Source organism: Muntiacus reevesi, chromosome 1 (genome assembly GCF_963930625.1).
Source record: "Muntiacus reevesi chromosome 1, mMunRee1.1, whole genome shotgun sequence".
NCBI lineage: Eukaryota > Metazoa > Chordata > Mammalia > Artiodactyla > Cervidae > Muntiacus > Muntiacus reevesi.
The window spans coordinates 218,271,897-218,343,985 of NC_089249.1; the positions used below are offsets into that span (position 1 = coordinate 218,271,897).

The 72,089-nt window shown below is 43.6% G+C and overlaps 1 protein-coding gene and 1 long non-coding RNA gene across 2 annotated transcripts; one reads left to right on the forward strand and one right to left on the reverse strand.

Annotated features, from left to right (window-relative positions):
• Nucleotides 1-7,423: 7,423 nt before the first annotated feature.
• Nucleotides 7,424-33,131, forward strand: LOC136156029 (uncharacterized). The gene is made up of 3 exons (XR_010660902.1): nt 7,424-7,518; nt 10,372-10,412; nt 33,004-33,131. It is a non-coding gene; the product is annotated as an uncharacterized lncRNA (long non-coding RNA).
• A 1,784-nt stretch (nt 33,132-34,915) lies between these two features.
• LOC136156020 (T-cell-specific guanine nucleotide triphosphate-binding protein 2-like) lies at nt 34,916-47,740 on the reverse strand. Its single transcript, XM_065918364.1, has 2 exons — nt 47,572-47,740; nt 34,916-36,456 (listed from the first exon to the last, which is right to left on the reverse strand). The coding sequence occupies exon 2, from the start codon at nt 36,436-36,438 to the stop codon at nt 35,194-35,196; it is 1,245 nt and encodes a 414-aa protein (XP_065774436.1). The 5' UTR covers nt 36,439-36,456; nt 47,572-47,740; the 3' UTR covers nt 34,916-35,193.
• Between the last annotated feature and the right edge of the window lie 24,349 nt (nt 47,741-72,089).

Here is a 72,089-nt window from a genome sequence, read left to right on the forward strand (position 1 = left end):
TCCAGCACCATGCTTTTGAATTGATTCAAAAGCATCAATTCTTCAGTGCTTAGCCTTTTTTATAGTCCAACTCTCACATCCATACATGACTACTGGAAAAACTATAGCTTTGAATATATAGACCTTTGTTGGCTAGGTGATGGCTCTGCTTTTTAATATACTATCTAGGTTTGACATAGCTTTGAAAGTTATTTTTCTAGATAAGCCAAGTTTATTTGGGGGGCAAAATCAAATAAATCAACCCAGTTAGCTTTGGTTTGTTTCAAGGTGTAAAGTGCGGTAACCAACTGTCCTGGTTTTAGTATTGAAGGTTCTGCATCCCAGTAGACCCGTCAGCCATGTACAAACCAGAACAGTTGGCTATAGAACATGATGGGCCTACTGATAAGGAAGCAAGCAACTGTCATTTTTGCTTCCTTTGTACACACTGAATCTTTCAGGAAGGCAGCTGTGCTGCAGATGAAAGAGAAGTTGTACTTTGTGCTGTGGGGTACTTTACCAAGAGAGGCTTTCTGTAGTGCTATGTTACCCTCAGGGATGCTCCAGATTGTCCACACTGCATGCTCAGATCAGTCTGCATTTATAGCTGTCATATTTACAGAAATTTTTTGCACACATATAACTACCTATGTCATCAGTTTATTTTGTATATAGTCAACTAATACATTTAACTTTCAAACACATGCTATTATTTTACATATTGTAGTTTAATTTTTAATACTTTTTGTTATAATTACAGCACTACATTGACTCCAATTTATAATTCTTTGGGTTGTTGTTCAGTCGCCAAGCCGGACTGTACAACCCTGTGGACTGTGGCACGCCAGGCCTCCCTGTCTCTCACCATCTCTCAGAGTTTGCCCAAGTTCATGTCCATTGAGTCAATGATGCCATGCAACCATCTCATCCTCTGTCACCCTCTTCTCCTTCTGCCTTCATAAGTCACAGCCTTGTTGTGGCAAAGGGGCTTGGGTAACTCAATGAAGCTATGAGTCATGCCATGCAGGGCCACCCAAGACAGATGGGTCACAGTGGAGAGTTCTGACAAAACATGGTTCACTGGAGGAGGGAATGGCAAACCACTTTAGTATTCTTGTGGTGAGAACCCGCTAAACTGTATGGAAAGGCAAAAGTTCTATGGATATACAGATTAAATTATCTTTGAATTTCTCTTCAGAAAAAAAATGATGTTATAAAATATTTGTAACAAGGAGAGCTATTCTGACGGGGCTTTGATACCCACCACTGGTAAGACTTGGATCCTGAGCAGGAAGAGGTGCCAGGCCCTTAGAGGTGGTGAGAATTGACCTGGTTCTTGACAAAGGGGGCAAGGAAGATGAAGGTGTAGGATGAAAGGCAATTCTGGGCAGGGAAATGCAAGTAGAGCGGTGTGGGGGGGGCAGCGGGAAATGGGGGGGGTGGTGGTGGAAGGAAAGATCACAGAGCTGAGGGTTGTTGGGGGCCTAATCACAGAGGGTCTTGAGTGCAGAATTAAGGAATCTGCATGCTGGCCTCAAGGGGTAAACAGTCAGATCCAACCATCCATTCAACTGGGCAGGGGTGTCTGCTCTGCAGCAGGTACTTGGCACAGGCAGGAACCAGGTAAGGTTACTGCCAGGAGAAAGTCCACAGTCTGGAAGAAGGTGATTTACATTCATTAGCCTAGTAAACAGCCAACACCACCGCATAAATAACGGAGGATGGGTCAGACAGGTCCTGGTCCAAACCCTTTACTTACAGCTGCCGTTCATTCCACTCAATAACCTCTGAGGCAGGACCATCATTATTTCTCCATTTTGAAGATGGGTAAAGTGAGGCAGATTGAGGTTAATTCAGGCAGCTTGTAAGAAGCTGAGCTAAGATTTGAACCCAGGCAATCTGAGTCCAGACTCCAGGCTCTCAAGCACTCTTAAAGTGCATAAGGACCACAGGGCACTCTAAGTGCTATGATAGAAGTTTAGAGGAGACACTGGAAGGGATTGACCATTGCCTAATGGGAATTTACAGTGAGTACTGACAGCTGTCCCTGGGTCCAGGCAGAGCGTAGGACACTGGCTCTGTGAGGGAGGAAGAGAAAGACCCCAAGACGCCATCCTCATCTAGCACCCCCATGGGAAGGGCTTTCTGAGAGGTCTGGGCACCCATCCAGCACCCTGCTATGTACTTGCTGCTCGCCCTGGGATCAGCAGTGTTTCTAGAATTTCCCCCAGACCTCCTCTACTTGCCTGGTTACTTAGTTTTGGTTCAGTGGCCCATTCACCTAAGGTCCTTGTTTTAGGGACATTGGCCAAACTCTTCCCCATCCCTGGCTCCATTCTCTCCTCTGGATCTCCATCCAGACATTCAGGGGTGATTCTCCATCAAATGCTTCTCATGAGAGCTGAGGGCTGAATTCTCCTGGAGGTGCATCTGAGACTCTCAGAATCCCTGATCCCTCCCTGTAGAACAGCTCACCATTAGGGCTGAGCACCCAGGCGCCGGAGCAGAATCCCAGGTCTACTCCTAGAAGGATGGGAGGCTCACCATCAAAGTTAAGTTGTCAAAATCAATGACCTTCTATCTCAGTCAGTTAATACAATAATCAACAATTCTGAAATTAGCAACATTAGCATAAACAACATTCATTACTTTTGTGGAGTGGGTCTGGGCCAGGATTTCTACAGCCAGGACTTCCACAGGCTTTTGTAGTATATGTTGGCTTCTACAGAGAGAACCCAGGCTACCTGGATTTCAGAGGACCTCATATGATTGCATAAACCCCTTGTTAAAGGATGAAAGGAAAATTTAAAAACTGAGACACAAAACTGAATGTATTATGAGATTAAGCATGGACAACTTATAAGACACTGTCTCTTTAAGCAAAGCGAGACTGATTGATGTGGGTTTTGCAGAAGCACAGTGCTCAGAGGTTGGGGATTTTCAGAGTTGAGAGTGTTTACTTTCAGGGCTGTGGCTGACCGGCTGACTTTCAGAACTGTGGTCACAGGGAGAATCGTTATAGATTGGTGATCACACAGGTTGTAAACAGATTCTGGTGGTTTCTTTTTACCATGGCTACATGGGAAAGGCAGTGAGAGCTTTTAAATTCTCACCCTTCACAATCTTATCCTTCACTACCCTTCACCCACCATAGGCTCCCTGATCAAAATCTTCACTGCTCTGGCCTGAGATCTTTGAGGAGAGAAGGAAGAAAGTTGGTGAACAGGTGGGGGAGCATTGCCTGAGAGCAGGAAGGAACCTCAGAGTGCTCGGACCTGGAGGTCTTGCCCTCTCTCACACCTTTCCCACCTTCCGAGGTCTGCTTAACTCACCTTTAGAGTAAGATGAGGCAAGAGAAGAGATACTAAAGGTGGTCCAGGTTCACAGTCAGGAAGGACACTGGGGCATATATGGGGCTGGAAGGAGACAGAAGAGTGGAAATGGATGAGGACCCTAGGCCAGTAAGCATGAGAAGCTAAAATGACCATGGTCCTGGCAACTTTATCTGAGAAACTTGCTTTATGGTAGCAAACCCATGTGTGCGTGCAGGCTAAGTCGCTTCAGTCATGTCCGACTCTTTGTCATCCTATGGCCTGTAGCCCATCAGGCTCCTCTGTCCATGGAATTCTCCAGGCAAGAATACTGGAGTGGGTTGTTGTGCCGTCCTCCAAGGGATCTTCCTAACCCAGGGATCAAACTCACGTCTCTTACATCTCCTGCATTGGCAGGCAGGTTCTTTACTACTAGCTCCACCTGGAAAGCCCAGCAAACCCATGAAGAGGGTGCTGATGGAGGGAAAGAGAGGGCTACAGGTGGGATGCAGGGTGCTGGAACTTCCTGCCAGAGGGTCTTAACATCCACACCTTGGACCAGGAGGAGTTGCGTGGGGTACCCAAGTTTGATTAGGCCTTTTATCCTTTTCAGGGTGAGAGCACATTCTTTGTCCCTGTTCCCCCCACCCCTTATTTATGGGGGGCAAACCCTGAGCAAGGAATACTTGTAGCCTAGGGCTTCTGCTCTGGGAACCCAGAACACCTGGGTTTTCACACTTGCCATCACCCCGCCCTTGGAGCCTGAGACTTCTCTCTGTGAGGTGAGGACTCCACTTTACCCCTGCTTGAAATGCTTCACCTGGGTGGCCTCCACTGCCAGTCAAATGACTCTTCTATACGTCTGATCTTTGATGTTCTGGAAATTCACTAACTGCAGAGATAAACTGTAATATGCTGAAGAGTTTAGCAAAGAGTTTTGCTTAGAGAGTGTTAAAAACCACAAGGAAAGGAAGGAAGGTTGGTTAGCTGAGATCACACACATTTGAGTGTGGGGTGCACAGCAGGTTCTCCATCATGTTTGGTGCTAAATTACTCTTACTTTGAACTTTCTGTAAAACATGATGATATTAATGGAGCTGTTCCTTATATGTCAATGGAGTTATATGACATTGATTTGTGGTGACTTCAAGTTTTCAAAAAAGGCTCCAAGAAATAAATGCAACTTGTCCATTAAAAAATTTACCCTCATTTTCCAAATGAAGAGATGGAGATATATAGGGGTGCCACTAGAAATGGAATCAAGACAAGTGCTACACGCTCTTGCTTAAAGTTAATTTTTTCAAAGCTAATTTTCAGCCCTTCCTGTAGGAGGACAACCTCTGCCTAGGAGACAGTAAGGCCCCAGTAGACCCTGGGATATCCTCAGCCCCGTATCCCCAGAAGCCCTGCATGGGGAAGTGCTTCCACATTTGCTGAATGAGGTGTTGATATTGTGGACGCACAGCCTCTAATCACTGGAAAAGAGTGAGCAGCACAGCTTGGCCATCAACTATACAAGGGCACAGTGGGCTGCCGTGATGAGGGGCTGGAGGGACAAGTACCAGTCTGGTCCATAGGCTTGCTCTTGTCCTTTAGGAACCTCTTCATGGAACCTCTTCATGGACACACTCATGCTCCAGTCCAGACTTTGCTTCTCAGCAGCCATATTACCTCCCATTTGTACTTGGTAATGAGCGTCACATGGCAGACATTGGTCTCTAAGTTAGTCTCTAAGTGATGCAGTAGTCCTTCACAAACTGGCAAAGCCCTTGGATGCTGCCATCAGCCAGGATCTAGAATCTGCCCATGAACTGGAGAACATGGCCCTGGAAGGCTCCAGCTTTATTATGGTTTCTCTGGGGCAGGAGGTAGGATGGGGTGTAAGAACCCAGGGAGGCTGCCTCACAAGACTGGCTTTCTGTGCAAAGCCTGAGGATCCTTTCAGATACACATGAACTTGTTTACAAAATAGAAATAGAGACACTGATGTAGAAAATAAACTTATGGTTACTAGGGGATAACGGGTGGGGAAGGGATAAATTGGGAGATTGACACTGACATACATACTGCTATGTAAATGATAGATGACGGATAAGAACCTGCTGGGCAGCACAAGGAATTCCACTCAATGCTCTTAATGATCTATATGGGAACGTAATCTTAAAAAAACATAAACGTGGATATATGTATACATATAACCAATTCACTTTGCCGTACACCTGAAACACAATATTGTAAATCAATTATACTCCAATGAAAATTTAAAAATAAAACCAGAAGTTTCTTCCCGGGTGGTCCAGTGGTTAAGAATCCACCTGCCAATGCAGGGGACATGGGTTCAATCCCTGGCCGGGGAAGATTTCACAAACTTCAGGGCAACGAACCCCATGTGCCACAATTACTGAGCATGAGCACCTAGAGCCTATGTTCTGCAGCAGAGAAAAGAAAGAAAGAAAGAAAGAAAGAGCTAAGTCATGTCCAACTCTTGGGATCCCATAAACTGTAGGCTGCCACACTCCTCTGTCCATGGGATTCTCCAAGCAAGAATATTGGCGTGGTTGCCATTCTCTTCTCCAGGGGATCTTCCTGACCCAGGAATTGAACCCAGGTCTCCCGCATTACAGGCAGATGTTTTACTGACTGAACTACACAGAAGAGAAGCCACTGCAATAAGAAGCACCATAAAGAAGCCCTGCTTGCCACTACTAGAGAAAGCCTGCACAGTAATGAAGACCCAGCACAGCCAAAAAAAAAAAAAAAATTTAATTAATTTTAAAAAGCAAAAATAACGATGCATATTCAAACACATCATCACTATTAAAATTTTATTATTAATGAGACTATTTACTGGGTGAAAAGGTTTTGTGTATATTCAATATGCAAAATAAATGTTAAAAAGTAAAAAATAAAGCCTGAAGACCCTTTCAGGATATTCAATTTGTATTTGTGCTTTTTGGTACATTGAACATGGATAACTGGAAGCTCTCTGAGTCTGTTTTATGATTCTCTCCTCCACACAGTGCTTTTATGTGGATTGCCCTACTTCAGGGCTGCTTCCACCACTCCAACCTTGACAGCCTATTCCTCCCCAGGGTACCAGCACTGGTCAGCCAAGCAGGGGATGTCTTGCTGTCCCCTGACCTGCTGGGTGAGATGAGTAGTCCTGGACCTCAGATCTGGGGTCTTTACAGGGTGATGACGTGCTGCTTCCTGAATCACTCAACCTGGCTGTCACTGAAGTAGCCCATCATGACATGCAGGCAGTCTTGGAATCAGCATTACTCCACTTTACAATACTCAGTGTCAGCCTGGGTGACCATTAGGTCCTCCTGGCACATGAAGGCACTGTACCCAGGGATTCTGGGGTGAGCCTGTGATACCACATGGCAAGAACAGCAGACAGTGGGATCCTGGGAGGGGAAGAAGTTCCTGTCTCTAGGTCATGATGGAGTGGAGTTGTCCTAACTTCACTGGTTCAAGCCTTTTGCATGATTCCCACTTTAGAGATGAGGACACAGAGACACAGAGAGGTTAGTCTTCTGCTCACGACCACAGAGCTGGGAAGCAGATGGACTGGGTCGGAAGCCAAGCAGTGAGGTTCCAGAACACACATAGGGTCCCTGCAAATCTGAAGGGAAAACCCAGTGATCTTGTCGCCACACTCCCACCCTTCGTGGGCTCAGAAGCCCTGGGATCCAGCTCTGGGCTGGTCCTTGCTAACTGTGTCACTTGGACAATAGTCTCTGCAATGGAAATACTAAATCTCTTTGTGAGGCAGGAGAGTGGACAGTGACATGGGTGAAGGGCTGGCTGGGACTGGAAAAGGTGGGAATACACAGGGCTGCACAAGAAGAGGTATGTCATGTCACTAGTAGAAGAGCTGGGCTTTTTTGGGAAAAAAAGGCTTCTTTGGGAAGTAGGGATCCTGGGTAATCACACAGGGCTCCACATCCCTCTATATCTTACTGCACATAAAATAGGCTCAGAAGGAAATGAGACAGGGAGGGGAACAAAAGCCACACTAGGCAGGTTTGGACAAGGGGAAGCAGAGGACGGGGGCCAATCCAGGTTCCTTCCCCTAGAGATGGTGCCTTCTCAGGGGCCACTAACTGATCTTGAATTGCTTTCAGCTCCTGAATTCTTCATCCCCACTACCCCCCTAGTGTGGGAAGTGCTGTAAACCCTCAAGAGATGATAAAATAGAGGTGACCTGGGAAACCTAACTGAGGTAAGTTATACCTGGGAGGAGGAGGAGGATCAGGGAATAGCCAGGCTTATTTGGGAAAGGCATTCTAGGGACAGATTCATCATCACTTGGAAAGAGTCTTCCAGATAGGGGTGTCCTGGAGACCTAGGAACAGGTGTTGACAGAGTGGAATTTTAGAGAGAGCCATGGAAACTAGCGCTGGTCAGAGGAGCTTGAGCCCAGGATGGAGTAGGGGAGGCACTACTCTGCTGCACCCAAGACCCCTTTTCTCCATTGGACCTTCCTGAACCCTCTGTCATGTTTTCCAGGTGATGCAAATGAGGCAAAAGTTGGGAAAGCAGCACCTTCCTTTCTTGTGCTGTTAAGTGTCTGCGTCTAGCTTGTCTCTGGGTGCTGTAGGTGCAACAGGGTGGCAGCTGGTGTAAGGAAAGTGGCAGGTGTGTAAGCAAGTGCTTTCTAAGTGTTAGAGCCAGCAGATAGCTAGATATGAGCAGAGTAAAGGGGGGCCATGGGCCAGGTGGCAAGAAACCATACATCTTGTGGTGCCAAGGGTCCTAGAGGCAGACAAAAGAGGCAGAAAGGTGGGAATCTCTAGCAACAGACTGTAACTTTCTGCTCATTATGTCCTCATTACAATAGACGTAGCTTTGCAGATAAGAATTTGCCATCATGCATTGACACCATGACACTTCCAATCAAGACCAAATATGAACAAAAATCTCTTCTCACCTCCGGAAGGTGGAACCATAGCAGAGGGACTGCTGCTGCTGCTGCTAAGTCGCTTCAGTTGTGTCCGACTCTGTGCGACCCCATAGACGGCAGCCCACCAGGCTCCCCTGTCCCTGGGATTCTCCAGGCAAGAACACTGGAGGGGGGTGCCATTTCCTTCTCCAATGCATGAAATGTGAGAAGTGAAAGTGAAGTCGCTCAGTCGTGTCCGACTATCAGCGACCCCAGGGACTGCAGCCTACCAGGCTCCTCCGTCCATGGGATTTTCCAGGCAAGAGTACTGGAGGGGGGTGCCAGTGCCTTCTCCGCAGAGGGACAGGAGAGGGCTATCAGCCCTGCTCAGCCATTGGTCGGTGCCGCAGTGGGCCCCTCCCCCAAGCAAGCAACTGTCAATCAGCGACTCAGTGGTTCCACAACTGTCAAGGAGCAACCGGCAGCGATCCTGCTCAGCCATTGGTCGGGGAGCAGTGGGACTCTCCCCCCTTCTGTATAAAACGAACCCAAATGGGTACTGAGGAGAGATGGTTTGTTTGTGTTTGTTTACCATTTATTTATGGCTGTGCTGGGTCGTCATTGCTGCGAACGCGCTTTCTGTAGTTGAGGCGAGCAGGGACTACTCTGTAGTTTGGGGGCTCAGGCTTCTCACAGTGGGGGCTTCTCTGGTTGAAGAGCCTGGGCTCTAGGCTGTGTTGGCTTCAGTAGTTGTGGCACCCCAGCTTAGTTTCCCCTTAGTAGGTGGAATCTTCCCAAACCAGGGATCCTACCTGCACCCCCTGCACTGGCAGTGGATTCTTAACCACTGGACACCCCAGGGAAGTTCAAGAGATGGTTTTTTGGTAATCTGCTATCTTTCTGGTCTGCTAGTTTTCCAATTGAAACTTTTATTCCTGTTCCAACAACTTATCTCCCAATTGGTTGGTCTGTCTATTGTGAGAGAGGCAGAGAGAGCTTGGGCTCGGTAATAGAACTAGGATGAAAATCAGGAAATACGATCCAAGACCCCTCTCTGTTCAGTGACTATTCCACCCAACCATTTTTATACCCCATATCCCCAATTTGCCAAAGGAACTCAGGACAGTTATTCACATGAGCCTGCTCACTCTCCCTGCTGAGACTGTGCTATCACTTCATAAATCCTCACTTTGCTTTCTTGGCCCCCATGTCTTGTCTCTAAACTCTTTCTGTGATAAGACACACATAGCTTTAGTGGCACAATGCTATTTGCACAAACACAGGGTTGGATTTATCATCCTCTGGCTCAGGAATCATTCTTTACTGATAGAGGGGATGCTGTGGAATGTGGGTGACTGCAGTAATAACTAAGAGCAACTGCCTGAGATGACAGTTTTGCCTGCAAGGACTATTTTACTACTCTAATATAAAGTCTATGGAAATTGGTTTAGATAATGAGGAAAGAGACTGAAACTAAAATCCTTCCCAGAGAGCTGGGGGGACCCATGCAGACCTGATCAGACTACAGCAGACTGTCACTGACCCACAGATTCCACTCTAGTATTAATGGACAAAATGCTGGGTCATCTGAGAGGAAACTGGGCCACTCTCACTTCTCAGCCCTGTGCTGAGGCCAGGCCTGGAGCCTACACTATTGGGTGTAGGACCCCTTGAGGCTGTGGGACAGATGCAAGGCTGGCAGGGGAAGGGGTGCAGATCACACCTCCTGGAGAGGCTTAACTGTATCCTTTGAGCAGCTATAAGCACTGGAGGCAGAAGAATAACAACTGATTACAACTTGAAGTTGAAGTCACTTGTGTTGTTGCCCTAAGTCTGCCTTCCTAATGTTGACTTAAAAAATAGTCACCATCTAAAACTTGAGTTATGTTTTTTGGTGGGAGTCTTTAGGACTTCAAGCTTGGGAGACATCATCTCAAGCAACCTGAGAGAACTACTTTGAGGAGGTTGGGCCAGAAGGAATCAGGTTACATAGAAGTTTGCAACAAAAGGTAGGTAGTCTGAACATCAAAAGATTATGGTTAATTAAGGAAATTCAGATATCTCAAGGAATTTAGCACTTTTTTATGTATAGGAAGATGCAAGAATCTGGGTTCACTAAAATAATTCATTTTATATGCAACTCAGCTATCTGTGGCCAGTATCCTGTGTTTTTCACATCCCCCTTTCCCCTAGGTGCTCACTGTGGGGAATGACTGATGGCTGCCGGATAGCAGGTATTGTTCTTCCTGGGCACCCTCTGAACTCAGAAATTCACATTTGGAGGGCTGGAATTGCTGAAGGCTGTGACGTCCTTGTTTACTGAAATGGTGGGAAATACTCCATTGCTCACTAAAAACTATCTTTACTTCTCAAGAACAGTTGTATTTATGAACATGTCAAACACACATTAAAGTAGAAAGGAGAATATAAAGACCTCTCCTTATACCAACTGTTCAGATTGTATAACCTGCATTTTCTTCACCTTGATGCCAAGAACTCTGCCTTTGTGCACTGGTGTCAAACTGAATCTTGGAGACAGAGTTTTGGGTGACATAGAATAGCTTTATTGCTTTCCCAGGTAAAGGGGGACACAAATGGGCTCAAGCTCCTCAAAACTGTATCTTTCAACCTGGGAGGATTTGGTGGCGTTTTTGTAGCAATGGTTCAATGGTAAGATTGCTAGTAAAATTAGAGTATGTGCGGTGCTTGCATTCTTTTAATCTGGTCTCTCAGATAATCTCTTCATATGCTTCTGTGGTTCTTGAGTTTATCAAACTGTGACCTTCTTTCTGGAGTGAAGAATGCTCCATCAAGTAGTTAACATCTTCCATTCGGTGGGAGTTTTCCTTTGGCAGAAGAACTTAAAGATATATTCATAAATATCCCTTCAGGGGGAATGACGACCCTGCCTCAAGGCTGCACTATTGTTTCTTGACTGTCTCCTCCCTTTTCCTCTTCAGTCACATCTGACTCTTTGCAACCCTATGGACTGCAGGCTCCTCTGTCCATGGGATTCTCCAGGCAAGAGTACTGGAGCGGGTTGCCATTTCCTCCTCTAGGGGATCTTCCCCACCCAGGGACTGAACTCACATCTCTTAGGCCTCCTGCATTGGCAGGCAGGTTCTTTACTGCTCGCGCCACCTGGGAAGCCCCTTGTCTCTGCATTTCCTCCCTTCTCTGATTTTTATTGTTCAGTCACTAAGGCATTTGTCTTTCCTATCAGCTCAACATTTCAAATTTTACTGACTGAAATGTGTCCATTTATGTGTTAATTCATATGATGGCTGAAATGCCTCTTTCTCATGAAAGAGCTACATGGTCATTTACAAGTTCAAGAGGGTTATGTTTCAGTCACTCAGTTGTGTCTGACTTTTTATGACCCCATTGACAGCAGCATACCAGGCTTCCCTATCCTTTGCTATGGAGTTTGCTCAAGCTCATGTCCATTGAGTTGGTAATACCATCCATTGAATAGCAACTGTTTGAATCTGCCCTTTAAACTTAGGGAAGATCTTGGAGGCTGAATGAAACCTATTTTCTACAAATAAGAAATGGGGGACACAGATTTTGTGCCCAGGAGCCCCTAAGGGTCCTCCATGTGAAGAGGAAAAGTTAAATTTTACATAACTTCCTGCTCATTCTGCCTCTGTAACTCAGCTTGTTCCCTGCAAAGTCTGGATCACGTGGGTCACGTAGTCTCTGAAAGTGGGGACTTATAACAACGCTAGGAAATGGAGCTTATCTCACTCATCTCTGTCCTACTCTTTGGAATTGTTCAGCCCCTGCCATCCTGCTTAATCATGCCTGTCCATGTAAAGGTCAGGCATCCCCCTCCCCTTCTTAACCACTGTTCCCGTGTGCATGAAACTCCTTCATTTAAACCAGCCTATTAGCAGCTAGTGTTGCCCACTATGAAGTGAAGTGAAAGTCGCTCAGTCATGTCCAACTCTGCGACCCCATGGACTGTACAGTCCATGGAATTCTCCAGGCCAGAATACTGGAGTGGGGAGCTTTTCCCTTCTTCAGGGGATCTTCCCAACCCAGGGATCGAACTCAGGTCTCCCACATTGCAGGCGGATTCTTTACCAGCTGAGCCACAAGGGAAACCCACTATAATCTGTCTATAAAAACTCTGTAACCCCTTTGTTCAGAGCTCAGAGCTTGCAGTGGTAACTCCTCTGGGCCCACCGGTGTAATAAATCTGAGTTCTCCAACTCTCAGAGGGTGGTGTTTGGTTTCTCTATTACTGGTTTCTGAAACATTTCTGGAGGCCCCATGCCAACCATGCCGGCCCCTTGAGTTGCCAGACTGGTGGCTTGGCTAGGCCAGAGTGGAGGAACCCCAAGACGAATGAGGAGGCACTCCACCCAACAGTTTTCTGGGTTCTCTTTCGGACTGGCATTCTGACTCTTCAGACGGCTGAGCCCTGATCGGACTCACTGGAGTGATGACCAACTCACCAGGAATGGCCACAGGATAAGGTCCCTCCCAGGGCCAATCTCCAGTCCGGTCCTACCCCACTGGGTAGAAGAGGAGACTGATCATCTCCTTGGAGCTCCCAGGAAGGGAGCATCAGATAGAGAGACCTGGGGACTCAGGAGAAGGGAGGCATTGCGATAACCTCTGAGTGACTGTGTGTGCGATTGATGATTGAAGGGAGTGAAGCGAGCTCCACCGTCCTCGAACTATGCAGCCTGAGTGGGTCCAAAATCTGTGTCTGTAATGACCTGATAAGGCTAAAAGTCAGTGCCAGTCTCTGGGGGATTCTATCTCTCCCTGTCAGGCTGGTCGGGTTGGGGGTTTATACCAGTCTGCCAGTGCTAAGAGGCATCTTAAATCTCCCTCAGGAGAATGGCCAGGCAGATGAAAAATGATTGTGAATAAGTGTGTGGCCTGATTTGCTTGCTCTTCAGGCTCGATTGTGTGGCTTCATGGCTACAGAGTCCAAGCTGACCCTAACTTGCGGTTCTGTGGTGACCTCATATGGCTCAAGGCGGTCTCTGCCTCTGGGGACCCTGTCCCTCCCTGTGAGACAGATCCAGATCAGGGGTTTATACTGATCCGCCAAATGCTAAGAGGAACCTAAGTCCCCCCCTGGGATGCAGTCAAGCGGGCACCTGAATTGTCTCCTCTTGAGAGAGCACCCACCCTTGTTTGTCTCTGTATCACCGACTCAGGGCGGGATACACAGGGAGGGAGGAATTATTGGTTACTGTTTATCCTTCCATCGACTGACTCCTTGCGCTGACGTCTAAGAGATTAGGTTTTCCTCGAAACCCTGTCAGGTGGATTACATTGTCAACATGGGGGGCAGTTCCTCTAAGCCAACAGTTTTAGATTTCATGATAAAGAACTTTAAAAAGGGCTTTGCTGGAGATCACAGAGTCAAGATGACCCCCAGGTAGCGTGTAATTTATGCGAGCTCGATTGGCCGGCCTTTGATGTTGGATGGCCGCCAGAGGGCACTCTTGACCTGCCCACCATATGCGCAGTGCACCAGGCAGTCACTGGAAGTCCAGGACATCCAGATCAGTTTCCCTACATAGACTCCTGGTTTCTAATTAGCACAGACCCTGCCCCCATGAGCAAAATTTTGCACAAACAGACAGGGACAGGGTAGGGTATTTGTGGCCCAACCACTCATAAGGAAATAAGAAGAAGGGGGGAAAAAATCTATATTACAGGGAGAACTGGCAGAAGATCCACTGCGGTCCCCACCATACATTCTCATGGCTCCACAAGCCCTGGCACAGCCAGCGCTGGACCCATTGCGAAACAATGTCCCCTGCACCACCTCATGAGCAAGACTCCAGGCCCAAGCCGGTAGGGAAGCGGCTCCACTCAGCCAAGCAATCTAACCAGCTGGCTGCGGCCTGTCAGATGCCGCTATGGGAAACTCAAGGTCCTCAACAAGTGTATGAGGACGACTCAGTCCAGCCTGGTTGCTCCATCCTCTATTACCAGCCCTTCAGCACTACTGATCTAAATTGGAAGCACCATAGCCCAGCATACTCTGATAAACTGCAGGCTATGATTGACCTCCTAGAGTCCATTTTCCACACCCATCCGCCTACATGGGACAACTGTCTCCAGTTCCTTATGTATCTTTTCACCACTGAGGAAAGGTGACGCATCTCAACAGAAGCCCAAAAATGGATCCAAGGACAAGTTCCTACAGAGGTCTTAGATGTGAAAGGATGGGTGTGAGAAGTGACGCCAGAGACGAAACCTAATTGGGATTTCAATACCAGAGAAGGACAAGAAACCCTGAGCCACTACCATGATGCCCTTCTACACAGACTTTGATTGGGAGCCAAAAAACCCATCAATATGTCCAAAACTACACCGATAATCCAAAAAGCAGATGAGACCCCCACTGATTTCTTTGAAAGACTGTGTGAAGTGTTCCTGACCTACATCCTGTTGGACCCTGAGACACCTGAGAATCAACAGATGATTAATGATGCCTTTGTGGCTCAATCCTGTGCAGACATCCAATGAAAGCTCCAAAAGCTGGAAGGCTTCGCTGGGATGAATGCAACATGGCTCCTGGAGGTAGCATATAAAGTCTTTGTGAACTGAGACTATGAAGCTCAACAAGACGCGGATAGAAAAATGAAACAGAAAGCAGCCCTGCTAGTAGCGGCATTGAGGAGCTCAGATTCAGTGAAACAGATTGTTCCCTCATGGAAAAAGGAAACTGAGAAGAGACCACCCCTATGCTGTGACCAGTGAGCCTATTGCAAAGAGGCCAGACACTGGAAGAATTAGTGCCCCCATCGCAGAGGGACATCTGAAGGATCAAAGAAGTTCAGTCAACCCAACAAAGGAAGGTATCAGCCTGAGTCAGTCATCCAAAACCTTATTGGCCTGGCTGGGGCTGAATCAGAGTAGGGAAGACTGGGATCCCTGATCCTGGGCCCCCGGGAGCCCATGGTAGGGGCCAAGAATCAATCACTTTTATGGTGGATATCAGAGCTGAACACTCCATGGTAACCACAGAGTGGTTACCTGTGGCTCCCTTCACAGGCTGAACAGCAGCTATTGTTGGGGCCACAGGGGATATGGCAGCCCGCTCATTTTGCAAGGCCCATTCATGTCAGCTAGGGGGCCATCTGGTGACTCATAAATTTCTGTACTTACCAGAATACCCCGTTCCCTTGCTGGATAGAGATTTACTGACAAGGCTGGGGATGCAGATCACCTTTGCCCCCAGAAAGCCTATGAGCCTCACCCTGGGGAGCCAATCGGCTCTGATGATGGCTGTGCCCGTGCCCAGAGAAGATGAATGGCGCATCTATTCCTCAGGGGGGGAACAAATAAATCCCCCCAGTCTGCTAAAAGAATTCCTTGCTGTTTGGACAGAGAAGGGGCCCTCAGGTTTGGCCAAAAACCATGCCCCCATCATAATGGACCTCAGGCCAGGAGCCACTCCTGTCAGACAGAGACAATACCCGGTACCACGGGAGGCACGCCTGGGAATTTGGGACCACATCCAATGCCTCTGAGATGCTGAGATCCCAAATGAGTGTCAGTCTCCCTGGAACTCTGCTCTTACCAGTCAAGAAGTCTGGAGGGAACAACTACTGCCCCATCCAGGACCTCTGTGCTGTCAACAGTGCAGTGATCACCATCCATCCAGTGGCCCCAAATCCTTACACTCTCCTGAGTCTCTTATCTGCTCAGGCAAGCTGGTTCACCTGCCTTAATCTCAAGGACGCATTCTTCTGCCTCCAGCTGTCACCGGCCAGCCAGTCCTTATTTGTCTTTGAATGGGAAGACCCACATATGGGAGAAAGACACAGCTGACTTGGACCTGACTGCCGCAAGGCTTCAAGGCTTCTCACCTACCCTTTTTGGTGAAGCCCTGGCTGTGGACCTGGCTGCCTTTCACGGAGAAACTTTGAGCTGCACCCTACACCAGTACGTGGATGATCTGTTGCTAGCCTGTCCCACCCCAGGGGACTGCTGGAGAGGCGCCAAAGCCCCATTGGCTCTACTCTCCACCACAGGGTACAAGGCGTCATGGAAAAAGGCTCAGGTCTGCAGACAGGAGGCCAAGTACTTTGGGTTTGTCATCTTGAAAGGGCATTGGAGCTCGGCATCAGAGGAAGAAAGCCATCTGTTCAATACCTCAGCCAAACACCAAGAAAGAAGTCCACAAGTTCCTTGAGGCTGCCAGATTCTGACAGATCTGGATACTGGGTTTCTCTGAACCTGCCAAGCCTTTGTATAAAGCCACAGCAGGGTCTGGTAAGGACCCCCTAGATCAGGGACCTGAAAAGGCCCCAAGGAGATAAAGAGACTCTTGACCAGTGCTTCAGCATTAGGGCTGCCAGATGTGACTCGGGACTTTAACCTCTTTGTGCATGGGAACAATCACATGCACTGGGGGTCCTCACACAGATAGTTGGGCCATGGCAGCTCCTGGTTGCATACCTGTGCAAACAACTAGATCCAGTGGCTGCAGGATGGCCACCTTGTCTCTGGGCATTAGCTGCCACTGTGGTCCTGGTCAGAGAAGCAGAGAAGTTTACTCTAAGACAAAACAGAAATGTAAGGTTTCCCCATGCTGTTACTGCCCTACTGAACAACCAGGGGCATAGGTGGCTGACCAATTCTAGGATGATTCACTATCAAGGACTGCTTTGCGAAAACCCACGGGTCCAACTAGAGACTGTGTGGGCACTGAACCCTTCCACTTTCTTACCTATGCAAGCAGGAACCCCCGATCATAACTGTGAGGAGGTCATAGATGAAATTTACTCGAGCAGGCCAGACCTGATGGACATTCCCCTACAGAACCCAGAACTGGAGCTGTTCACTGATGGAAGAAGTTTCATTCAGGACGGACAGCACAAAGCAGGCTATGACATAGCAACAACTGACAAGATAGTGAAGGCTGAGGCCTTGTCACGAGGGTGATCAGCACAATGGGCTGAGAAATGGGCACTTGTCCACGATGACGGGCAAGGAGTCAACATCTATACTGACTCAAGGTATGCCTTTGCTACTTTACACGTTCATGGCACCATTTATGAAGAAAGGGGACTATTGACAGCAGGGGGAAGGGAGATCAAAAACAGAAATCCTTCATCTATTAGAGGCAGTTTGGAAGCCTTCCCAAGTGGCAGTCATCCATTGTAAAGGCCACTAGCGAGAAACTGATCCAGTCAGCAAAGGAAATTGGTTGGCTGACCAGGCAGCCAAGGAGGCGGTGACCCAACTGAGCCCCACAGTGGGCCCTGGGTCAAGATTTTTAAGGTCAAGCTTTTTAAGGTCTTTTTGGCACCAGAATTGCCTCTGTCCCTGAGACATACCAAGGGAGAAGATCAGTGGGCTCTAAATGAGGGAGGAATAAGAAGAAAAGGAGGACTGGTGGAAGCTCCCTGACAAAAGACTCTTTGTCCCCAGCAATATAGCAGTCCAGCCGGTAAACCAGCATCATGAGACAACTTGTTTAGGAAAAACTGCGCTGGAGAGTTTACTGAGCCACTGCTATTTCTCTCCTAAGCTCCCAACCCTGTGTGCCCAGATCAGCGCTAGATGTGACTTGTGCGTGGAACAACACCAGCCAACGACCAAGATCCAACCCGGGGGTGCAGAGTGCTGGGACACAGCCTTTTGAAGATCTACAAGTGAACTCTATTGAAGTCAAGCCCTATAGGGGCTGTAAGTATTTACTGTGATAGTCTGCCCCTACTCTCAATGGGCTAAAGCCTACCCCCCACACACTGAAAGGGCATGAGAGTGGCCAAGGCCCTACCAAGAGACATGATCTTGAGATATGGGCTGCCTCTCTCCATAGGGTCTGACAACAGGCTAGCCTTTGTGTCTGTGATAATTCAAACTTTATCCAGGACACCGGGGATCAAATGGAAGCTTCACACTGCTTACAGGCCACAGAGCTCAGGGAAAGTTGAGCACATGAATTGGACCCTCAAGACTACGTTAGCTAAGCTCTGTCAGGAGACCCAGATATCTTGAGTCGACATGTTACCCCTAGCCTTGCTCTGAGCCCAATGCACCCAAGGTCCTCAGGCTATTCTCCCTTGGAGATCTTATATGGGAGAACACCCCCAGTGATAGCAAAGGTCAAGGAAGACCCCCAATAATTAGCTGACCTGGAAACATCCCGACACCTCCAGGCCCTGGGAAAACTCTTCCACCATATTACCTGAGAAACCTTAGAAAGGACACCCATTCCTCTGGGCAATTGGATTCATCCCTATCAGGCAGGAGATGAGGTATGGGTTAAAGAATGGAAAAAGGAGCCACTTTAGCAAGTTTGGACAGGGCCTCACACAGTCGTCCTGGAAATCCCTACTGCTGTTAAAGTTACAGGTGTCATCCCTTGAATCCACCACACCAGAGTCAAGAAGGCAGTGGCTTCCTGTGATGAGGACACCTGGAAAGCAGTTTAGGACCCAAGAAACCTCCTCAGGGACCAGCTCCAAAGACAATGGCCTTCACCCAAGAAGGATGCTGAGCTCTGCTCTCATCACCCTGAAAGCTGACTAGTCAACGCACAGCAGAAGCTTGAGGATTCTTCAGCCTTGCTCCAGCCACACTCTGGCAGCTGGCTGGTCGAGGCACAGTGGAAGCTTGAGGATCTGGCTATCGAAATATCGATGGATTTTCATTGTCAACCCTGGCCTCTATCCCTAATCAGTATTATTGCTATGTTCTTCCCTAGAGGACTAGCTTCAGCCACACTCCTGGACTGGAATTTGGGTCAGAAGCTGCTGTTAGCTACTTGTTAATCCCTCTGTAGTGGGAAGCCTCATTCTTATCAGATGTCTCTTATGATCGATTCTCCCTACTAACTAAACCACTCACGGTAATAGCTGACCACTCTCCCTTCACGATAGGCCCAGTTGCTATAGCCATGGCAACCCAAAGATGGGGAGAAAACTTTTGCTAGTGTTCAGTTATCTATTGTGTGCAAGCTGCTTTGCAGCCTTTTGGTGTCCCTTGCTGCAACAGATGGTTCCATTGCTTATCCACCATGCACCTGTCAACATCACAGTCAACCCTTGGAAAATCGCTTACTTAACCATCAGCTAGAACAATGTATAGAGAGCCAATCCTATAGGCCGATCACCTACTGCCTTCATAACCACGCGATGTATACTGAGGACCCTGGGTGCCAAAAGTGTTTTCCAGTTATGCTCTCCGCTGCCGCTACCTCTCCCCCACCAGAGGATCCCCGGGTGATATCCTGACACCATGGCATTGCCATCATACCCCTATGCTTCTGTCTACCCCCAAATACCACACAGATGTTATAACCCACAACAGGTTTCTGTCTGCCAAATAAATGGAAAAAGCTACTGGACAGGGACAATAATACAGACAATTGAGATCATGGAACAACTTTGCCCTAAAAAATCAGGCTCTGCCTGTTGGCAGTATGACCCAGGTTACAGAGTTAACTTCCCCTTAGACCCTCATGGATTCTCAATACAACTCATCGCTTTCTTTTCTTTTTTTTTTTTTCTTTTCATTGTTGGCAAAGTAATGTCTCTGCTTTTTATTTATTTTTATTTATTTATTTTTTCATTTATTTTTATTAGTTGGAGGCTAATTACTTCACAACATTGCAGTGGGTTTTGTCATACATTGACAACTCATCGCTTTCTTAATGACACCAGTCCCCAGCTGGCCAGGGATTGCTCCATGGCACTTGGCTACACCAGTGCCGCTGAATAATGCAATAGCCATGGGCACTCCTATAGATTCACCTCTGCAAGGACCAGTCTTAAGGGCAGTTGAGTTAACTTAAAAGGCTCTGAAATGCTTTACAGATAATGAGGAACTGAACCTATAGGCAATTTAGCCAGGGACCAATGTAATCAAACTTTAAAAAGTGAGTGGCCCACTCATCCTCCCACAAACACAATATGGTGCTGCCTCCATCAAGGCCTTTTCTTTGTTTGTGGGACAGATGCTTACTTATGTCTACCAATCAATTGATGGGTATCTGCACTTTACCTTTCCTCACTCCCCAGATAAATATTGTCCCTAACAACCAGACTCTCACCATACCTCTGGCAGCACACTTGCAATCAAGAAGAGTCATCCAGTTCATACCCCTACTAGTTGGTCTGGGAATTATGGCTGGAATAGGTATGGGAATAGGAGGAATTGCTTCATCAACCACCTTTTACCATACACTATCCAAGGACTTCACAGATGATATTGAGGAAGTAGTTAAATCTTTAATGGTCTTACAGGACCAACTAGATTCCCTGGCTGAGGTGGTTTTACAGAATAGGAGAGGGCTAGACACTCCAGTGTTCCTGCCTGGAGAATCCCAGGGACGGCAGAGCCTGGGGGGCTGCCGTCTATGGAGTCGCACAGAGTCGGACACGACTGAAGCAACTTAGCAGCAGCAGCAGCAAGTATTAAGGGAATATGTACAGGCAACACAAATTTTGGCAGAGACTTGCTGCTAGCCATGAGGAGCAGATATTACCATAAAGATTTTGGTGCTTTTCTAGATATGAGGAAATACAGTGATTGTGCTCATAAAATCTCTTGGAAATTTCCTGGTCAAGAAACTAAGATCCCAGAAGACACATAGCATGGCCAAGAAAAACACAGGAAAGAAAAATATCTTCTCCTGAACACATTCAACTATTTAAAGACCTGTTCTGCCAGTTTTTCCCAGATCCCAGAGTGCCTCATTGCTGATCTCCACCCTGAACTCCTTTCAGGGTGTGCTGAAGGTCAGCAGCTGCAGTGGCTACTGACTTACTCCTTCTAGAGATGGCAAGTGCCAATATTTAGTTGCCACTCTATTCTGAAAGGAGAAGATGCAAGAGTCTGGCCTTATTGAAGTCATTCCTTTGATATAGACCTTAATTTCTAGGACCAGTATCCTGTTTTTCTCCATCCTGAGTGCCTCTTAAGATGCAGTTGCAGTGGCTTAAGATCCCAACGTCCTTCATTTACTGAAATGTCAGGTGACATTCTTTATCCACACTGTCATGTGAGAAAAAAAGGACATTGATTCAGAGCAGGTCTCCTGGGTTCTGTGGATCCAGTAGATTGAGGAACCCTCTGAGTTGTGTGAAATGTTGAGTGTGTGCTTTTTTGGGTGGGTGGCAGTGGTGGGTGGGGGATGTTGTTTAAAGATTTAATAAAATTCTTTAAAGAGTCTCTTTGACAAAGAAAAGAAAAGTGACAACTGACTTAGAAAGGCACTCTCCCAAATCTTTTCAAAGGAAAAATTTCTGGGATCCCACTGACAAAGGAAAGAAGAAAAAAGAGGACAGAAGTGGGAGAAGAAGGCAGGTAAGGACAGAGAGACAAAGACTGAGCAGACAGATAGGGAGTTATGTGGAAGACAGTTTCTGAGACAGAGCCCCTCTAGAAGGGCAGAGGTTAAAAACCTGCTCTTAATATCAAGCCCCTTGCACCCTGCCTGTGTTTTCAGTCCAAACCCAAGTGAAGACCTCAGCAAACTCAGTGAATAAAAATCAGCCCCAGAGCCAAACGTCCTGGAATGTGAAGTCAAGTGGGTCTTAAGAAGCATAACTGCAAATAAAGCTAGTAGAGGTGATGGAATTCCAGCTAAGCTATTTCAAATACTAAAAGATGTTGCTGCTAAAGTGCTACACTCAATATATCAGCAAATTTGGAAAACTCAGCAGTGGCCATAGGACTGGAAAAGGTCAATGTTCATCCCAACCCCAAAGAAGGGCAGTGACAAAGAATGTTCAAACTACTGTACAATTACATTCATTTCACATGCTAGCAAGGTTATGCTCAAAATCCTTTAAGCTAGGCTTAAGCAGTACATGAACTGAGAACTTCCTGGTTTCAAGTTTGGACTTGGAAAAGACAGAGGAACTAGAGATCAAATAGCCAACATCCGTTGGATCACAGAGAAAGCAAGGGAATTCCAGGAAAACATCAACTTCTGCTTCCTTGACAAAGGCCAAAGCCTTTGACTGTGCAGATCACAACAAACTGTGGAAAATTCTTAAAGAAATGGGAACATCAGACTACCTTACCAGTCTCCTGAGAAATCTGTATGCAGGTCAAGAAGCAGCAGTTAGTACTAGACATGGAAAAACTGACTGTTTCAAAATTGGGAAATGAGTACAACAAGGGTGAATATTGTCACCCTGTTTATTTAACTTATATGCAGATTCCATCATGTGAAATGCCACGCTGGGTGAATGCCAGACTGGGTGAATCCCAAGCTGAATCAAGGTTGCTGAGAGAAATACCAACAATCTTAGCTATGCAGATGATACAACTTTAATGGCAGAAAATGAAGAGGAATTAAAGAGCCTCTTGATAAGGGTGAAAGAGGAAAGTGAAAAAGCTGGCTTAAAATTCAACATTCAAACACCTAAAATCATGGCATCTGGTTCCATCTCTTTATGCAAATAGAAGGGGAAAAAGTGGAAACAGTGACAGATTTTTTTTCCTTGGGCGCCAAAATCACTGCTGACAGTGATGGTATCCATGAAATTCAAAGACACTTACTCCTTGGAAGGAAAGCTATGACAAAGGTAGACAGCATATTAAAAAGCAGAGACATTACTTTGCAGACAAAGGGCTATATAGTCAAAGCTATGGTTTTCCCAGAAGTCACATATGGATGTGAGAGTTGGACCATAAAGAAGGCTGAGGACGGAAGAAATGATGCTTTCCAGTTGTGGTGCTGGAGAAGACTCTTGAGAGTCACTTGGACTTCAAGGAGATCAAACCAGTCAATCTTAAAGGAAATCAACCCTGAATATTCAGTGAAAAGACTGATGCTGAATCTGAAGCTCCCATACTTTGGCCACCAGAGACGAAGAGCCCACTTATTGGAAAAGACCCTGATACTGGGAAAGATTGAAAGTAAAAGGAGAAGAGGGTGACAGAGGATGAGAAGGTTAGATAGCATCGCTAACTCAATGTGCAGGAATTTGAGCAAACTCTGAGAGATATGAACAGGGAAGTCTGGCGTGCTGCAGTTATGAGGTTGCAAAGAGTCTGACATGACTGAGTGACTGAGCAGCAACACGACCAGTCAGTGTGCCAAGTAAGTAAGCGAGAAATGAATAATCACACGTTTTGAATCATTATACATTTTGGCTCTGATTCAGCAGTCTGACACCTCAACTGTTGTAGAACTTCTTTTTCTGACATGCTCTTAGTTCTGGAGTAGTTGTATTTATCCTGTAGGTGAGAAGAAAATGTCTATAATATGGGAAGTGGGATGGGAATGGAGAAGTGGTGGGCAGGTATTCACCCATACAGGGAAACATGGAGGAGCATGAATTCTCCCCAACTCATCTTGACCTCTTCACTCCATCATTTTTTTCCCTCTGACCACAGGTCTGATAACTCTTGGTTTGAGAAGGACAGTAGCGCAGTGCCAGGAACAACCTAGCCAGGAGGGCTGATGGTGGTGCTGGAGAGGGAACGGACAGTGAGTCTGGTGGCCCTAGGTGTTTGCTGGCCCTGTGTTACAATCCCTGGTCCTCCCCTCTTCTCCTCTTGGCCTTCCTCTCAGTCTTCAGCCCAGGCTGCAGAGAGATTTCCATAGTCCTGGTGTGTCACCTGGAAGCTATCTCTCTGTTCCTCCTCAGGGATGGCTTCCACTCATGTTTACTTCTGTAAGTGAGCCTAAGGTCTGGAGGTTTCTCTTAGGCCACATTTCAGTGTGTTCTGCTTCTCAGGTCAGTGCTTTTTTTTATCCAGTGGCCATCCAAGTATTCATTTCTTGAGGGAAATTTGGACAGGAATGCCACTTGCCATTTCAGTAAACAAAGAGTGTGGCAGCTACCAAGTCATCAACCTCCACAGTCAATCTGGATGATACATCCTTATGGGAACTAAAGATGGAGATAAACGGAATACTGGGCCTAGTTGGCTAAAGGTGCACATAAAAGAAATAAGTCAGTAAGCCCAGACTCTTGCATCTTCCTATACTTAAAAAGGTGCTAAATTTATCCCTTGCAATGTCTAGTTTTCTTTAAATACCAGTAATCTTTTGATATTCATACTCAGTTTAAAAATATTTTTTTTCCCCAAAACTCCTATATCTCCTGGCTCCTCCGTTAAAAAAATTTCCAAGGCATCTTCAGAACATATGAAAGAAATCCTGTTTTACCCTTGATAGTATGCTTGTTTTAATGCTATTCTCTCAGAACCAGCTGGTTGGATGCATGAAACAAGTGCTCAGGGCTGGTGCACTGGGATGACCCAGGGGGATGGGATGGGGAAGGAGGTGGGAGTGGGGTTCAGGATGAGGAACACATGTAAATCCATGGCTGATTCATGTCAATGTATGGCAAAAATCACTACCATATTGTAAAGTATTTAGCCCCCAACTAATAAAAATAAATGAAAAAAAAAAAAAAAAAAAGAAATCCTGTACTTATTAAGAAGCATTCCTAATACCCCACCCCCTTGATGCTGATAACCACCTGTATTAGTGTCCTATGACTGCTGTGATCAGCTTGTGACCACAACCTGGTCTGCTTAAAAAAATAAGATGATCCTACCACAGTACTAAAGGCCAAGAGTCTGAATTCAGTGTGTTGGCAGAGCCATGATCCTTCCAAGGCTCTGGACGAGGATTCCTTTGTCGGCAGAAGAGAAATGCACAACCTAAAAGTTGAGAGTTTTATTCAGTGAACAAAACTGAGGACTTATCATCCCCTTGATATGCCTCTCAGCTATCCGAGGCCAGTAATCCAGTAACTTGTGCTTTCTCCTCAGGATGCACCATTGGGGAGTGGCTGCAGTGTGATGACTTGATGCCTGCCACATCCCTTGTTTAGTGATATGGCAGGCAATATTTTTTTATTGATATTTTCTTGCCCTTTCCAGATGCTGGTAAGCACAGAGATTCCTTGATTAGTGACAGCCTCACTCCCATCTCTGCATACCTTCTTCCTCACATGGCTTCCATTTCTTTGTGTCTCTTTTCTTCCTAAAGACACCAGTCATTGGATTAGAGCATACCCAAATTCAGTACATCTGTCAAGACCGTAGGTTTTGCAGATGGTAAAGAATCCATCTGGTGATAAAGAATCCATTTTGCTGGCTCAGATGGTAAAGAATCTGCCTGCAATTCAGGAGACCTGGGTTTGATTCTTGGGTTGAGAACCTGGAGAAGGGAATGGCTACCCACTCCAGTATTCTGGCCTGGAGCTCATGGGGTCACAAAGAGTCAGACACTGAGTGACTTTCACTTCACATAGGCACAGTTGATTAAGTCGCTGATCATTGATGAGGAGCCTGGTAGGCTACAGTCCACGGGGTCGCAAAGAGCTGGACATGACTAAGTGACTAAGCACAGCACAGTGCAGCAGACTGTATCTCCAAATAAGGCCATATTCATGGGTGCAGTTCAGCTCAGTTCGCTTGCTCAGTTGTGTCCGACTCTTTGTGACCCCATGGACTGCAACAGGCCAGTTGTTCATCACCAACTTCTGGAGCTTACTCAAACTCATGTCCATTGAGTCAGTGATGCCGTCCAACCATCTCATCCTCTGTCGTCCCCTTCTCCTCCCACCTTCAGTCTTTCATAGCATCAGGGTCTTTTCCAATGAGTCAGCTCTTCGCTTCAGGTGGCCAAAGTATTGGAGTTTCAGCTTCAGCATCAGTCCTTCCAATGAATATTCAGGACTGATTTCCTTTAGGATTGACTGGTTGTATCTCTTTGCAGTCCAAGGGACTTTCAAGAGTCTTCTCCAACACCACAGTTAAAAAGCATTATATTTCCAGAAAGACATCTACTTCTACTTTATTGACTATGCCAAAGCCTTTGACTGTGTGGATCACAACAAACTATGGAAAATTCTTAAAGAGATGGGAATACCAGACCACCTGACCTGCCTCCTGAGAAATCTATATGTAGGTCAAGAAGCAACAGTTAGAACTGGACATGGAACAACAGATTGGTTCCAAACCAGGAAAGGAGTACGTCAAGGCTGTATATTGTCACCCTGCTTATTTAACTTATATGCAGAGTACATCATACAAAATGCTGGGCTGGATGAAGCACAAACTGGAGTAAAGATTGCTGGGAAAAATACCAGTAACCTCAGATATGCAGATGACACCACCCTTATGGCAGAAAGTGAAGAAGAACTAAAGAGCATCTTGATGAAGGTGAAAGAGGAAAGTGAAAAAGTTGGCTTAAAGCTCAGCATTCAGAAAACTAAGATCATGGCATCCAGTCCCATCACTTCATGGCAAATAGATGGGGAAATAATGGAAACAGTGAGCGACTTTATTTTTTTTGGCTCCAAAATCACTGCAGATGGTGACTGCAGCCATGAAATTAAAAGACGCTTGCTCCTTGGAAGAAAAGCTATGACCAACCTAGACGGTATACTAAAAAGCAGAGACATTACTTTGCCTACAAAAGCCCGTCTAGTCAAAAGTCTATCTAGTCTATTCATGGGTACCAGAGGTTAGAACATTAGTATATCTTTTGGGGGACATAATTCAACCCATAATACCGCCGATCTGCATTCTGTCTCTATGGATTTACCTGTTCTGGATATGAGATTTGGCTTTTTAGTATAGATTGCCTGATTCTAAAATTCATATGGATGTGGAAAGAGCCCAGAATAGGCAGGACTATTCTTGGGTTTCCAAGCCTGGATTCTCTGTCTACCTTCTAGGAACTAAGAACGCATCTGCTATTGTCAGCTCCCTGTGGGTGAGGAAGAGGGTCTAGGAGAGAAGTGTAAAGAAGTCAAAGTCTAGAGAACATCTCCCAGGGCCAGAAGAGTTGACACTGCCTCCCTCACTGTAAGTAGGGTGTATGCCTGGCAGACAGGATAGAAACTGAGATTATGGGAAGAACTGCAGAGATGTGGCCGAAAGCAGATTCTAGGGCTATGGAATTGGAAGATACCCAGCAGTCTGCTGTTATTTACTGTGTTATTTGTCATCCTGGGGTCCCTGTTTCCAGAGCCAGGAGGACCTTATGATATGGCAAGGTGATTCTGCCAGGTCTGCCTCTTCCCTCTCCCTCCTGCTCCTCCTTCGACAAAGGAATCCTCTGAATTGCTGTTGAATTGCTTCAACATCAGTTCTTCCAGTGAATATTCAGGGTTGATTTCCTTTAGGATCGACTGTTTTGATCTCCTTATTGTCCAAGGGACTCTCAAGAGTCTTCAAAGAAGTAGAAGCATAAATACCTTAAACAAAGTGAAAGTACTTTTAAAAAGCTCAGCTATGCATGGGCAAACACCTGTAATAGTTCCTTCACTTTCCCCTGGCATCACAATGTAAAAGTTGTGTCTTATGCCAGTTTCCAAAGGAAACAGAGCTTAAGGCAAATGTGCTGACACTTTAACAGAGCCCTTCAAGGAGGGGTCCACGTATTTATCTTCTATCAACAGACAATCAGAAACACCCATTGAGTGTACCACCACTACAAGGGTGGTCTCAAATTTGGGCTTATATGGGAATCCCATAGAGGGCCAGGGCTCCTAAACACCAGCTGCTGGGCCTCTGCCTGCATCTTGATTCAGGAGGTCTACAATGAGTCTTAAAAAAAAAAATTATTTATTTTAATTGGAGGCTAATTACTTTACAATACTGTAGTGGTTTTTGCCATACATTGACATGAATTAGCCATGGGTGTACATGTGTTCCCCATCCTGAATGCCCCTCTCACCTCCCTCCCCATCCCATCCCTCAGGGTCATCCCAGTGCACTAGCCTGGAGTGCCCTGTCCCATGCATCAAACCTGGACTGAGGATCTGTTTCACATAAGGTAATATACATGTTTCAATGCTATTCTCTCAAATCATCCCAACCTCACCTTCTCACACAGAGTCCAAAAGTCTGTTCTTTACATCTGTGTCTCTTTTGCTGTCTTCCACATAGGGTCATCATTACCATCTTTCTAAATTCCATAGGGGCTTCCTGGTGGCTCAGATGGTAAAGCGTCTGCCCGCAGTGCGGGAGACCCGGGTTCGATCCCCGGGTTGGGAAGATCCCCTGGAGAAGGAAATGGCAACCCACTCCAGTATTCTTTCCTGGAAAATCCCATGGATGGAGGAGCCTGGTGGACTGCAGTCCATGGGGTTGTAGAGAGTTGGACATGACTGAGGGACTTCACTTTCACTTCCAAATTCCATATATATGCCTTAATATACTGTATTGGTTGGACAGGGCTGTGGTCCATGTGATTAGATTGGTTAGTTTTCTGTGATTGTGGTTTTCATACTGCCCTCTGATGGAGAAGGATAAGATGCTTATGGAAGTTTCATGATGGGATAGACTGACTGAGGGGAAACTGGGTCTTGTTCTGATGGGCGGGGCCATGCTCAGGAAATCTTTAATCCAATTTTCTGTTGATGGGTGGAGCTGTGTTCCCTCCCTGCTATTTACCTGGGGTCAAACTATAGTGGAGGTAATGAAGGTAATGAGGACCTCCCTCAAAAGATCCCATGCATGTACTGCTACACTCAGTGCTCCCAACCGGGCAGCAGACCACCACCAACCCATGCCTCCACCGGAGACTCCTGGACACCCAAAGGCAAGTCCAGGACAGTCACTTGTGGGTTCACTGCTCCTTTCTCCTGTGTCCTGGCGCACAAGGTTCTGTTGTGGCTCTAAGAGTCTATTTCCCAGTCCGGTGTAAGTTCTGGCAGGTCTATGGTGGGGTTAATGGTGACCTCCTCCAAGAGGGCTTATGCTATACCCAAGTCTGCTGCACCCAGAGCCCCTGTCCCTGCGGCAGACTACCGCGACCTGTACCTTCACAGGAGATGCTCAAAACCAGCTCTGTCTCAGTCTCTGTGGGGTCCCTGGGTCCTGGTGTGCCCAAGGTTTGTTTGAGCCCTCTGAGCATCTCTGGCGGGAATGGGGTTTGATTCTAAATGCAAATTCGCCCCTCCTACTGTCTTGTTGGGGCTTCTCCTTTGCCCTTAGACGTGGGCTATCTCCTCACAGCTGCTCCAGTCTTACTGGGGTTTCTCCGACCTTGGATGTGGGGTATGGTTTTTCCAGTGGTCATGTATGGATGTGAGAGTCGGACTATAAAGAAAGTTGAGTGCCAAAGAATTGATGCTTTTGAACTGTGGTGTTGGAGAAGACTCTTGAGAGTCCCTTGGACTGCAAGGAGATCTAACCAGTCCATCCTAAAGGAAATCAGTCCTGAATACCACAGTATTTTACTTTCAGGTAAAATTTCAGATACTTGAAAGTCAAGAGTAACAGGAAAATTTGGCCTTGGAGTACAGAATGAAGCAGGGCAAAGACTAACAGAGTTTTGCCAAGAGAACACACTGGTCACAGCAAACACCCACTTCCAACAACACAAGAGAAGACTCTACACATGGACATCACCAGATAGCTAACACAGAAATCAGATTGATTATATTCTTTGCAGCCAAAGATGGAGAAGCTCTATAAAGTCAGCAAAAGCAAGACTGGGAGCTGACTGTGACTCAGATCATGATCTCCTTATTGTCATTCAGACTTAAATGGAAGAAAATAGGAAAAACAACTAGGCCATTCACGTATGACCTAAATCAAATCCCTAACAATTATACAGTAGAAGTGAGAAATAGATTTAAGGGACTAGATCTGATAGACAGAGTGTCTGATGAAATATGGACAGAGGTTCATGACATTGTACAGGAGACAGCGATCAAGACCATCCCCAAGAAAAAGAAATACAAAAAAGCAAAATGGCTGTCTGAGGAGGCCTTACAAATAGCTGTGAAAAGAATAGAAGCAAAAAGCAAAGGAGAAAAGGAAAGATATTCCCATTTGAATGCAGAGTTCCAAAGAATAGCAAAGAGAGATGAGAAAGCCTTCCTCAGTGATGAGTGCAAAGAAATAGAGGAAAACAATCAAATGGGAAAGACTAGAGGTCTCTTCAAGAAGATTAGAGATACCAAGGGAACATTTCATGCAAAGATGGGCTCAATAAAGGACAGAAATGGTATGCACCTAGCAGAAGCAGAAGATATTAAGAAGAGGTGAGAAGAATACACAGAAGAACTGTACAAAAAAGATCTTCACAACCCAGATAATCACGATGGTGTGATCACTCACCTAGAGCCAGACATCCTGGAATGTGAAGTCAAGTGGGCCTTAGGAAGCATCACTATGAACAAAGCTAGTGGACAGGTGATGGAATTCCAGTTGAGCTATTTCAAATCCTAAAAGATGATGCTGTGAAAGTGCTACACTCAAAATGCCAGCAAGTTTGGAAAACTCAACAGTGGTCACAGGACTGGAAAAGGTCAGTTTTCATTCCAAACCCAAAGAGAGGCTGTGCCAAAGAATGCTCAAACTACCACATGATTACACTCATCTCACACGCTAGTAAAGTAGTGCTCAAAATTCTCCAAGCCAGGCTTCAACAATACATGAACCATGAACTTCCAGGTGTTCACGCAGGTTTTACAACAGGCAGAGGAACCAGAGATCAAATTGCCAACATCCTCTGGATCATTGAAAAAGCAAGCAAGTTCCAGAAAAGCATCTATTTCTGCTTTATTGACTATGCCAAAGCCTTTGACTGTGTGGATTCAACAACAAACTTCAAGAGATGGGAAAACCAGACCACCTGACCTGCCTCTTGAGAAATCTGTATGCAGGTCAGGAAGCAACAGTTAGAACAGTTAGTACATGGAGCAACAGACTGGTTCCAAATAGGAAAAGGAGTACGTCAAGGCTGTATATTGTCATCATGTTTATTTAACTTATATGCAGAGTACATAATGAGAAATGCTGGGCTGGATGGAGCACAAGTTGGAATCAAGATTGTTGGGAGAATCCCACTCTTGGGCATACACACCGAGGAAATAGATCTGAAAGAGACATGTGCACCCCAATGTTCATTGCAGCACTGTTTATAATTGCCAGGACATGGAAGCAACCTAGATGCCCATCAGAAGATGAATGGATAAGGAAGCTATGGTACATATACACTATGGAATATTACTCAGCCATTAAAAAGAATTCATTTGAATCAGTTCTAATGAGATGGATGAAACTGGAACCCATCATACAGAGTGAAGTAAGCCAGAAAGATAAAGACCGATACAGTATACTAACACATATATATGGAATTTAAAAAGATGATAAAGATAACCCTATATGCAAAACAGAAAAAGAGACATAGATGTACAGAACAGACTTTTGGACTCTGTGGGAGAAGGCGAAGGTGGGATGTTCTGAGAGAATAGCGTTGAAACAAGTATACTATCAAGTGTGAAACAGATCACCAGCCCAGGTTGGATGCATGAGACTAGTGCTCAGGGTTGGTGCACTGGGAAGACTCAGAGGGATCGGATGGAGAGGAAGGTGGAAGGGGGGATCGGGATGGGGAACACATGTAAATTCATGGCTGATTCATGTCAATGTACGGCAAAAACCACTACAATATTGTAAAGTAATTAGCCTCCAACTAATAAAAGTAAATGAAAAAAAAAGATTGCTGGGAGAAATATCAATAACCTCGATATGCAGATGACACCACCCTTATGGTAGAAAGTGAAGAAGAACTAAAGAGCATGTTGATGAAAGTGAAAGAGGAGTGTGAAAAATTTGGCTTAAAGCTCAACATTCAGAAAACTAAGATCATGGCATCTTGTCCCATCAGTTCAGTTCAGTTCATTCGCTCAGTTGTGTCTGACTCTTTGAGACCCAATGAACTGCAGCACACCAGGCTTCCCTATCCATCACCAACTCCTGGAGTTTACAGAAACTCATGTCCATTGAGTCAGTGATGCCATCCAACCATCTCATCCTCTGTCATCCCCTTCTCCTCCTGCCTTCAATCTTGCCCAACACCAGGGTCTTTTCAAATGAGTCAGCTCTTCGCATCAAGTGGCCAAAGTATTGGAGTTTCAGCTTCAACATCAGTCCTTCCAATGAACACCCAGGACTGATTTCCTTTAGAAAGGACTGGTTGGATCTCCTTGCAGTCCAAGGGACTCTCAAGAGTCTGCTCCAACACCACAGTTCAAAAGCATCAATTGTTCTGTGCTCAGCTTTCTTTATATTCCAACTCTCTTGTGCTTCTTCCAGGCCAGCGTTTTTCATGATATACTCTGTATATAATTTCACAACCTGAGCATTAGCATATTTTCTCAACTGGGAACACTCTTCCAACTTATAGGTGCATGTTGTTTCTGTGCTTAAGGTCCAAGGAGCAGCATCTTTCACAAAATCTTTTTCAAAAATGCCCCAGTGGAGAGAACCATTTTGTCATCTATTGTTCAGTTGCCAAGTTGTGTCTGACTCTTCATGACCCCATGGACTGTAGCACACCAGGCTTCCCCTTCATGGATCACTGCCTTGCCTTGGTGAAGGGGCTTGAATAACTCAATGAAGTGATCAGCCATGCCATGTAGGGCCACCCAAAATGGTTGGGTCATAGTGGAGAGTTCTGGCAAAATGTGATCCACTCTAGGAGGGAATGGCAAACCACTTCAGTATACTAACCATGAGGACCCCACGAACGGTATAAAAAGCTGAAAAAAATTTGTCATCTACTAGTCGTGATTTGTGCTTCCCTGATGGCTCAGTTGGTAAAGAATCCACCCTTAATGCAGGAGACCCCGGTTCGATTCCTGGGTCAGGAAGATCCCTTGGAGAAGGGATAGGCTACCCACTCCGGTGCTCTTGGGCTTCCCTTGTGGCTCAGCTGGTAAAGAATTCATCTGCAATGCGGGAGAATTGGGTTTGATCCCTGGGTTGGAAAGATTTCCCTGGAGAAGGGAAAGGCTACGCACTCCAGTATTCTCTCCAAAGAATTCCATGGACAGTCCGTGGGGTCACAAGGAGTCGGACATGACTGAGCCACTTTCACTTTCTTTCTTTCAGGCAGTGATTTGGGACAGAAGACAAGACGGGACCTGTTTTACCACTGACACAGATTTTAAGATGACTGAAAGAATTTCTCAGCCAGTAACACTGCAGGGATTAGAAGAAGAAGGCCTCTTTCCTTTGTCACTAATACCAGCCCTCTGGCTGTCATGAAAGGAGTTTTGTAGTCACAGAGTAAGACATATGGGGAAGTGTATGATACACTGATGTGATATGTCTGGCTATGGGCTGAAGGCTACCAAATGAGACAGGTTCACCCAATGCCTAAAATGTGGTCAGCTATCATATAATCTCCTGGAGGAGCTACAGAAGCCTCTGACAGAATCTGGAGGGACCTCAGATGCTGCCCTTATAAAAGCCTGATGCTTGCACATTGATAGGTGAACTCACAGGTCTCAGTTTGGAGACATCTCAAAGTTCTGTCCCCTCCCACCAGACTCTGAGACTTTCCTTCTTCTTCTCAGTCACCTCCCAATTCCCCACTTTGCTCTACCTGTGAAATCATTCCGTCCCTTCTGAATGCGGGGTTAGGTATATGAAACTACCCTTTCACCCCTGGACCATGTTGATTAAACCAAAGCACTAGAACTGCCTCTCTACTTTCCTCCTCCCAAGTTCTTTCTTCCCTGATGGAGAGATTCATTAACCCTTCCTGTCTCATCTGGGAAGAGGGAACTTTGAAAATAAAAATCACAGATGTAAATATTTGATAACTCTTGTTTTGTAGCAAGGGTGTTTTCACAGGGACCCACAAAAGATTCATTTGATTTGTCCTTTACAATATTGTTGGAAGGCCCCTGAAATGGAGTAAAAAGTCCAGGGACCTTGGAAAGTCATGACTTCTGGAGGAGAAGATTGTATGAGTCCCTGTGTTGGCCACATCTGATTGACAAGATGAGGTAGAGGTAGAAGGAGGATTTCCTCAGTATCCATGCTCTTTATAAGGACAGATGAGGTCTAGGGGCAAGTTGACAAACAGACTGTATTCTGAGAGTGTAAATACTGTGCAGGGATGTACATTAAGAATTGAGGAACAAAAGAATTTTTAAAATCAATGTGTCCATAACAGAAGGTCACAAGCTCCTTCCCTTTTAACATTTCACATACCTATTAAATATGGGACAGCACCCACAGTGATCTCCTTCATCCCCCACTGACTGCATCCTCTCCTGAGCAGTGGGGGAGCATGGAGGAGTAAAGTTATAGTGGGCTACTCATGCCCTCTTCCACATCTCAGTGCCCTCCACCCTCTGAGAGGACCTCCAGAATATGGGAATTTGAGGGATGACTCTCATCATGTACATATCTTACTCAGTACAGGGTCTATCCTATACCAGTGATGGAAGAAGGAAGAAAAGTCACATATATGATTACAATTACTATAACATCAGGAATGAGAATCCCTAAGACTGAGATAGGTGATGTTGATGTGTGCTAGGTCGTATTTCAGAAGTTTGATATATAATTTGGTGAGTGAAAAATGCACTCATTTTCTCTCTTCTGTCAGTTTACTTATTTTTTGCTTTCCTTCCTAATTCATTTTTACTCTTTCATATCTCTTATCCCTCATATTGTCTTGTTAGCCCAGTGTTGAAAAAGTTCTGGAAATATAAACCCTGAGTTGGTTTCATTCCCCCTAGTCCTCAGGAATATCTGAAAATATGACATTCTATACCCTTTCTCTAATCCTCTCTCAACTACTTCTCCTATGTAATTCTCTAAACTCTTCACTTGACCATGTTCCCAAATGTGTGTATTTTCCCTCATTTTCATGAGAAGGACATTGAGATGATAATGTCCTAATGATGATAATGATAGCAGGGGATCATAATTCATAAAAATCCAATGGATAACAGTCATCCTCATTGTTGCCAAAATTTTATTATCTGAATAAATCATGCAAAAGAAAATTACTTCATAACACTGGAAGAGTAATGAAAGGTACATGGTATATTTCTATCATGATTCAAGGAAAACAGCTCAGAGAGTACAGTAAACAGGCTATGGTCAAATTCCCTTGTAGAGCAGTAAAGTATCAATGTGGAGCAATGGCCTTATTCTAACAGAGAGAAAATATTTTCAAATTGGGAAGCATTGGTCTTGGTGGTATGTAGAAGATCCTGGCCCACTCAGAGAACACAACGTGTGAGGTTCACTTGTTATTCACAGTGGCAACTCCACCCGTCTCTACTTCATCTCCTCAATCTTAGCCAAGACTCTTTTAGCATCTTCCGCCACTGTATCAATGAATTTCAAATGTAGAAAGTAGACTTTGTAAAATTGGAAAACAGAAGACTGGGGGAGCCCAGTAATTGAGAAAATGATTTCAGCAAACTTCTTGACATTGGCTATTGTACTGTCATCCTCCACAAGTGAGTTGAAATCTGTGGATTTCATGAGGCTGGTGATCTCTTGCTCAGATGTGCCCAGCTCCTGGGCAATCTGACTGACCGAGTCCTCATCCAAACCAAAATGGCCTTGATAAAGTTTCAAGCACTCTTCCTGTTCAGACAAGTTAAAGACACAGCAGAGAGGCATAATGGGGAAGAAGGCCAAAATGGCTGCCTTGAAGGCTTGCAGCCAGACCTTCTCCTTGATTATATCTCTTTTCATCTCGATGAAAGACTCAGATAGATTTGGCAACAAGAGGACAGAGGTGTAGCGCTTTTCATCAGGGAGCTCCTGCAGCACCGTCTCTTGCAGTTTTAGGAAATCAAACTTCTTCGGCTCAAAGTTGGACACCAGGAAGACAGTCGGTTCAGATACAATTCTGCTGAGATTGATCAGGCAGTTGTCTCGGATTTGCTGAAGGACTGTCTCCTTTTTGAAAGATCTGGGTTTGCTTTTCTTTTCATTATATAAATCACTATCCACCTTGGTTCTCACAAAGTAGAATTTTTTTCCGTTCTCCTGAATTTCTTGGGCCAGCAAAGCATCATTTGAGCTAAATCGTGAGGAAGAAATAATGATGAAAAAGTCATATTTATCATCTCCCACTAATTCTTGATAAGGGTTTGAAAGGGATTTGGGGGTCCCAGTTCCAGGCAGGTCCCAGAAGGTCACGTGGGGACACTTTGGATGTGGATAGGGAGTTTTCTTTGTGGTGGTTGGCACAACTCCAACAGAAGCAGATCCAGTCTCTTCATGACCAATTCCTCGCAAGACGTTGATGAAACTGGACTTACCAGAACCAGATTGCCCAATCACAGCCACATTCAGGGTAGCATTCTTGGATCTCTGAAGTGATCTCTCAATCTCGTCAGTCGCCTCTTTCAGTTGCCCCTTCTCAATGCCTTTTACAATACGTTCAAGGCTTACCTGAGAGAGGATCCCCCCCAGTCTACCGACTAATGTTTTGTACCAAGACCGAAATTTTGAGGCCTGTTGTTTCATATCATTTTTCTCCATGGGATGTAAAAGGAGTGGATCCATGCCAGTTAACTGAATAATCTGTGGAAAAGAAGAGAGAATAAGGAGGTAAGGTGAATGAAATAACAGAACAGACATAGAGTTAGCTGAGAAAACACACTGGTCTTAACAGACCAGTCCCATCTCTCGTGCAGACTCATGTCTCTACAGTTAAATTATTTTCTCTGATGACTTATTTTATTGAAGTATAGTTGATTTATAACATTGTGTTAGTTTCTGGTGTACAGCAAAGTGATCCAGGTACATATATATGGATTTCTAGGTGGCTCAGTTGTGAAGAATCTGCCTGCCAAATCAGAAGACACAGGAGGCATGGGTTCTATCACTGAGTCGGGGAGAACTCCTAGAGGAGTAAATGGCAACCTACTCCAGTGTTCTGGTCAGGAAAATCCCATTGGCAGAGGATCCTGGGGGGCTACAGTCCATGGGGTTGCAAAGAGTTGAACACAACTTAGCGACTGAACAACAACAGCAATTAATAGTTTATGTCAGCTAGTGGCAAATTTCTAATTTATCCCTCTCCTCTCTGCCCCCTTTGGTAAGCATTAGTTTGTTTTCTATGTCTGTGAGTTTGTTACTGTTTTGCAAATAAGTTCATTTGTATCATATTTTAGATTCCATGGGTAAGTGATATCATATGACATTCATCTTTCTCTTTCTGACCTAGTTCAATTAGTGTGGTAATATCTAGGTCCATCCATGTTGCTGCAAATTGCATTTGGTCATTCTTTTATGGCTGAGTAGTATCTCTTGATAACTATTGTTTCCACCATTGCAGAAGACACTGCCTATTTTCTATGCTGATAATTTATATGTCCAAAGATCCAGGACAGTGTGGAAGACAGAATAATGGTTCCTAAGATGTCCACATTGTGAAATCCATAACTTGGGAGTGTGCTACTTTACATAGCAAAAAGCACATTTTACTCGACATTAGTTTTTAATTCCACTGCTAGACAAAGCCTGATGTTTAACCTGTCCATGTTTGATTATTGCAGGTAAAAATATCATCTAAAAATTTGAGGGCAAGAATAAAGGCTTAGTGTATTCAGCAGTTTTTGAAGGTAATTAAGTTAATGATGCTCAGATGAGAAGATTATCTTGGCTTATCCAACTGGGCTACATATAATCACAGGAATCACAGGCAAGATGGAGGCAGGGCCAAGTGCTGAAAAGAAGATAGGATAATAGAGCAGAGGTTGGAGTGAAGATCTAGGAAGATGGAGGAAAGGCAATGAGCCAAGGAATGTCAGGCAACTTCTAGAGGCTGAAGTAGACAAGAAAATGGATTATCTCCTGGAGCCTCCAGATAGAACAGGCCCTGCTGACACTTTGATTGTAGCTCCTTAAGATTCATTTTGACTGCTCACTTCCAGATCTATAATAGAATTAATTTGTAACACAGCAAGGGGAAACTAATATAGACAGTCTATACTGTCATGACCCCTGAATAGAGAGACCAGCACCTTTCCATTCTGCAGGAAGAATCACTTAGGTCAAGATGTTAGTGAGCACAGAAGGCTTCCAGAAGGACCTCATTTCCAATAACCTGCAGCAAATCAGGATGGGACCTAGCCTGTGGGAGTGGCAGGAAGCAGAGCCAAGAGTATGTCCTGGTGACCGCCAGGACATATGTTCCATAACATGTGTTATAAAACCTGTTTCCCGTATGTCTTGGAGAACAACCAAAAACACAGTCATGGTGGTATAGCTGCCCAGTGGGAGCCTGGTATCTCTTTACCTCACTCCATGGGCCGATATGGGTAGAATATAAACTGTGTAACAAGAAGTCGTAGAGGAAGTAAATAAGAGCTCTAATTTTCCCTACCCCATTCAACACAGTTTTGAAACATGGGTATCTGCTTAAACCGAGGTAATTTAAAGAAGTTATTAATATTATATCAATGGAGTCTCCTATCATTTACTGTGAGCAAGGGCAGTTATATCAGGAAAGTGTGATTTAAGAAATATTTATACACATAAGGTTTATTTTAACTAATGACTTATGAAGGAAGTGAGCAGATGTTACTGCTAGTTGAATGAATACTCAGGAAGAGATACAATTATAGTTCAAGAATATTGAAATGAATGTCAAAGTGAGACAAGAGTACTGTTTTCTAAGGAGAAGGTGGGAAGTCTATTGACCTGCAATAGACAGATTTTACATATGTCTGCTGGTCTCATAAATTCACAGGGGAAATTAATGCTCAAAGTGATTGTATTAGTAAATGGACCCTTGCAAGTTGCCTGGGTCATGTAGGCAGAGCCATCACGAATGGATTAGTGCCCTCATAAAGGAGATCTCCGAGATCTAGCTTAACCCTTCTGTCACATGACTTTATAGAAAAGGCACCCACCTAGGAAGTGTGCTCTTATCAGACACCTAATCTATAGTTGCCTTGATCTTGGTTTCCAATTGTAGAAAAATAAGATAAATTTTTTTTTTTTTAAATAGAGAACCCAGTCTGTGGTATTTTGTCATAGCCTGCATGGATTAAGAAAATGGCAGAGAAAGAATTACTTTTCATTCCTCCTAATTATCAAAAGTCAGAGAGATTTAAATAGCTCTATGGTAATAAGGCTAGAATCAGAAAACTCTCAATGTGCATCAAACATTGCATAATTTACCATTGGTGAAAGCAGTAAACATTCTCTTGTTCCAAATTTTCTTATAACTTTTTCAATTTAAAAAAAGGAGAAGAAGATGGGACTTCAGCTCTCTACCAGCCACCCCTGCCCTCCGTCCCTTAAGCACAAAGCCAGAATTGGCCACTGCAGATATACAGTAAGCTCACTCACCAGCTCTAGAGAGAAAACAGATTTCCTAAGACAGAGGGCAGATCCAAATGTTTCCATTAAAACAGCAGATGCTGCACAGGAACACTTCCCAGAACTTAAGTTTTTACCAGGGAATGCAATCAGAGTGTGCTTCTGTGCTCACTGTAAAGAACAAGGATTGGCAAGTCTCTGTGCTCCCTGGGTAATGAGGCCCAAATGGGAGGCATCAGGAAATGTCTAACCTAAGCGTCTCTCTCAGGAAGAATGTGAGCAAACTCTGGGAGATAGTGGAGGACAGAGGAGCCTGTCATACTGCAGTCCATGGGGTTGCAAAGATTCAGGCACGACCTCATGACTAAACAGCAACAGGAAGATGTGGTTGATATTTTAGAACTCACATTTTGAGAAAAAATGGGAGGAACTTCCATACCATGTATGGTATATTTTCAGTATATTTTATACATCATGAAAATAAACAAAGCATATTTTATACTGCACTTCGGTGCCAGAATAGAGATAAACCAACTGACCCTCAGAACACAACATTGATCTTTATGTTTGCCTCAAGCATGTGTGGAATTGTGTTTAATAGGAGACATATATGGCACATCAGTGAGAAAAGTAGGTACTGTGCAGTAATGGAGCTGGACAAATTGGTTATCCTGGTTACCATATGGAGAATGTTACTGATTCTCTACTTCTATCACTACTGATAATCAACTCTAGAAGGAGAGTAAAGACTGAAATTTCAAATGGAAAACTCTAGAAGAAAACTGATCTTAGGGTAAAAAAATTTCTTAAACAAGATACCCAGATGATAGCTCTATAAAAAAGATTGACAAATGAAGTGACTTAGACTACATTAAAATGAAAAGCTTTTCATAAAAAGAAATGCTTAAGGGGGGTAAAAATTTCTTTAGACACATGGAGAAGATATTTGCACAAACATGTTAGACTAAAAATCAATGCAAAGAAGATATTTTTAAAATGATAGAAACACGAGAAAGCAAGACAATCTAGTATGGAAGTAGAAGAGAGGAATAAAGGGATCTTTCTCAGAAAAAGAAAAAAGTAAAAACACATGTGATCTGTAAGCACACAGAAACTTTAACAGCCTCCTTAATAACGAGGCAGATGCAAATCTGTGCACAATGAGATGACAGTGTATATCAATTCAGTTGGAAAATTCAGAAAGTTTGACAACACTGAGTATTAGGGTCTCTGAATCTTTGAAAAACCAGTATGGATAAATTTTATAAACTTATACATTCATGTACTTTGTGACCCAGCATCTCCGCTCCTAAGATGGTACTGAGGGTCAGTGTGCAAAAAGTACAGGTGATATGTAAAAAGTGTTCCTGATAGCAGTCTTCATATTGACAGAGAATGGATAAATAAATTGAGTTCTACAGCACTGAAAAGAATGATCCATTGTTACGCTGTTGCTGCTGCTGCTAAGTCGCTTCAGTTGCATCCAACTCTGTGCAACCCCATAGACAGCAGCCCAATATGCTCCTCTGGCCCTGGGATTCTCCAGGCAAGAACACTGGAGTGGGTGGCCATTTCCTTCTCCAATGCATGAAAGTGAAAAGTGAAAGTGAAATCACTCAGCGGTGCCTGACTAATTTGAAAAGACCCCAATGCTGTAAAAGATTGAAGGCAGGAGAAGAAGACGACAGAGGATGTGATGGTTGGATGGCATCAACCACTCGATGGACAAGAGTTTGAGTCAGCTCCGGGAGATGGTGATAGACAGGGAAGCCTGTCGTGCTACAGTCCACGGGGTGGCAAAGAGTCGGACATGACTGAGAGACTGAACTGAACTGACGATCTAGCAGCCCCACTCCTGGGCAACTATCTGGAGAAAACCATAAATCAAAAAGATCCATGCACCCCAATGTTCATTGCAGTACTATTTATAACAGCGAGGTCTTGGAAGCAACCTAAATGTCCCTCAACAGAGGAAAAGAAGATGTTGTATGTACAATCTATGGACTATTACTCTGCCATCAAAGAGCAAAATAATGTTTTTGCAACAACATGAATGCAGATAGAGATGATCATACTCAGCAAAGTCAGAAAACAAAAGACAAATACCATACCTATCTCTTATATGTGGAACCTAAAGTATGGTGCAAATGAGCCTGTCTATGGAACAGAAACTGATTCACAAACATAGAGAACAGACTTGTGGCTGCCATGGGGAGGGGGCAGGGTAAGGAAGTATTGGGAATTTGGGATTAACAGATGTAAACTATTATATATAGGATGGATAAGCAGCAAGGTGCTATTATATGGCACAGGGAACTATATTCAATATCCTATGATAAATCCTAACTGGAAAGTATGAATAAAAAAAGTCTATATGTATATAACTGTCATTTTTCTGTACAGTAGAGATTGGAGAAACATTGTAAATCAACTAGATGTCAATAAAAAGCTAAATTAAAATTAGTTAACTAAATAACTAATAAGGATCTATTGTATAGCACAGGGAATGCTACTCAATACTCTGCAATGGTCTATACGGGAAAAACAATCTAATAAAGAGTGAATATACATTAAAGTCATAACAGATGAACTATGCTGTACACATGAAACTAACACAGAACTGGAAATCAATAAAAAATTTTAAAAGGTAGCATATCCTTAAATATATTCTCAAGAAAACATAACAAAATATAGTTTAGGCAGGCATATTAAGTGATAATATAACAAGTGAAACAAAGTTATCAAACACACACTTTATGACGTTGTTACCCAAGGGCTGGTGTCAGGGCATGGCGTAAAAAGAAGCATACACGTAGGCATAGTTATTGAAGGTGTTCTGTTTCTTGGAATGGTTGTACAGTGTGTAGGTGATAAAGGATTTTAAATAAGAAAATATCTCAGTTCTTTGCAAATTGATGCTGCATATATTCTTTCATCTGTAGTCATGAACCTCTCCCTCCTTCCCTAGTTTGGGAATATTCTGTCTGACATAGAGACAATCGAGGTTATGATGGAAAAAGGAAAACTGAGAAATGCTTAAAGGAGGTGGAGGGGACAGGAGAGATTGGCATTCTAGGAAGAACAAACTGCAAGGCAAAGATGAAAACTGACAATGAACGTGACAACTAGCCATGGATTCAGATGAATACACACAGACACCGAATTAAAGACCTCAGTATTAAAAAGACTGTTCGGGTTTCCTCAGGGCTGGGCTGGTCCTTATTTTGAGGGTCACTCCAACTCTCACGCCCCGTATGATAGACTCTGGTATGGAGTGGCCTTTTCTCAGTGGGCTGGGGCATGATGTCCCTGAATTCACACCTCACACTCAATAGTCAGACTTTGTAGCCCTAGGTCGACTAAGATTACATAAATCTTCCTAAGGACAAGAGATGGCACAACTTGTCAGGGGCACTCCTGGGCACCTACAGAGTCGAACTGTTCCTCGGACACAAGCACTGCTTCTGCTTCTCCAGGAGGAACTCCTGACAGGCCCGACTGGAGGTCTGTGAGCCTCTGCAAAGATGCCTTCTGCCCACACAGAGGAGGAATCCAAAGTAGAATCTGGGCCGAGTCCACAAGAGACATACCAAGGTTGCTTGCTGACTGCACTGGAGAGTCACATTTTGGAAAGTTTTCTATGTTTGGATTCCACATTCAAGGCGAATCTGGCCATTAAATGCCTGAAATGGTTTGGGACTGGGTTCAGAGGAATTCACAGGGTCCAGGAAGGAAAGCAGATTCAGCTTCTTTTGCTCGTACCACCTCCTTTCATGTTCCCCCACCTTTCAGCAAACACTTAACCCATAAGATGCTTAAATATCATCCATTCACAACCATATCTGGGCAGGTTGGAGAGTGGACCATGAGGCCGAGTGCCAGGCCTCCAGTTTAGACCAGACTAGGCTCGCGCATTCAGGTAAGAAAAGCAGGGAACGGGAGCAAAGGGTAGAATATTGTGTCAGTCTGAGTGTGGGCTGGAAAAGAGCTTCCAGACTCAGAGTATTGCAGGAGGAAGTGAGTGTATTAAGAACAACGAGCACTGCATATATGTGCCACAACTTCTTTATCGATTCATGTGTTGGTGGACATTTAGGTTGCTTCCATGTCCTAGCTATTGTAGATAGTGTTGCAATGAATGTTGGTACATGTGTCTTTCTCAGTTATGATTTTCTCAGAGTATAGGGCCAGTAGTGGGAGTTTTGGGTCACATGGTAGTTGATGGGGCTTCCCAGGTGCTGCTAATTGTAAAGAACCTGCCTGCCAATGCAGAGAAATAAGAGATGCAGGTTCAGTTCCTGGGTCAGGAAAATCCCCTGGAGGAGGGCAGGGCAATCCACTCCAGAATTCTTGCCTGGAGAATCCCATGAACAGGGGAGCCTGGCAGGCTACAGTCCATAGGGTTGCAAAAAGTCAAACATAACTAAAGCAACTTAACACACATGCATGGTAGTTTGACTCCTATTTGTTTGAAGGAATCTCCATACTGTTCTCCATTGTGCTTGTATCCATTTCCATTCTCACCAACAGTGCAAGAGAGTTCCCTCTTCTCCATACCCTCTCCATGCATTTTTATGGCTGAGCCATAACAGAGAAGACAATGGCACCCCACTCCAGTACTCTTGCCTGGAAAATCCCATGGATGGAGGAGCCTGGGAGGCTGCAGTCCATGGGGTCACGAAGAGTCAGACATGACTGAGCAACTTCCCTTCACTTTTCACTTTTATGCATTGGATAAGGAAATGGCAACCCACTCCAGTGTTCTTGCCTGGAGAATCCCAGGAATGGGGTCACACAGAGTTGGACACGACTGAAGTGACTTAGCGGTAGCAGTACCAATCAGCCATAAAGAGGAACTCATCAGAAGCCAGTTCTAATGTGTGAATGAACCTAGAGCCTGTATAATGATACAGAGTGAAGTAAGTGAGAAAGAGAAAACAACCATTGTATGTTAATGTGTATATATGGAGTCTAGTAAGAGAGTACCGATGAACCTGTTTGCAGGGCAGCAGTGGAGATGCAGACATAGAGAACAGACTTGTGGACACAACAGGAAGGAGGGGGTGGGACAAATGAAGGGAGTAGCATTGAAGCATATACTTTACCATAGGTGAAAAAGATAACCAGTGGGAATTTGATGTATGATGCAGGGAGTTCAAAGCTGGTGTTCTGTGACAATCTAGAGGGTTGGAATTGGGTGGGAGGCGGGAGGGTGGCTTAAGGGAGTGGGGATATATGTATACCTATGGCTGATCCATGTTGATGTATGGAAGTAATTAATATAATATTATAAGGTAATTACTTTCCAATTAAAAATAAATTAATTAATTTTAAAATGAAAGTTACTCTGGACACCTGCTTCTAAATGACATAGAAGTATCTTTTATTTAGAATTAAATCTTCTGATTCAGACCACAAATTCAGCAACCATGGGACTACCATTTCTTGTCTGGGATTTGCAGCTGCGCATTTCAGCTATGGTCCGGCACAGGGGTGTTCTCTTTTATTAATAATAAAAGAAAAAAGAACAAGAGAGGTAATGTGGGTGCTGTGAGCACAGCGGGCTGACCTCCTGACAGTCAAGGGATACAATGGGACAGCGTTAGAACAGCAGGCAGGCTCAAGGGAGAACTGACAGTTTTGGTGGGTTAGGAGCCTATCTTTATGGCCTCAAGACAAAGAAAAATACTGCTGGAAGGGTGGCATTAGGTGATTGGTTAGGGTGCTAGAGAGTGAGTCCTGGGTCGGGCATTCTGCCTCATTTGTGGTCAGGAAGTTGGCCTGTAAGGATCAGAGCGGACTTTGGCAATGGTTACACGGGGATCAGTCAGTTTTGGAGATGACCTTGATTCTGGGCTTTACTCCTGTGACATTTGTGTAAGGCTTCCCACCTTTGGCCTTGGGAGAGGACTCCAGAGAGGATGGGCATCAAAAGAGTTGCTTAGAGCCCTCCGGCTATGGTGTGGACCAGCAGTTTTCAGCCTCATTTTATTCAGAAAACCCTCTGCAAGCGGTTTAACTATAAAAGCAGTTGCTCAAGTAGGAAATGGGTGGGGTCTGTGAATTACTCTGCAAATGTCTGTTAAGATTTTCAGTGGCAGTGGCAACGGTTCTGTGGTGACGGACATGGCTAGACTTCTAATAGTTTCGTCTCCTTTGGGCATAACATGTTCAAGGGGAGGCAGGTATATCTGGACATCAATACGGTCTCTGAAATTCAGAGGCAAAGTACACTGCTCCTGGTTTTCACAGGCAAAGAATGGCTCAGAAAATATCCTGTCTCTTGGTCCCAACCTGGTAGACAAAATTCCAAACCGTCTAATAAACCATCTCCAGATGGCTATGGAGTTGAAATCTCAAGTGCCCTGGTTCAGTCCCTCCTCCAACTGAGGCAATTGCTTCAGGGAGAGGAAAAGAGGCAGCTTCTCCTCTCTTTCTTTCTTCCCCTGACCCCATTATAAGAATAGGAGCTGCCTGAGAGATGACACTAGCATCATGGATCTTAGCCTGGAAGCAGGGCATTTAAACGTTTCAAAAACATGTGACTTTTAAGGGATACAAAGGAAGGAACTTTAAGCAATGGGAAGACATTCTGTTTCAAGGTAAAAGAAAAATAAGATGAATGACCAGTGTAGGGGAGCAACATTACCACCCCAAAATGTTTCTCCGGTATTAGGATTAGTTTAGGTTCTTTATTTTTCAGAAACAGAACGCTCAGGAAGTTTTCATTTTTACCTCCCTCTAGCTGCTTAAAAGCAGTTAGATAGGGGGCTTCCTCCAAGAAAGGAGCTATCACCAGAGGTAACTGAAACCAATATGAGCTGGGCATAGTAGGCTGGGAAATTTTCCAAGGCCTATGTGCTCACATTCCCACTGTCTCTACATGGTAAAACAACTTGTTTACCAAACTTTCACTCTTTCCATTACTATGTGCATTGTCTTCCTCACTTTTGAAATACTAGATCACTAAACCCACCAACTTTGCTCAGAATGAATACATTCTGATTGCCTGATTGCCTCTACATCTCATACACTTCTAGAGCCACCACCCTTACCTATGTTTAGCAATTGTATTTGCTTTCTTCCACCCCCCTGTTGATCTATCTCATGCCAATTTAATTCTTAGACCAACTACAAGAACCTAGAAAGGTAGAGGAAAAATTTTGTGCGCCCAAATTATTTTTTTTAAACTAAAGCAGTTTAAAAACTGTGGCTGACCAAACTTGTTTTGTTTGCACCTCCCCACCCCAAACCCAGATCTAAGATTGGGTGTGTCTATGTTGTAAGGGAACAAACTATGCTGCCCCAAATGTGTCTGCTTGGTGTTAGTGTTATTTAGAATAATTAATTTTAAGAAACCAAAGACTCAAGAAGAGCTTTTACCTTCCGCTTAACTGCCTTAAAGAATTTAGATAAAGAATTTCCTAATCTAGGAAGAAGAGCTATCACCAGAGATACCTACAGACTATGAGCTAGGTAGAGTAGACTTGGGGAAACTTAGCAAGGCCTATTTGATCAAAGCCTTCTCTGTTTCCCATTGCTTTCAGCCTGGCATGGCAAACATTTGCCAAACATTTGTTTCTGTACCTCTCTAAAACTGATTTTCCCCTTTGAAGTCCTAGGCTCCTACCTTTCTCCTGAAATCCAAATGGCATATAAGCATCGATTGCCTGAATGTCTTTGTGCTATATATTATGAAGTCCCCAAGCATAGACAATTACATTTGTTTTTTCCTCATATTACTCTGTCTCATGTCATTTTAGTTATAAGACCAGCTCAATGCACTCACAAGAGAAGAGAATTATTGCCTCCCCTCAAACAGGCTCAGTCCTGATGCTGCTCCACAGACATTCACCATTTAGGTTTTCTTACCCTGTCCCATGTTGTCCAGCATCACCTCTGTGCTGAAGGTGCTGAAGTCTTCCCTAACCTCATTCACAAATACCCCACTGTTTACACCACATCTCCCACTTGTGTGTCTAGGATGATCTTATAACTGAACAAGGCCAGGCCTAACTCAAGTCCCCATCCCTTTCCTTCCATAGTCTTCTCCCTTCCAGGTAATGTCAGTGCCACGCTTTGTTTGCACATGGGGTCACCGACATACCTGTCTTTCTCTTATCTCATACCTACAATCCTGTGACCTCCCCAAGTCTATCTGGAATCCAGTTACTCTGCTTATTTCCATCATCGTTGCCCTAGCCCTGGGCAGTTCTCAGCTTGTCACTCACTCTCTTGGCCATCTGAGAAGGATGACCAGGTCTTCCGCACCAATTCTCAGCTCTCCACCAGCCAGTTCTGCCCTTCAGGCCTCCAAGCAAAAGGCCAGCATCCCATCACTTCAGTGCAAGGAGCTTGCTCACTTACCAGTCAAAAGAGAAAAGATGTTTCTGGTCAGAGCTCAGATCTGAGAGTTTCCACTAAGCGAGCAGAAAATGCAGTCTGGTGAATTGCTCCCTGCAGCCCCCAGCACAGGGACACTCCAGAGAACTGTCCTTGTCCAGGCAAATGCAGACAGAGTAGACAGCAAGGACAGGCAAACCTGTAGCCTGCCTGGGAAATGACGAGCAGGATGGGAGGCAGTAGAGAATATAAGAGCCTCTGGTTTCAGCACTTCCTTTGTGGGGAAGAAAAAAAGATGATAGTTGATAATGCACATTTCTAGGAAATGAAAATGAAACCATAGCAATCATGTTTACATCTTTCTCTATAGCAGAAATATTTCCCAGAAAAGAAAAATACAAGAGTGTAACTCTAGGAAGCTCAGTGAGTAAGGAGAGTGCCCAGGGGTACGAGGGGTGAGAAAGGGCAGGTTTCCAAGGACCCTGGGAGGTTACCTAATGAAAACACCCAAGGGAGCACAAGGGGCAGGGAGTGAGGAAAGCTGTGAGCAACTTCTCAAAGCTTCCAGTGAATGAGCGAGAAACATTTCTCTAACTTTTCTCTGTCGTTATGTTTTTTCTTAATTTTAAATTTTATATTGGTGTATACCCAATTAACAATGTTGCGGTAGTTTCAGGTACACAGCAAAGGGCCTCAACCATACATACACACGTACCCATTCTTCCTCATGTCCTTCTGTTCTTTTGTCATTAGGAGCCCTATACCTGACTGTCACGTGGTCAAACCTGGATGTGGATCACTCTGGTAGGTCATGGGATTCCTAAATTCATGTGGAAGAGGAAGGGGAAAATACCAAAATTTTTTAAGAAAACAGAATAAATGGGAAGGTTTGCCATACCATTTATGACATATTTTCATGTATATTTTATACATTGTAAAAACAAACAAAGTATATATTAATGCTGTACTTGGGAAGAGCAGAAGAATGAACTAACAGTCCTATAGAACACAGTACTGAGCCTTGTACCAGACTCAGGCATGTGTGGAATTCTGATGAATGGAAGAAGTGCATGGCATTTCAGTGGGTAAAGAAAGCACTGTCTAAGAAATGGAGTTTCACAAACTAGTTATCCATATGGAAAAAGGTACTGCCCCACCTTTACATCACTTTTGATAATGAACTCTGGAAGGTGGAAAGACCTAAATTTCAAGTGGAAAATTCTACAAGAAAATATAGTTGATCTTAGGGTACAGATACCCTTATGGTACAGACACCCAAGTGATAGCTATATAGTAAAGACTGACAAGTGAGGTGCCTTTGACTACATTAATAAGAAAAAATTCTGTTCATAAAAAAAAATGTTTAAGGACAGTAAAAATTAAAGAATCTCCAAAAACCTGGAGAAGATATTTGTATACATGATGTCAAATAAGGATCAATAGAAGAAAGGTATATTTTAAATTTCAGAAACCACTAAGAGCATGAGAAACAATCTAGTGTAGAAGTGGGCAAAAGACATGAACAGACCATTCTCTGAAAAAAGAGCCAAAACAAAACAAAACATGTCTGACCAATAAACACACAGATAGCTTAGCAGCCTTCTTCATAATTAGAAAAATGTAAAATGAGATGACTGTTATGCCCGATGTCCGAATCCCCGAGCGGGAAGAGAGAAGGCTTCCAAGACAATGCAACTCGCAAAAAAGGGAAGTTTATTACTGACTCGAGCCAGGGCGTTCTGCCCCACCCATCACAGTGGTGCAGGGTCAGAAAAAAGCCCCGAGCCCAAGCTGTTAGCAAATTTATAAGATATGCATAAGCAATTAGTAGCTGGCTTAAGCGGACTGGTTACATGTTTGCAAAGCAATTCTATTGGTACAGACTTTCGCGAGCTTTTTCAAACCTGGGAGTTTGCGGGCTTTTCAGCTCTCCCTTTGTTTCTTACTGGGCGCATGTTGATTGGCTGGCTCCAGGTTACCTGATGGGGGTAGGGAATCTTACCACTTCGGGGGAAGCTAAAACTTAGGTCCAGGCTGCCTGTCATGGTATTAACCCTGGCAGCCTCACAATGACAAATGCAAAATGAGATAACAAATGCAAAATGAGATAACACAGTACATCAATTCAACTGGAACAGTTAGAAGTTGGATGATATAGAGTATTAATGAAAATGTGAATCAGTAGGATCTCTGAAACATAGTTGCTGAGAATATAAATCAATATAATCACTTTGATCAATTAAAAAATAATAAACTTTAAAAGATTATAATCACTTTGAAAAAAACAATATGGCTTAATTTTATAAAAGCTGTACATTCATATACCTTGGAACACAGCATTTCCACTCCTAAGATGGCACCTAAGAGTCACTATGTGCAAATGTACAGGGAATGTAGAGCAGTGTGTTCCTAATATTGGACTTCATAATTGTGGGAAAAGAGGGTAGCCATTGAGAGAGAATGGAAAAATAAACAGAGCTCTGCAGCACTGAAAGGATTTGAGTCATAGCTTAAACATAGATAAATAAATATTAGTAACATAATGTTGAGTTTTAAGATTTAGAACCAGTGTTTGCTATTGTTCAGTTGCTAAACAACAAAGAGTCACTGAGTCTTTGCTACCCCATGGACTATAGCCAACCAGGCTCCTCTGTCCATGGGATTTTCCAAGCAAGAATACTGAAGTGGGTTACCATTTCCTTCTCCAAAGGATCTTCCTGTCCCCAGGGTCAAACCCAGGTTTCCCGCATTGGGACAATAGGATTCTTTACCACTGAGCCAGCAGGGAAGCCCCAAGAACCAATATAATGCCTTTTAAATAAAACCTCAGGAGAGCTCAACAAAGTATTGCTCAGGCATGTATATGTCCATGATAACACAACAAATGAAAGAAAGGAAACACATACTTCATGAAACTGTCACCCAAGGGCTGGTGACAGGGGATGGAGTAAATAGAAATATAGGTAGGTATAGTTATTGAAGATGTTATATTTCTTGGGATGGTTGTTCAGTGTGTAGGTGGTCATTATATAAGTCTGGGCCCACTGAAATAGCTCTTTTCAAATGCATTTCAGCTATCTGAGACCAGTACTCTGCATTTTTCACATCCCCTCAAGCGCCTCACCGTAGGGAGTGGCAGCAACCTGAAGGCTGCATGATAGCAGGTATTGTTCTTCCTGGGCATCTTCTGGGCTCAGAAATTCACACCTGGAGGGCTGGAATCGCTGATGGTTGGGACATCCTTGTTTACTGATATTGCAGGAAATGCTCTATTTCTCAGTTGTCAGTCAGGAATCTCTCCCTCCTGCCATAGTTTAGTGATATCAGAGAAATACGCTGTCTGACATTCAGAGACAATCAGTTCTATGATGGAAGAAAGACTGAGAAATCATTGAAGGAGGAGGTGGAGACAAGAGAGCCTGGCATTCTAGGCAGAAAGAAATGCAAGGCAAAGATACAAGCTCACAATTGAACCTGACAGCTACCTGTGGATGCAAATGAAAACAGTTAAACAGCCAATTAAAGACCTCAATAGTAAAATGAGAACTAGTAAAGTAAGAAAAATAAGAAAGCCAAATTATACCTTTTCCTTCTCTGGGCTGAACTTTTACAGGTAGGAGGTGTAGCTCTAAATACACATCTCACAGTCTACACCTTGTATTACTACATCCTCTGTGAGCCTTCCTTAGGACAAGAGGTGACAACATGTCATGGTCACTTCTGGGTACCTACAAAGTGGAATTGCTTGTTGGACAAAAGCAGAGCTACTGCCTCTGCAGGAGAAACTGGGTTCAAACTAGCCAGATTCAAACCTTGGATTGCAGAACCACTCTATCACCCTGTGATAGCGGAAGCTCTTGGAGACTATCCAGCAGCTACCTGGGTACTGTTGTCTCAGAGGCAGCCCCAAGAACTTGCGACTGATGAGGAATCAATGGCACACAGTGCTTTCAATTCCATGTTGAAAGAAACATCCCTGCTCTTGGTCTGGTCTGAAACACATCTCTGGTAAGTGGTGTTTTCCACAGTTTGGGCAGAGATCGCAATGTTGAAAACAAGTTAGGAAACTTTTTCCCAGTTAAGGGATCATGAACCTGGCTCTGCCACCCTGATTCCTGCTCTGGGTCAGAAAAGAATAGCTGACAGATTGAGGAGAAGTGAGAGCAAGGATCCCTTTAGTGAGCCTTTAACAATGGATTGTGTTTTCACGTTAAGCCAACCATAGGGCTGGACTTAGTCTTCCTGGATTGGATGGCTTTGTCCAAAAAAAAAAAAGAAAAATTTCTTTACAATTTGTAAATACTGAAGAGGAAGTAGGAGGTCTGTGGGTCTGGACTGTGTCTGTCCCTGAGATTCCACTGGGGATGTCAGTGTTAGCCCCCTGCCAGCCGGTGTGTCTCCGACTTGAGAGACATGTGCCACAGCAGAGGCCATCGACAGAACTACAACTGTTCCACTTGACTGAGTCTTCCTGCAGCCAGCTCCCACCTTCATTTTATGGTCAGTGGGAGACAGAAAGGGGCAGTAATGTGACTTTTTTCCTATCCCTGCTGCAGCTGTCTCAGTTGGAGGAGGGACTGAGCCTGGGCAGGTGAGATTTCAACTCTATCAGAATCTGGAGATTGTTTATTAGACCAATTAGACTTTGCTTACCTTACTGGGACCAGGGGACAGATAATTTCCTGATCCTTTCCTTTCCCCTGCAAACCAGGAGGTGTGTGCTTTGCCTCTGTGCATTTCAGAGACCACATGGATGTCCAGATATACCTGCCTCATCCTGGATATGTCATGTCCTAAGGAGACCAAGATGTTAGAGGTGTGGTCATGTCAGTCACCACAGAACAGTACCCATTGCCACGGAAAAGCTTAGTGAATCTTTGCAGGGTAATGGAAAGACAACACTCATTTTCTACTTGAGAAACTCCTTGTATAGTTAAACAAGTTGCAGAGGGTTTTCTTAATGAACTCAGGCTGAAAGCTTCCGACCCACACCCCAGGCTGAGATCAGCTCCAGGCAAGGCATTTTATGCCTGTACTCCTTCCCCTTTCTCCTGTTTCCTGCTTTGCTTACCATTTGAGATCAGAATAGGTTCCTGAGGCCTGGTCTGGTCTCAAATGGAGGCCTAGCACTCAGCCTCTAGGTCAACACTGCAGCCTGCTTAGTGTTTGATGGTGAAGGGATGACCATGCATGCATCACATGGGTTGAGGGTTTGCCAGAAGGTGGGGAAACATGAAAGGAAGTGACACAACCAAAAACAATTGAATTTGACTGGTTTCCTGGACCTTGTGAATTCTTTTGAAGCCAATTCCAAACCATTTCAGGCATCTGATAGACAGATTAGCCTGAAAGCAGAAACTCAAACTTAGTAAAGTTTTTCAAAGTGTGGCTCTAAAGTGCAAGAGGAAATTTTTGTGTATCTCTTGTGGATTCTGTCCAGATTCTACTTTCTTTTCCTACTCTGTGCAGGGAAAAGGCAACTTTGTAGAGGCTCACAGATCTCTGATGGGGCCAGACTTCCTACAGAGGCAGCAGTTGTGTTAGTGTCCAGTGAATAATTCCTCTTGGTAGGTGCCCATTAGTGACCATGACAGGTGTGTGTGGCCTCTTGTCCTGAGGAAGGTTCATGTGATCACAGGGCATTTAGGAGCAGAAGCTCTGATTATGGACTGTGAGATGTGTGTTCAGGACATTAGGTCCCAGCCTTTGGACAGTTCAGACCAGAGGAGAAGGCATGAACTTGGTTTTCTTATGTTACTACGAAGGGTTTTCAGTGGGTGTCTTTGTGTGTTCATCTGCATCCACAGGCAGCTGTCATATTCATTTGTGAGTCTGTGTGCTTGCCTTGCAGTTCCTCCTGCCTGGAATGCCAGTCTCTCTTGTCTCCATCTCCTCCCTCAATGATCTCTCAGTCTTTCTTCCATCACAGCACTGGTTGTCTCTATATAACAGGTAGAGTATTTCTCTTATGTCCCCAAACTATGGAAGAAGGGAAAGACTCATGATTGAATGCATATACGAGAATATGCACAGAATCAATACAGAAAGAACTGAGATCTTTTTAATTGGCAACCCACGACAGTACTCTTGCCTAGAGAATTCCATGGACAGAGGAGCCTGGCAGGCTATAGTTCATGGGATGGCAAAGGGTCAGACATGACTGAGCAACTAACTTTCATTTTTTTTCATACTGGTTCTTAATTTAAACTCAACATTATACTACTAATATTTATTTATCTACGTATTCTTTTCAGTTCGGCAAAGTTCTCTTTAACCCTTTATTGTCAATGGCTATCCTCTCCTTCCTCACAATTATGAAGACTGCTGTTAGGAACACTTTATATGTCCCTTGTATATTTTTTCATAGTGACCTATAGGTGCCATCTTAGGAGTGAAAATGCAGGGGCCCAAGGTTTATGAATGTGCAATTTTGTACAATTAAACCATACTGTTTTCCCAAAGCAAACATATTAATTTACAAACTCTTTGTATTTGGAGTGGTGAGATGCTGGCTTTTCGTTTGGAGGCCTGAGGAGTAGGCTTGACTGGTAGAGAGCTATGGTTTGGTGCAGAAGACCTGGTGATCCTTTTCAGATGGTTAGGACAGTAAGGGAGCTGAGAACCATGCAGGGCTAGGACAATAGTGGAGGGAATGGGAGGAGTAACTAGACCCTGGATAGAGTTGGTCAGGTCACAGGACTGTGGATGAAAAGTACAAGGGAAAGAAAATTACGTGGATTGCCCCGTGTGCAAATGAGGGGTGGTGTTGACATTACTTGGAAGAGAGAAGACTGGGAGGACAGGAATGGGGGCTTGAGTTAGGTTTGACTCTGCTCAGTTAGTAAAGATCGTCTTAGACATTCAAGTGGAAAATGCTGTATAGAAAATGGGATATTTATATCTGAGGTCAGGGGAGATCTCAGTACCTCCAGCACACAGGTGATGCTGGAAAATGAGAAATGGATTATTTCCTGCCTTATCAATAAACAAGGATGTCACAGTCGTCAGTGATTCCAGCTCTCCAGGGCAACCAGGAAGGAGAAAAATACCAGTGATCAATTTGTTTCCAAGTCCAATCCAAGCTTGCCTTGCTTGCCGCAGGAGAGGGCAATGAATCAGAGAGATGAGGTGTTGAGGAAAGGATTATGATTTTATTCTGAAAGCCAGCTGATACAGAAGATGGCAGTCTAATGTCTCAAAATGACCATCTTGTCCAGGTCTGGATACCAGGTTCTTTTATGGATCAGACATGGGGGAGAGGTAAGGAAACCAAGTGAAAAGACTTTTTAATTCTTCCAAATATCTCCTAGAATGGCAAGCCTCAAGCAGGGGGACGTGTTGATTTTCTTCTTTTTTTACAGTCATTCACAGGTGAGCAGGGTCAGATTATCTCTCTGGGAGATAAACGAAAGCACTTTAGTTTAAGGATCTGGCAGAAGGGCCAGGGTTCTCTGAGACAGACCATTATGTATGATTATAATAACAAAAGCAGCAAAAAACAAACATTAAAGTAAAAGAAACAGACCTAGCACGGAAGAGTCAAAATTGACCCTTCCCTGTTACAGAGTCAGGATTGAGCTTGTTGTAGGGGAGAAAATAATTTTCCTCTACTCTTGTAGATGCTTATGGCTGGTCTCTGGATTGAAATGACATGAGATAGCTTATTAGGAGCAAAAATCAAATTTAATTTGTATGTATGGGGCCTCCATAATATGAAGAACACAGGCATTCAGGCGATTGATGCTTATATGCCATTTGGGATTTAGTAGAAGAGGTAAGAGATGGAACTTCAAAGGGGAAATATCAATTTACAGGATGATGGATAACCAAATGTTTGGTAAACAAATGTTTGCCATGCCAGGCAGAAACAATGAGAAAGAGAGAAGACTTTGATCAAATAGGCCTTGCTAAGTTTCCCCAAGTCTATCACACCTAGCTCATATTCTTTGTCACTTAACAATAATCTTCAATGTTCAAACTGCCTGCCCCATTTGTTACAAACTTGTATATATCCTGACTCACTCTTCTGCCTCCTTGGAGCAGTCTCTCAGGACTACTGAGATGCTGTCTTCCAGGATCAAAGTTCTTTACATTCTCATCAAATAAAATAACTCTCTGCTTTCAGGCTGTGACTAATTTTTTAGTCAACAGTTTTGGCCAACTGATAAAGGGACCCAGAGCAGATTCCTCTCCTCTGCCTGAACTCTTCGAGAAACTGGAGCCTTGATACCAGCAGAGGCACACTTGTCTCCACCCACTTCCTCAGGAGCTCAGAACACATTTGAGTAAATCTCTCCTGGTTCTCAGATCTCCTGTATTGAAACTGAAGATCGTGAATTTTTATTTGGTGGGATATAGCAGGTATTGTCCCCTCTCAGTTGAAAGATATTGTGGGGTGTGGGGTGTTGAAAGACACTGGAACATACCCACCCCATGGACTGAGATACTGAATGGGACTTCGTTGAAAGATATTGAGGAATATCTGCCCAATTGAAAGATACTGAGGGGGGCTGGTTGAAAGGTACCAAGGAAATACCACACGGTGGAAGGCACTGGGGAGGGGGGCTCTGTTCGAAGTTACTGAGGAATACCAGCAGCTCAGTCAAAAGACACTGAGGTACTCCATTGTAGGATGTATGGAGCTCATACTTGCAAGTACCTAGTTAACTGGAAAAATTAAATCACACCCTACATATTGAGGGGACACTTTAACACACACACAGTTAAAGATCAAAAGCCAGTGTGGCAAAATCTGAAGGGAAACTCATATTGCTCTGTGTATTTGAGATGTACATGTTCTATCTGATCTTCCTAGGCTGTTCTATTGTCTGTTTATTTGTTTGTGTTAGGCCTATAAATTGGGAAAGGCTAGAGATCTCTTCGGAGAAGGCAATGGCAACCCACTCCAATATTCTTGCCTGGAGAATCCCGTGGACAGAGGAGCCTGGCGGGCTGCTGTCCATGGGGTCGCACAGAGTCGGACATGACTGCAGGTACTTAACATGCATGCCTTGGAGAAGGAAATGGCAATCCACTCCAGTATTCTTGCCTGGAGAATGCCAGGGATGGAGGAGCCTGGTGGGCTGCCGTCTATGGGGTCGCACAGAGTTGGGCACGACTGAAGCGATGCAGCAGCAGCAGCAGCAGCAGAGATCTCTTCAAGAAAGCTGGAAATATCAAGGGAACATTTCATGCAAGGATGGGCACAATCAGGGAAACAGTAATGACCTAACAGAAGCAGAAGAGATTAAGACAAGGTGGCAAGAATACACAGAAGAACTGTAATAAAAGATCTCAATGATCCAGATAGCCATGAAGATGTGATCACTCTCCTAGAGCCAGACATCCTGGAGTGTGAAGTCAAGTGGGCCTTCGGAAGCATTATTACAACAAAGCTAATAGAGATGATGGAATTCCAGCTGAGCTATTTCAAATCCTGAAAGATGACATTGCACTCAACATGTCAGCACTCAACTGCTGACATTCAACATGTCAGCAAATTTGGAAACTCAACAATCAATGGTCACAGGACTGGAAAAGACCAGTTTTCATTCCAATCCCAAAGAAGGGCAATACCAAAGAATGTTCAAACGACCATACAGTTATGCTCATTTCCCATGCTAGTAAGGATATGCTCCAAATCCTTCAAGCTAGGCTTCAGCAGTATGTCAATCAAGAACTTCCAGATGTACAAGCTGGGTTTAGAAAAGGCAGAGGAACCAGAGATCAAATTGGTAGCATTTGTTGGCCCATAAAGAAAGCAAAGGAATTCCAGGAAAACATCTACTTCTGCTTCGTTGACTATGCTAAAGCCTTTGTGTGGATCACACAACCTGTGGAGAATTCTTAAAGAGATGGGAATACCAGACCACCTTACTTGTCTCCTGAGAAACCTGTATTCAGAATTAGAAGCAACAGTTGGAACCAGAATGGAACAACATATGGATTCAAAATTGGGTGAGGAGCATGTCAAGGTTGTGTATTGTCACCTTGCTTATTTAACTTATTTGTAGAGTACGACATGAGAAATGCCAGGCTGGATGAACCACAGGCTGGAATCATGATTCCTGGGAGAAATATCAACAACCACAGCTATGCAGATGATACCACTTTAATGGCAGAAAGTGAAGAGGAACTAAAGAGCTTTTTGATGAGGGTGAAAGACAAGAGTGAAATAGTTGTTTTAAAACTCAACATTCAAAAAGATCATGGCATCTGGTCCCATCACTCCATGGCAAATAGAAGGGGAAAAAGTGGAAACAGTAACAGGTTTTATTTTCTTGGGATCCAAAATTACTGCAGATGGTGACTGAAGACGTGAAATTAAAAGACACTTGATCCTTGGAAGAAAAGCTATGACAAACCAAGACAGCATATTAAAAAGCAGAGATATCACTTTGCCAACAAAGGTCCATATAGTCAAAGCTAGGTTTTTCCAATTGTCATGTATGAATGAGGGAGCTGGAACATGAAGAAGGTTGAATCCCCCCAAATTGATGCTTTTGAACTGTGATGTTGGAGAAGACTCTTCAGAGTCCTATGGACAGCAAGGAGATCAAACCAGTCACTCTTAAAGGAAATCAACCCTGAATATTCATTGGAAGGACTGATGTTAAAGCTGAAGCTCCAAAACTTTGGCCACCTGATGTGAAGAGCTAACTTATTGGAAAACATACTGATGCTGGTAAAGACTGAGGGCAAAAGGAGAAGAGGGCAGCAAAGGATTAGATGGTTAGATAGCATTGTTACAGGAAGGGGGACCCCTTCCAGGGCCCAAAATTGGGCTTTTGTCTAACACTCAGAAATAAATTGTCCGAGGAGACACATGTGCTGACAAAGCAAGAGATTTTACTGGGAAAGGGCACCCGGGTGGATAGCAGGAGGTAAGGGAACCCAGGAGAACTGCTCTGCCACGTAGCTCACAGTCTCGGGTTTTATGGTGATGGGATTAGTTTCCAGGTGGCCTTTGACCAATCATTCTAATTCAGAGTGTTTTGTGGTGGTGCACGCATCGCTCAGCCAAGATGGATGCTAGCGAGAGGGATTCTGGGAAGTAGACGGACATGCAGTGTCTTCTTTCGACCTTTCCCGAACTCTTCTAGCTGGTGGTGGCTTATGAGTTCTGTATACCTTATCAGGATCTCCTGTCATAAAACAACTCTTGCAAATGGTTACTATGGTTTAACCATTTTAAACCATTTCCCCTCAAGAGCCTCATTGAAGAAACATGAAGTTTAATGATCAAGAAAACCAACTTCTTTTTAAGATATGATAGTCATTCATTGAATGAGGGGCATCGGTTAAAGAGGTGAGCTGGATATCTCATGGGGCAAGAATAGAAAATGCTAAAATTCTCATGTATGTTATTTTTCTAAGTATTTTCATTTTCTCTTTCTAGTTTATGGTTATGAGACCTGTTGTATACCAATAAAATTATTCATATATGTAGCTAATAAATAATTGTGAATATATTAGTACTTAACACATGACTTAACATTCTTTTATTAATAATGCTAGTAGTGAACTAAGATCCTTAAAATATTAAAAATGTAAAGCATCTAAGTCAATATTACTCTGGTGCTTCTCCTGAGTCCTACATAGGAGCAGAAGTAAAAAGTATGGGACTTCCAGTTTTATTTTGTTGGACATGATCAGATGCCTCCAAAGTCCATGGCTGTCAGAGACACAGTGCTCTCTTTTGTTAAAAATACTCATTATGGTTTCATATATTCCACAGACACAGAGTCTACCTAGTTGATTGTAGACTTGGATGTTATCTGCATTTGTGCAGCTGATGGAAAGATTTTTTATCCTTTTCCTTAGTTGCTCTGCCCCTGGAGCTCAACTATGGGTTTATCTCCACCTCTGCTTATGGATCATCCACAGGAATCTGCTCCTAAGGCTGCCTTTGAAGACTTGGGTCTGCCCCAGTGAAGACAGGGATGGGGGTGTTGTGGCTGCTTGGATCATGAGGACCCCAAATGTGGCAGGTGCACAGGAAAGCTGGTGGCCATGGGTGCAATAGATATAGCTCTATTAGGTGCCTTTTCTAGCTTTGGAAGCTAGCTCTCAAAGGGCAGCCCTGGCTGGGGTTCTTCTCTGTTCAGCTGCTGGTGCCAGGGTGTGGGGAAAGAGGCAACAGTGGTGTCTAAGCCCCCTGCATGTGACTCTGTGTCCACCTGGCTTCCCACCAAAGGCATTCCCCATTGTGGACTTCTTCCCTCTTGTTCCCTCAGGCCATCTCCCTGCATTCAACAGCAGTCCTCATCCCAGGATTGCTCTCCAATCCCCACACTCTCACTTCCAGCTCCCGCGTGTAGCAGTGGATCCACACTCCAGTCTCAGATACGTAAGGCTGCATCAGGGATTGTCTTTGTGGTTCTCACTCTATTCAGACTGTCATGGATCAGTTGCTTCACCCCTCCTCTGACAGCCTCAAATGCTCTGTTTCTATCTCAATAAATTTCTCTGGATGTGGGAGTCTCTCCCCTGCTTCAGTTACCCCACTCCCAGGAGACTCCAGTCCTGTGTGCTCTTCTCCTTCCCCTTTCTTTCTTTCATCCTTCCCAGCCAGGGACATATACATAAAATCTTCTCTGGTGGTCAAAGACTCCTACTATCATCTAGCTGGTATTTTGTGGAAAATGTTGCATTTGTAGATGTATTTCTGATGCAACCATAGAGAGATATACACTTCATATCTAAGTACTCCTCTGCCATCTTGGTCCTCAATCTAATACTTTTCTATGTATAGGAAGATGCGAGGCTGCTTCCCTGGTGGCACAGATGGTAAAGACTCCACCTGCAATGCAGGAGACCTGCGTTCAATCCCTGGGTTGAGAAGATCCCCTGGAGAAGGAAATGGCAATCCACTCCAGTATTCTTGCCTGGAGAATTCAATGGACAGAGGAGCCTGGTGGGCTACAGTTCATAGGGTCAAAAAGAGTCAGACATGACTGAGTGACTATCAATTCACAGGAAGATGCAAGAGTCTGGGCTCTTTGAATTATTTCTATCATATACATCTTAGTCATCTAGGGCCAGTATCCTGTTTATCTCCATCCTTAGCTCCTCTCAATGTGCACCATCCTGATTGTCTGTGGAGGCTGATGACTTGGTAGCTGCAGCATCCTTTGTTTACTGAAATGCCAGGTGATATTTTTTATGTAAATTTCCCTTGAGAAATAGATGTTTGGATAGCTGCTGATGAGGAAGAGCTGACCCAAGATACAGAGCACAGGGAGCTCAACTGGGAGCCTCCTCACCTGGGAGGAGCCTCAAGATAAGAGACTCTCTTACAGAAGTGAACATGAGTAAAGGCCATCCCTGGGGAGGAGTCGAGATACACCTGCCTAGTGAGAGACCAGGCCTGTGGGAATCTTTCTGCAGCCTGGGGTGGAGAGTGAGAGGAAGAGCAAGAGAAGAAAGGAGAAGAGGGGGCATCTGGGATTGTAGCACAGGGCCAGCAAGCACCTGGGGAGACCAGGCTCTCTGTTCCTTCTGTCTCCAGAACCAATACCCACCTTCCTGTCTAGGCTGTTCCTGGCACTGCACTGTTGTCCTCCTCAAACCAGAGGTGATTAGAGCTGTGGGTGGAGGAAGAAATGATGGAAGGAATGAAGGGGTGAATATAGAACAAGGAGAAGGTGGTCATGCTTCCTCACACATGCCTGTACAGCTGGATACCGGCCCCCACCACTTCTCCATTCCCATTTTGTTTCTAGTATTATAGATCTTTTTCCCACGTAAAGGATAAAAATAAATAATCTAGAACCAAGTGTAGTCAGGAGAAGAAGTTAAACCCTATGAGTGTTCATGTGTCTAACAGCTGTATCAGAGCCAAAATATGTAATGGCTTAAAATGTGCAATGTTCTTTCTTGTTCACTTACTTGTTCATTCACTTTGGCCAACTGACTAAACCGGCATTTACATAAATGAGTAAATTAACAAACTTGAATTACAATCTCTTTTTTTCCTAAACTGTTAGGACCATTCCAACTTGAAAACTGGTGAGGGGTTTACACTTCACTAATGCAAAGTAATAGGAATAATCTGCCTAACTGATAATGTATGATCAGTTTGGCTTTCGCTTTCAATGGACAATGTGGTTCAACTGGGGCAATAATGGATGAGTTTGCCCAGACTTTGGTCCTGGGCCTGGTTTTTATCTACTGAGGTCTACACATGGGTTGAATTAAAAACACAGGCAGGCCAAAAAGGGCTTGATATCAAGACCAGGATTTTACCTCTGCCCATCTTGAGGGGCTCTGTCACAGAAACTGCCTTTCCCATAACTTTCTCTCTCTGCTCAGTCTTTGACTCTGTCCTTAACTGCCTTCTTCTCCTACTTCTGCCCTCTCATTTTTCTTCTCTCCTATGGCAGTGAGATCCCAAGATTGATTCATTTGAAAGGATTAGGGGAGTGACCTTTTTTTTTTTTTTTTTTGAAATTTTTATTTTTCAGTGGGTTTTGTCATACATTGATATGAATCAGCCATAGAGTTACACGAATTCCCCATCCCGGTCTCCCATCCCACCTCCCTCTCCACCCGATTCCTCTGGATCTTCCCAGCCCAACAGGCCCGAGCACTTGACTCATGCCTCCCACCTGGGCTGGTGGTCTGTTTCACCACAGATAATATACATGCTGTTCTTTCGAAACATCCCACCCTCCCCTTCTCCCACAGAGTTCAAAAGTCTGTTCTGTACTTCTGCGTCTCTTCTTCTGCCCTGCATATAGGGCCATCGTTACCATTTTTCTAAATTCCGTATATATCTGTTAGTATACTGTAATGTTCTTTATCTTTCTGGCTCACCTCACTCTGTATAATGGGCTCCAGTTTCATCCATCTCATTAGAACTGATTCAAATGAATTCTTTTTAACGGCTGAGTAATATTCCATGGTGTATATGTACCACAGCTTCCTTATCCATTCATCTGCTGATGGGCATCTAGGTTGCTTCCATGTCCTGGCTATTATAAAAGGGCTGCGATGAACATTGGGGTGCACGTGTCTCTTTCAGATCTGGATTCCTCAGTGTGTATGCCCAGAAGTGGTATTGCTGGGTCATATGGCAGTTCTATTTCCAGTTTTTAAAGAAATCTCCACACTGTTTTCCATAATGGCTGTACTAGTTTGCATTCCCACCAACAGTGTAAGAGGGTTCCCTTTTCTCCACACCCTCTCCAGCATTTATTGCTTGTAGACTTTTGGATAGCAGCCATCCTGACTGGCGTGTAATGGTACCTCATTGTGGTTTTGATTTGCATTTCTCTGATAATGAGTGATGTTGAGCATCTTTTCATGTGTTTGTTAGCCATCTGTATGTCTTCTTTGGAGAAATGTCTGTTTAGTTCTTTGGCCCATTTTTTGATTGGGTCATTTATTTTTCTGGAATTGAGCTTCAGGAGTTGCTTGTATATTTTTGAGATTAATCCTTTGTCTGTTTCTTCATTTGCTATTATTTTCTCCCAATCTGAGGGCTGTCTTTTCACCTTACTTATAGTTTCCTTTGTTGTGCAAAAGCTTTTAAGTTTCATTAGGTCCCATTTGTTTAGTTTTGCTTTTATTTCCAATATTCTGGGAGGTGGGTCATAGAAGATCTTGCTGTGATTTATATCAGAGAGTGTTTTGCCTATGTTCTCCTCTAGGAGTTTTATAGTTTCTGGTCTTACATTTAGATCTTTAATCCATTTTGAGTTTATTTTTGTGTATGGTGTTAGAAAGTGTTCTAGTTTCATTCTTTTACAAGTGGTTGACCAGTTTTCCCAGCACCACTTGTTAAAGAGATTGTCTTTTTTCCATTGTATATCCTTGCCTCCTTTGTCAAAGATAAGGTGTCCATAGGTTCGTGGAGACCATAGCAAAAATCAACAAAGCTAAAAGCTGGTTTTTTGAAAAAATAAACAAAATTGGGGAGTGCCCTTTTAAGTCAGGTGTCACTTAGCTTTTCTTGGTAGAAGGGACTTTGAGATTTTTATTAAATCTCTAATTAATATCCACCACCACCATGCCCCCCCTGCCCCTCCCCCCCCATAAAAGGCCACACTCAAGAATTCACACAAAATCTTAGAGGGTTCCTAACTTTGCTTGGGCTTCTCTGGTGGCTCAGATGGTAAAACATCTGCCTGCAATGAGGGAGACTTGGGTTCAATCCCTGGGTCAGGAAGATCCCCTGGAGAAGGAAATGGCAACCCACTCCATTACTCTTGCCTGGAAAATCCTATGGACAGAGGAGCCTGGTAGGCTACAGTCCATGGGGTAGCAAAGAGGCGGACATGACTGAGCGACTTCACTTTAACTTTTCAAATCTGCTTGAGCCATAGAACCCAGGAGACATTGTGTGAGCAATATCCCCTGTCATTTCAGTAAACAAAAGATGTTGGGATCTTAAAGCCATCAGCCAGGGCAGCTGCATCCTGACTGAAATTCAGTAAGGAGAAAAACAGGATACTGGCCCTAGATGGTTAAGATGCATATCAGAGAAATGATTTCAATAAGCTCAGACTCTTGCATCTGCCCTTACATATAAGATAACTAAAACTATTAACTTGATATATTTTAGTTTTTTGTGTGGTTAGTGGTAATTTTTAATGTTCAACTATAAGTTTCTGGTTTTTGTGTTTTAGGAAAATATCCAGTATATCCTGGCTCCTCCCTTAATGCTTTGGAACTGTTCCTTGAAGTTATCTGAGAGACTGTTTCCTGGTTACCAATCTTCAGTAAGGCCACCAAATAAAACATAATTCTCAACTATGGGACTACACAATTTTTATCCAGTCTACAAGGCAAACATTCCAAATTGTATCCTCAAAATTTCCAGAGACAAGAATGTTTTCATTTGCAAGTTATAAATAGCATCTGAGTAAATAAGAAGCAAATACTATGTACTTTAACTACAGCGATTATTAGGAAACAGAAAATAAAAGTGGACTCATGTTCATTCTACAGGAAGGAAATAACACAAGAATGAATCCCTTGCATGCGGATGTACAGAGGAAAGAGGGACTGAGGGGGCCTAACTTAGATTCTTAATCTAAAAACTAACTCTAAAAAGATATGTTTATGTTCATTATGGAAATTTAATTATGCACTAGACATTAAGCAAAGTCTTCCTTGGTGATCAATGCAAAGAAATAGAGGAAAACAATAGAATGGGGAAGACTAGAGATCTCTTCAAGAAAATTAGAGATACCAAGGAAACTTTTCATGCAAAGATGGGCACAATAGACAGAAATGATATGGACCTAACAGAAGCATAAGTTATTAAGAAGAGGTGGCAAGAGTACACAGAAGAGCTGTACAAAAAAATCCTCATGACCCAGATAATCACGATGATGTGATCACTCACCTAGAGCCAGACATCCTGGAATGTGAAGTTAAGTGGGCCTTGGGAAGCATCACTACAAACAAAGCTAGTGGAGGTGATGGAATTCCAGTTGACCTATTTCAAATTCTAAAAGATGCTGCTGTTAAAGTGCTGCACTCAATATGCCAGCAAATTTGGAAAACTCAGCGGTGGCCACAAGACTGGAAAAGGTCAGTTTTCATCCCAATCCCAAAGAAAGGCAATGCCAAAGAATGCCCAAACTACCGCACAATTGCACTCATCTCCCATACTAGCAAAGTAATGCTTAAAATTCTCCAAGCCAGGTTTCAACAGTATGTGAACTGTGAACTTCCAGATGTTCAAGCTGGATTTAGAAAAGGCAGAGGAACCAGAGATCAAATTACCAATACCCATTGGATCATTGAAAAAGCAAGAGAGTTCTAGAGAAACATCTACTTCTGCTTTATTAACTATTCCAAAGCCTTTGGCGGTGTGGATCACAACAAACTGTGGAAATTCTTCAAGAGATGGGAATACTAGACCACCTGACCTGCCTTTTGTGAAATGTGTATGCAGGTCAAGAAGCAAGTTAGAACTGGTCATGAAACAACAGACTGGTTCCAAATTGGGAAATGAATACGTCAAGGCTGTATATTTTCACTCTGCTTGTTTAACTTATATGCAGAGTACATCATGAGAAACATTGGGCTGGATGAAGCACAAGTTGGAATCAAGATTGCCAGGAAAAATATCAATAATCTCAGATATGCAGATGGTACCACACTTAAGGCAGAAAGCGAAGAAAAACTAAAGAACCTCTTGATGAAAATGAAAGAGGAGAGGGAAAAAATTGGCTTAAAGCTCAACATTCAGAAAACTAAGATCATGGCATCTTGTCCCATCACTTCATGGCAAATAGATGGGGAAACAATGGAAACAGTAATAGGTTTTTGTTTTGGGGGGCTCCAAAAATCACTGCAGATGGTGACTGCTGCCATGAAATTCAGAGACACTTACTCCTTGGAAGGAAAGCTATGACCAACCTAGACAGCATATTAAAAGCCAGAGACATTACTTTGCCAACAAAGGTCCATCTAGTCAAAGCTATAGTTTTTACAGTGGTCATATGTGGATGTGAAAGCTGGACTATAAAGAAAACTGAGCACCAAAGAACTGGTGCTTTTGAACTGTGGTATTGGAGAAGACTCTTGAGAGTCCCTTGGACAGCAAGGAGATCCAGCCAGTCCATCTTAAAGGAAATAGGTCCTGAATATTCATTGAAAGGACTGATGCTAAAGCTGAAACTCCAATACTTTGGCCACTTGATGCAAAGAACTGATTCATTGGAAATGACCCTCATGCTGGGAAAGGTTGAAGGTGGGAGGAGAAGGGGACAACAGAGGATGAGATGGTTGGATGGTATCAGGAACTCAATGGATACCAGTTTGAGTAAATTCTGAGAGTTGGTGATGGACAGGGAGGTCTGCAGTCCTCCCTGTCACAGTCCATAGGGTCACAAAGAGTTGGACATGACCGAATGACTGAATTGAACTGGACTGAACTGAACACTTAGAAATCACTTGCTTACATTTTGCCACATTCCCTGCACCAGCTGATACCCCTGTTGCACCTATAGCTCAAATCAGAAACTAAGTCTGCAGAGTTTTAGCAACACAAACAAGAGATTGCTGCATTTTCTGCCTTGGCCTCATTTACACCACCATCTGGAAGACATCACTGAGGTCCAGGAAGGCCCAGTGGAAAAAAAGCGTTCTTGCATGGACCAGAGAATTGCTGCCCCTCCTGAATTTTGGCTCCAGGCTCCTGGGCATCAGGGCCCTGGGACATACCAACTATTCCCAAGGATTTGGCATAAGTCTCACCCATGAGCAAAGTTGGTACAAACAAACATATCTCTGCAGATATATGGCTGCAGAACTAGCAGACCCAGAGAAACTACCTAGACTTCTCAGTTTGCTATTAGGCAAAAAGTGAGTTTAATGATAAGCCATGTAGGTATTCATCCATGGAAGAATATGCAGAAGAATGGTGCTCCTGAAAGGAGAATCCAGTTACATCACTGGAGGGAAATAATAAGAAAAATGCAAGCCATGTTGCAGTAGAGTTGGTCACAGCAACGTTTCCTCTGCTTGCCTCCCTAAGAAAACACTGTATGGGACTGATTTATCTGGTGGAGATGACCACACTTGTGTGGGAAAAGAAAAGTGGTGAGTGAGTGCCCAGCAACTTCATCTGGGCTATCAGATTTGGAGATTCAGCAGGGGACATAGGTGTACCTATGGTTGAATCAAGCTGATGTTTAACAGAAACCAACACAGTACTGTAAAGCAATTGCCTTCAATTAAAAATAAATAAATTTAATAATTTTTTAAATGCAAAAAATAAAATAAAATAAAAACTAGGACTAAAACTACCATGTGACCCAACAATTCCACATACCCTGAGGAAACCATAATCTAAAAAGACACATGTACTGCAATGGTCATTGCAGTGCTATTTACAATAGCTAGGACACAGAAGTCATCTAGATGTCCATTGACAGATGAATGGAGAAAGAAGTTGTGGTACACATGCACAATGAAATATTACTCAGCCATAAAAAGGAACATATTTGAGTCAGTTTTAACGAGGTGGATGAACCTAGAGCCTATTATATAGAGTGAAGTAAGTCAGAAAGAGAAAGAAAAATATCATATAATAACATATATATGGAATCTAGAAAGATGGTACTGATGAACTTATCCGCAGGGCAGCAGTGGAGATGCAGCCTAAGAAAACAGACTTATGGACACAGAGGGGGAAGGAGAGGGTGGGATGAATTGAGAGAGTAGCATTGAAACATATACATTACCATATGCAAAATTAGATACTTGGCAGATATTTGCTGTATGATATAGAGAATTCAAATCTGGTGCTCAATTCAACCTAGAAGGGTGAAATGGGATGGGAGATGGGAGGGAAGTTCAGGTGGGAGGGGACATGCATGTACCCATGGCTGATTCATATTGATCAACACAATATTGTAAAGCAATTACCCTTCAATTAAAATTAAATAAATTTAAAAAATACTGCACAGAAATTTTAAAGATAAAATTGAATTCGACAATTTGTATCTAAAGAAACAAATGTATCTTGTGGAAGAGCAATAAAATGAGGGAATGGGACAGGAATGGAACTTGATTCACTAATGAGCCAATATTAAAAGCAAAAAGTGTGCTGTGCACAACACAAACACAGTAATTTGCAATGATCTGGACTGCAGGCCCAAAAAAGTTGATTGAGTTTTTTATCAGAGTTACTGCAGATCCTTGCTGAAAACCCACCAACACTACTCTTGAACAAGAAGCAACATATATCTTTACATCATAGAGCCTGGACACAGACAAAGAAGTCATAGGAAGAGATAGAAATAAACAAACAAACAAACAAAAAACATAGAACCAGCTCTGAATCCAAGATGGTGACAGATCTGTCCTCCAACAGTTCCTGTCTCATCATACACTGATTTTTTTTTTACTACATTAGCGAACTAAATGGCCCAACTTCCTACAGCCATGACCAGAAATCACTTACTAAAAAAAACAAACAAAAAGGGATAGCAACCCAGTTCCAGAAAAGCCATATTTTTTCCAAAAAAATAAATGCCTATGTCCTCCCATCATAACCTCACCTGTTATTGTCCTTATCTTTTAAAAGCAAATTCCACTTGGCACTAAGGCAAGAAGTTGGTTTGTGAACTAAGTTCCCGATTCTCCATTCTCTGGTCATTGAATAAAGCTTGCACTGCTACAATCCAAAATTTGTCTTCATTTTTGTCTGTGGGAACTCGCATGGAAAGAATAAGCTCTCGGCTAAGACAGGAGGCTTTGGCCAATGTATGATCCAAGTAGGGGGACCATATGTTTAATTTGGTAACAGTTTTAAAAGAAAGGAAAAAATCAGCTTAAAAGTTAAAGAGAGAGAAAGTTCTCTGGGGCTCTGATGCCCAGTGGTGGCTGCATCCAAACCCCTGCTATGAGTTGGTAGGACTTCAATGTGAGATTCCCAATTGTCATGCCAACCAGACATGAAACCAAGAACCTGGGCAAAAGCTTCAGCATTCTCAGAGGGGACATTCCTGATAGTCTTTTAAATTTCTAATTAATTTGTTTTAATTGGAGGCTAATTACTTTGCAATATTGTAGGTTTTTTTTTTTTTTAACCATATATTGACATGAACTAGCCATGGGTGTACATGTGTTCCCCATCCTAAACCCCCCTCCTACTCCCTCCTCATCCCGTCCTTCAGGGCTGTCCCAGTAACCCACCCTGAGCATCCTGTCTCATGCATCGAACCTGAACTGGTGATCTGTTTCACATATGGTAATACACATGTTTCAATGCTATTCTCTCAAATCATCCCACCCTTGCCCTTTCCCACAGGGCCCAAAAGTCTGTTCTTTATACCTGTGTCTCTTTTGCTGTCTTGCATATAGGGTCATTGTTACCATCTTTCTAAATTCCATATATTTGCGTTAATATACTGTATTAGTGTTTTTATTTCTGACTTACTTCACTCTGTATAATAGGCTCCAGTTTCAACCACCTCATTAGAACTGATTCAAATGTGTTCTTTTTAATAGCTGAGTAATATTCCATTGTGTATATATACCGCAGCTTTCTTATTCATTTGTCTGCCAATGGACATCTACATTGCTTACATGTCCTAGATATTGTAAACAGTGCTGCAGTGAGCATCAGGGTACATGAGTCTGTTCAATTCTGGTTTCCTCGGAGTGTATGCCCAGCAGTGGGATTGCTCAGTTGTATGGCAGTTCTATTTCCAGTTTTTTTTTTTTTTTTCCATTTATTTTTATTAGTTAGAGGCTAATTACTTTACAATATTGTAGGGGGTTTTGTCATACATTGACATGAATCAGCCATGGATTTACATGTATTCCCCATCCCGATCCCCCCTCCCACCTCCCTCTCTACCCAATCCCTCTGGGTCTTCCCAGTGCACCAGGCCCGAGCACTTGTCTCATGCATTCAACCTGGGCTGGTGATCTGTTTCACCATAGATAATATACATGTTTTGATGCTGTTCTCTCGAAACATCCCACCCTCGCCTTCTCCCACAGAGTCCAAAAGTTTGTTCTGTACATCTGTGTCTCTTTTTCTGTTTTGCATATAGGGTTATCATTACCATCTTTCTAAATTACATATATATGTGTTAGTATGCTGTAATGTTCTTTATCTTTCTGGCTTACTTCACTCTGTATAATGGGCTCCAGTTTCATCCATCTCATTAGAAATGATTCAAATGAATTCTTTTTAATGGCTGAGTAATATTCCATGGTGTATATGTACCACAGCTTCCTTATCCATTCATCTGCTGATGGGCATCTAGGTTGCTTCCATGTCCTGGCTATTATAAACAGTGCTGCAATGAACATTGGGGTGTACGTGTCTCTTTCAGATCTGCTTTCCTCAGTGTATATGCCCAGAAGTGGTATTGCTGAGTCATATGGCCGTTCTATTTTTTTTGAAGGAATCTCTGCACTCTTCTCCATAGTGGCTGTACTAGTTTGCATTCCCACCAACAGTGTAAGAGAGTTCGCTTTTCTCCACACCCTCTTCAGCATTTATTGTTTGTAGACTTTTTGATAGCAACCTTTCTGACCAGCATGAGATGGTACCTCATTGTGGTTTTGATTTACATTGCTCTGATAATGAGTGATGTTGAGCATGTTTTCATGTGTTTGTTAGCCATCTGTATGTCTTCTTTGGAGAAATGTCTGTTTAGTTCTTTGGCCCATTTTTTGATTGGGTATTTTATCCTTCTGGAATTGAGCTGCATGAGCAGCTTGTATATTTTTGAGATTAATTCTTTGTCAGTTATTTCATTTGCTATTATTTTCTCACATTCTGAAAGCTGTCTTTTCACCTTTATTATGATTTCCTTCGTTGTGCAAAAGTTTTTGAGTTTAATTAGGTCCCATTTGTTTATTTTTGCTTTTATTTTCATTACTCTGGGAGGTGACTCATAGAGGATTCTGCTGCAATTTATGTCAGAGAGTGTTTTGCCTATGTTTTCCTCTAGGAGGTTTATAGTTTTTGGTCTTACATTTAGATCTTTAACCCATTTTGAGTTTATTTTTGTGTATGGTGTTAGAAAGTGTTCTAATTTCATTCTTTTACAAGTGGTTGACCAGTTTTCCCAGCACCACTTGTTAAAGAGATTGTCTTTTCTCCATTGTATATTCTTGCCTCCTTTGTAAAAAATAAGGTACCCATAGGTGCATGGATTTATCTCTGGCTCTCTATTTTGTTCCATTGATCTTTATTTCTGTCTTTGTACCAGTACCATACTCTCTTGATGACTGTAGCTTTGTAGTATAGTCTGAAGTCAGCCAGGTTGATTCCTCCAGTTCCATTCTTCTTTCTCAAGATTGCTTTGGCTATTCGAGTTTTTTTTGTATTTCCATACAAATTGTGAAATTATTTGTTCTAGTTCTCTGAAAAATACCGTTGGTAGCTTGATAGGGATTGCATTAAATCAATAGATTGCTTTGGGTAGTATACTCATTTTCACTATATTGATTCTTCCAATCCATGAACATGCTATGTTTCTCCATCGATTTGTGTCATCTTTGATTTATTTCATCAGTGTTTTATAGTTTTCTATATATAGGTCTTTTGTTTCTTTAGGTATATTTATTTCTAAGTATTTTATTCTTCTTGTCACAATGGTGAATGGAATTGTTTCTTTAATTTCTCTTTCTGTTTTCTCATTGTTAGTATATAGGAATGCAAGGGATTTCTGTGTGTTAATTTTATTTCCTGCAACTTTACTATATTCATTGATTAGCTCTAGTAATTTTCTGGTGGAGTCTTAAGGGTTTTCGATGTAGAGGATCATGTCATTCGCACACAGTGAGAGTTTTACTTCTTCTTTTCCAATCTGGATTCCTTTTATTTCTTTTTCTTCTCTGATTGCTGTAACTAAAACTTCCAAAACTATGTTGAATAGTAGTGGTAAGAGTGGGCACCCTTGTCTTGTTCCTGACTTTAGAGGATATGCTTTCAATTTTTCACCATTGAGTTAAATGTTTGCTGTGGGTTTATCATATATGACTTTTATTATGTTGAGATATGTTCCTTCTATGCCTATTTTCTAGAGTTTCTTTTTTTTCTTTTTTTTTTTTTT

What these genes read in the sequence shown, in the direction of transcription:
- LOC136156020 (XM_065918364.1), bottom strand. Translation starts at nt 36,438, where the DNA reads ATGGATCCACTCCTTTTACATCCCATGGAGAAAAATGATATGAAACAA.